The sequence below is a fragment of the Manis pentadactyla genome, chromosome 10, assembly GCF_030020395.1.
Source record: "Manis pentadactyla isolate mManPen7 chromosome 10, mManPen7.hap1, whole genome shotgun sequence".
Lineage (NCBI taxonomy): Eukaryota > Metazoa > Chordata > Mammalia > Pholidota > Manidae > Manis > Manis pentadactyla.
In genome coordinates this window covers 104,952,593-105,022,483 of record NC_080028.1, presented here as the reverse complement: position 1 = coordinate 105,022,483, position 69,891 = coordinate 104,952,593, and the positions used below count along the sequence as shown (strand labels likewise).

At 55.4% G+C, this 69,891-nt stretch overlaps 1 protein-coding gene across 1 annotated transcript; it reads left to right on the top strand.

Moving 5' to 3' along the window:
- Positions 1 to 20,831: 20,831 nt before the first annotated feature.
- Positions 20,832 to 66,502, top strand: FAM20C (FAM20C golgi associated secretory pathway kinase). The gene is made up of 10 exons (XM_036932884.2): positions 20,832 to 21,447; positions 23,166 to 23,341; positions 32,634 to 32,712; positions 57,130 to 57,222; positions 58,581 to 58,696; positions 63,091 to 63,271; positions 63,907 to 64,016; positions 64,190 to 64,271; positions 65,011 to 65,070; positions 65,588 to 66,502. The coding sequence occupies exons 1-10, from the start codon at positions 20,906 to 20,908 to the stop codon at positions 65,835 to 65,837; spliced, it is 1,689 nt and encodes a 562-aa protein (XP_036788779.2). The 5' UTR covers positions 20,832 to 20,905; the 3' UTR covers positions 65,838 to 66,502.
- Positions 66,503 to 69,891: the final 3,389 nt, after the last annotated feature.

The following is a 69,891-nucleotide window of genomic DNA, read 5'->3' as shown; positions in this document are numbered from 1 at the left end:
TCCTGGATCCAGGAAGATTCAGGTGTTGGTGTCTCTTTTTACTCCCCCCCGAATTGCCACTCCCTGCTCTGTGCTGTCGCTCTTCTGATCAAGAGGAATCCCAAGCCCCCAGGACCTTCAGAGAGTGCAGGAGGTCATCAGAGAGGCTGGCACCCACCTCCAAGGTGCCCAGAAGTGAGGACAACACTGCCTCCCCTGGCCTTGGGTTTGTGGTCTGCACTGATTTCAGCTTCAATTTTTAAATTCCAGGATGAGCTCACAGTGGCGCCTTCTGTCTTCAGAGCGCTAACCCAGGAGAGACTCAGGAGGAGACAGACTAAGACTCTACTGGAAGTTACAGGGAATGCATGCACAGCTGGGGAGCAGGAGGTATGTCCCCGGTCCGTGGGGGTGCCTGGCCAGTGTGAGTGCCCCAGTGTGTTTGGAAAGGGGGCAGTTTAATCTTTTGTCCTTTATAGTTGACTTCCAAGGCAGGTTTTGGGTCCATACCAAGAGCTACCTAAACAGTTGCTTCTGCCCATCTGCTGTGTCCACTGGGACATGGGCATGAATGTCAGCCTGCTGTCACACCTGCCTTGCATTTGTGTCCATTCACAGTTCTCAGTGTAGTTCCTGCTGGTGCGAAGAGTGGGTGTGGAGCTGTACATATATGTGAGTACACAAACCAGTGCATGGACATACATGTAGACATACATGCACACATGTGCGTGACATACATGCCTGTGTGTGCACCTATATATGTCATGTGTGTGCACACAGGCACATGCCCAGGTGTGGAAAGGCATGTGCAGGTGTGCACGTATATCTGCCCAGGCACTCAGTAACACTCTGCCCTAATTCCCTGGGGCCATGCAGTTAACAGCTGGCTGGTAAGTCCTGGTGAGCCCGTCCTTGGCTGGCTCATCCTTCTGCTGTGACAGAGTAGCTCTTATACTAGATGAACAGGAGCTGAACTGCCTACCTGGGGATTCCCATGGTTTCCTCTGGTCCACCAGGAAGATGGCAGCAATGAGACAATCTCATACAAAAGTGATGCCTAAGGTTTGCATAATCTTTCATGTCATTCAAAATAATGTAAAAATAGTAACACAGAAGATTAATGGGCTAGCCCAAAGTCACACAGCAACTCAGCAACGCAGCTGCTCCCAGGAAGCCTGCCCTCACTGCACAATTTGACTGGCCAGCTTTCAGAGAACTTCTGACTTCGACAGAGGCCCAGGGAAACACACCTTGTGCCAGTGAATTCCTCCATGTTACAGGAAATGATGCACACCCATGGGCTCAGCAGCCTCCCAGGTAGGGTGTGGCATGTACCCCCAGAGCCTGAGGGTGGGTGACCTGGCTGCCAGTTCCAACAGTGGGCTCAAGGGATAAGGGGAGGTGAGAGGGTCCAGGGGTCTTGCTTTGAAACCAGCATCAGCCAGTCAAGATGGACAGGGAGGTGGTGCCAGGTGGGTTCAAGGGAAGACAAAAGCCCATGGTCCATGCGGGGCTGAGAGTCTGTGACGTGACCTCAGTGAAAACTGCTCTGCTTTGTGCTTTGTGCCCTGCCAACCTGCTGTCTGACTCCACAACCACCACGCCAGAACAGCACATCGCGAGCACACGTGACCACATGTGCCTGGGCCCAGCCAGCCTCATGGGCAGCACCCAGTGCTCTTCTCTATTGGGCTGTCTGGGAAGGCCACTCCCTGAGGGCTCACAGGCAGACATGGTCCAGGGGAGGGTGGGCCTGAGTGGCCTCCAGCAGCATGGGCTGGGTACTCCCAGGAGTGTCCAGGGCCTGACACTGTCACCACATTAGCTCCTGCCTCTCCTCCTCAGGACAGAGAGGCCCTGCCTGAGGACCCACGGCTACTAGACACCCCTACTATGCTGCCTTCACTGGTTTCCTCACTTTCAGAACCTCTCCACTTCCAGGGCACAGCCCAGCCATCCCACGCAGGCTCCTCTAACATGGCCATGCCTCCCGTGGGCAGGAACCGTGTTCTGAGCACCTTTGGGCATGCCACACTTCACACACCTGCTCTCCAGGCCTGCTTAGCTTGTCATTTCCTCCTGTGCCCAGAAGGGGATACTGAACCTTTGTGCCACAGAGCTGGGATGTGGGGTCTGGGGTCCCCTTACTGCCCAGGATTCTAGGTAGCCTCAGAAAAATGCTAAGGTTGGCTGTTCCACATGCCATGCACCTGTGCCATGTTCCCTCCATCCATCCACAGCAGAATCTGCAGCCCCAGGCCAGTACAGGGCTGGCACACAGGTGGCAGCAGAGGGATGTGAGGAGAGCCCTGGCAGAGGGGCAGTGGGCACATAGGCACACGCCTGAGTGTGAATCCCAGCAGCATCATTATGCCCAGATTTCAGAAATGGGCATATTTGTTGGGATGAAACCCCCACATTGCTCCTCATTGTAACTGTGAAGATTCTGAGGTTGGGGGACCAATGCTCTTCCCCTACACAAACTTCAGCCACTGAAGAAGGGGCTGCCACTCACCCTCCTCACAGCCTGGATCCACCTTGTGGGGTCTCTGCTTCCACCCCTCCTGCTGGGGATGGTGCCCACCTGTGGGTGTCATGGTGATGAAACCCGGTAGGGGGCTCCTGGCACCAACACTCAGCATGTGCTCAGCAACACTAACTCCCAGGTCCCCGAGCCCCAGGCCTCCACGGCCCTGGCCCCCACAGTCCCTCTGCTGGCATCTTTCCCAGGCTTGGGCCCCTCTCCAGCACTGCTGGTCTCAGCTCCGTTGTGAAGAGGCCAGGCTGAACCACACCCAAGTGAAGATGGTGGGGCACCCGAACAGTCAGAGAGAGTGGGGAGGCGGGAGCCAGAGGAGCAGGGAGAATCAGGCCCTGCAAGGAGGGGTCCCAGGAGCAGGGACGCTAGAGAGGTCTTGAAGCATGTGTAGGAGCTCACAGGAAGAGGGCCAGCAGGTCCCCAGGGAGGAGTGGGTCTGCTCTGGCATCCTGCTAGGCTGCTTTCCCGAAGCTCTTGCACCAGTAGTTCAGCAAATCCACCCTTTGTGGTTTTTCTGTTTCTAGTGGTCAGACCTGCAGGGTTCTTAGGCTTTCAGAAATATAGTGCTTTAAAACCCATGTCCCAGATCAGTGTCCTCCAGAGAGCAGGCCTGTCTGTGTGGACTGGCCTTCTGTGTGAACAAGGGAGATCCTGGCTGTGGTGCTGAGAGGGCCCAGCCCCAGACCACACAGGGAATGCCACCTGCAGCCCACCCCAGGGAGGGAAGGGGAAGGGAGAGAAGTAGGACAGATCCCCAGGTCAGGGGCAAACCCAAGTGGCCCGAGGGGCTCCCCTGAGCACACTGTCCCTCTTCACTCTGCCGAGGCCCCACGGAGTCCTGAGTCAGGAGCACTGGGAAGGCCCCGGTTCCAGTGCCTGCATGTGAGTGCCCCCCTCCAGCCCAGGCCCTGGGTTTCTGAGGGGCAGGCACAGCTCTTGATATGAGATCCAGAGGGAGCAGGGTTTGACCTGGAAAACCAATGCTTCTCATGCACACAGCACCCTGGGCCCGAGGGGCCTCATCCTTGGCTGGTGACCCCTACTCCTTGGCCTTGGTGGTCCCTGGGAGGTTCCAGGGTGGTCTCCTCACCGTGGCAGGAATGGCCAGAGGCTTGCAGATGGTGCAGTGTGGGCAGCAGTCCTGTTCCCGGGTGAGGCACAGGCAGGGGTGCAGGGTGGCAGGGTCAGGGTGTGGCCCACGGTGCTCTCATTCTGCAGGAGACTCCTCCGGGAGAGCCTTTTGGGTTCCCCCCCTGACTCTCAGCCTCCTTGTTACCCTGTCCTGCTGTCCTTGGTCTGGGTGCTTCCATCCCTCATGCTGTTTACATAGTGGGTGATCAGGACACAGCCAGTCAGGCAGGGCCAGTCCCTTCTAATTTATGGTGGATTTGGACCCTGGGATGAGATTTGACCCCAAAACATTTCCTGCACCACTTCTGCAACAAACTGAGGGCTTGTGTTCCCCATAGCAGATACTGAAGCCTGACAGGGGGCCATTGGGAAGTGACTGGGTCAGGAGGGTGGAGCCTCCATGAGTGGGATCAGTGCCCAGCATGAGAGCCCAGAGAGCTCTTTTGTCCCTTGGGCCATGTGAGGACATGGTGAGCAGACAGCCCTCTAGTGACCAGGTCCCAGGCCCCAACCAGACACCAGATTTGCCGTATCTCAGATGCCCAGCCTCCCAACTGAGAAGTAAACGTTGCCTGTTCAGACCTCCCTACCTCTGGTGTTTTAAATCAGCCATGACCCCAACAATCACTTTGTTCTTGGTTCAGCAACACCAGAATGCCCCTGCATTGGGTTTGCCGGTGGGCTGGGCCCTGGGCCCTGGTCTGCTGTCCTGCACGGCCCCCTCTGAGACCTCCATGGTCAGGGGCAACATTAGAGTCCAAATGCCCCTTGGGTGCCTGGGTTTGAAAGCTACAGGTCCCAGAGGACCTGCCCGGGAGTTCGGGAATGAGCACGCCCAGAGCAGCCCCGGCCTCTGTGCCCTGTCGTGTTGGCTCTGTGTGGATCCTGAGCCCACAGCGAGGACAACTCTGGAGCCCAGGGGCAGATTTCTGGGCAGGCCATGCCCCACCACGGGTGACACGGAACACAAAGGAACATGGGCAGGGAAGGGAATCCAGCCCTGGAGCAGGAGGACCTGGAATCGCCAGTGTGGAATGTTCTAGAAAGTTACCCTTTGCTTTGGCGTCACTGTGGGCACCCAGTGTATTTCCATCCTTTGACTCCTGCTTCTCCACTTCTCATCATGACATATTTATAGTCCAGATTGCTGAGACCTCTGAAAATATCCAAATCTTCACACCTGTGTTCTCACCTGAGGGGCCAGGCTAAGAAGAGAGAAGTGAGGGCGGGGAGTCAGGAATAGACCACGGAAGGAGGTGCATCTTCCAGGGGGAGTCAAAGGCAGCCTGGGGCCCACTGAGGTCTTGGGCTAACAAGAACTCAGTGTCCCCGCAGCCTGTGTATGTGTTTGGGGTGGTCCTCCCTGGCTCCACTGAGGCAGTAAAGACACGGCAACAGTGGGGACCAGGGGCCCCAGCGGCCTGGAGCACACTCTGCTCAGAGTGAGAGACACCACCTGGCCATGGGGTGGGGACGCTGGTCTGGGAGGCTCAGGGCTGGGACCTCAGTGTGACATGGGACCCGTGGGGCACTGGAGAAATCAGAGCTGGCCACAGTGCTGACGGGCTCTTCCTGGCCCAGACAGACTGCTTCTCCCCCCGGACAGCCTCATTTCACCACAGCACTATCTGTGGCTCCTTAGGGAAGGAACCAGGCCTGAGGGTGCCCTGGGCACTGAGTACCCCCACCCCCCACCCCCACCCATGCCCCCTGCTCCTCTCAGGCCAGGACCCAGCGTTACCACAGCAGCTGAGGTCGAACTGGGGCTTCTGGGCTGGGCCTTGACTCATCCCATCCCTGCTCCTTGCCTCACGCAGCATGACCTGCTCAGAGGGCACTGACGGGGCCCTGGATCGGCCCTGGCCCAGGCTTCTTCTTGGACTTCTGGTGGCCCTAAGCAGCCCAGATTCTCTGTGGCCACCATACAGGGAGCCCCACTCAAGGCCAGATGTACAGGCTCTGTGCACGTGCGCCACTCAGGTGCCCACGTCTGCAGGGGACTGCCAGTCCTGTTCCCACAAATGACAATGCGGAGATGTGATAAAAGCCACCTGTCACTCATAGAATTCAATGTCACCTTTCTGTAAAGCCATAAGCCATCTGGGCCTCAGCCAAGAAATGGCCTATAAAATCCTGAGTAATGACCTCAAAGCATCCTTTCCAATATAAAGAATATTCTAGGCAGCTGTTTCCAGGATTTATCTGTGTGAGTAATTTTATGCCCCAACCTATTACGTGCTCAGTGTTCAATGCCCTCTTCAGCAGCTCCTACCCATTAGCAACACTAATGCGTTTAGAATGTGCTGACAGTCGTGGGGGCACAGGACCCTGTCCCTGTGGGTGACAAGAGGCAGCACTGTGCTCATGTGCTATGCTCTTTGCAGTGGGCTGAGCAGCAGAGGTGACTAGGGAATGGTGGGCTGCCTTCCTGATCTCCCTTGTCAGGGAGGAGGGATCTCAGCCCTGTCCTGTATCTGTTTCTATGGTAACATTGAGAATAGCAGGTTTTGAGAGTTGAACATGACCCTAAGTCAGGGGTCCCCCGGAGGGCAGGCATCCTCCCTGGCAAGGGCTTTTGGGGGCCCCTGAGCACGTGCTCAGGCAGCGCCTGGAGTGTGGGGAGGGAGGAACCTGTTCTGGGCTCATGCACAACAGCGGGAGGTGTGGAGTTTCCTGGGTTGGCAGAGGAGGAAATGGAGTTCCCAGCACAGGCTGTCACCTGACACAATCGCTGTGGCAACAGGGCTTTTGAGTCTGAGTGGAGCTGAAGCTTCAGGGTGTCAATGCACCCCCCCACAGGGTGACCCGATGTCCCCACACTGTGCAGGATATCAGCATGAGGGCTTTGCTTCAGTCTCAGAGGGCTCAGTGTAAGAAGTTTCACTGTTCTGTAGTTTATTCTCTCACTTGAATCTTGCCCTTGCCTCCAAATGTCAAATCTTATTAGGCTAATATTTACATTTTCATCTCTGGCCAACAAACCTGTAGATTATACTTGTGCGTAAAATGTTTGGTGAACACCTTTTAATTTTTACAAACTGCTTCCTTCTAAAATAACTCCCCTATACCCAGGAAAAGACAGAATGATGTCACTGGCAACTTGGAGATAAAAATATTTTGCAAGTCTTATCAATTTTGGATTTCTAAGTTCAAGCAAACAAGCATCAGGGGTAATCAGAGTAATGTCCCTCAGCTGTTGAAGGAGGGAAGCAATTTACTTGATAACATCTTTAATTGCTGTGTGTGCACCCCCCAGAGCCTCCCCGAGCACTGGGGGCCACGGCCCTGGGTGATTCAGGAGGGGCCAAGGCAGCATCCCCACGTGATCACTGCAGGCCTGGCTCATTTGATCCGGGACCCTGCCCAACAACAGCCCACTTAGCACAAAAGGGGCCTTCCACAGGTGTGGAGGGGAAAGCCACACACACAGGAGGACTGAGCCAGGAGTTACACATGACAACGGGCAGACAATTTAGCTGTAACGGACTGTGGTGTAAATGTCTTTCACGGGGGAAACTGAGGCCCAGAGAGGTTTATCCACAGACCCGCCATCACTTCACCTGTGAGGTCTGGAGCCACAGTTAACCAGGCCTGCGGGACTCCCCACTTCACCTGCCAGTGTGCCCACATCCCTCCTCAAACCCACCTTCTCCTGGGGTTCAGAGCCATCTTCTTTGTAAGGGTGACTCATTTTGTTCACCGACGCAAAGCCACGGCCGATTCGTGGCCATGCTGGTGGCCGGTGGCTGGTTCCACCGCCAGCTATCCCTGTTCTTCTGGGCTCACATCTTGGACAGCATCTGGTCTGATGAGTGACCACTGGGCTGCCTGGGACCTGCAGGGGTGGGGATCGGCTGTGCCCCTGGGGTCTAAGCAATCCACTCTACCTTCCCAGGGGCCTGCAAGTGGAACCTGTCTTGGTGGGTCCCAGCCCTGGCACCTTCTCCCCCAGGCCCAGGCCTTGAAGGCTGCACTGAGGCCTTGGAAAGCAGGCCCTGTAAGTGGGCTTCCCTTCTGGTACTGGGCTGTTTCCTTCTGCACGGTGGGTGAGGGGGAAGCTAGGGTCTCCAGCCCTGCCCAGATCTGAGCAGGAGCCAGGCACACAGTCTCCTATCAGGTTCCTCCCTAGGTGGACGAAAATAAAGTGACATGAAAAATGTGCAGCATGTGAATGCAATGTAAACATCACGTGATACAGAGCAAGAAAGAAAGCAAGGTAAGGGGTGGCGAGCAAGGGTGCCTGCGGAAGGCATCACTGATGCAGCACAGGAGACTAAGTCTTGGGGGAACAGTGGTGTTTGAGATGGCATGTGCAAAGGCCCTGGGCTTTCGGGGAGAGAGGTGCGTGGGGCAGCCATGATGCCATGCAGGCCAGGGTCAGCACTTGGATGGAGAGTCATGGAGGCTTTGAGCAGAAACCAACCTGTTCTGTTTGTGTTCATAGGATCCTTTGACACTGAGTAGAGAGATGGCAGGATGGGGAGGGTGGGGCAAGGGTGGAAACCAAGAGACTAGTTAAGAGGATGTTGCAATCCTCCAGGCAACACGGTGACTGATCAGCAGGAGAGATGGTGAGAACACTGCATTGTGGACATATTTTGAAAATTGTGTTAATAAGATTTATGTTAAAGTTAACTCCACAAATTTTGGCCCTGGCAAATATCTGACTAGGGCTATTAGGGGAGATTCTGTCTCGGACGTGCTGGGTTTGAGCTCTTCTGTCATCCAAGTGGCGAGCATACAGGACAGTCAGCTCTGCAGACATAGGTGGGGGAGGGGGTCACCTAGGGACAAGATGGAAAGTGCACCAGGGGACGGGTGCTACATGGTGGGCCTGCAGAGAGGAGAGCCCAGGCTCAGCCATGCCCGGGGCAGAAGTTGGGCAGGCAACAAGGACGGTGCCCATCAACAGCTCGGTGGTCTGGTTACAGGTCCGGGACCCTGGGCTGGGCGCAGGACCCTGGCAAGGTCTGTTTGAGAAGCTCTCCTCATTTGGGCGCAAGTGTTTCTAACAAATCTCCGCTAAGTACAATGGGGGATGCATGTGCCCCATGTCAGAGAAAGGCAATTACCTACTATTCGTGGTTTACTAAGACTTCTAAACAGGAATAAGTGCTGAACTTCACAAAGTGGATTTGAGCACCTGCTGAACAATCAGATGATTCTTCAATGAAATGAAGTCATCTCTGCTTCTGGGTGATGTGGCCCTCCCTGCTTGGGGCTGACTCCCAAAACTCCTGAAACAACAGGGAACTTTCCATCTTGGGAAACAATGTCTGTAACATACAAAGCATCTGTTCCTTGACTTACTGTTAAAGCTATCAGGAAAAACTGGCCTGACTTCTGTTTTTAACACCGTTTTGCAATTTCTCCAATGTCTAGCCCATTTTCCACTCCTTTTTTGTCATTTCTTAGTACTCCTATTTTTTTTAAATTTTTTTACTAAGGTTTTGTTGATATACACTCTTATGAAGGTTTCACATGGAAAAATAATGTGATTACTACATTTACCCATATTATCAAGTCACCACCCATACTCCAATGCAGTCAATGTCCATCAGTGCAGCAAGATGCCACAGATCCACTATGTGCCTTCTCTGTGCTACACTGTTCTCCCCGTGATCCCCACACCATGTGTACTAAACATTATGCCCCTCAATCCCCTTCTTCCTCCCTCCCTCCCCACCTGCCCTCCCACACCCCTCCCCTTTGGTAACTACTAGTTCATTCTTGGAGTCTCTGAGTCTGCTTCTATTTTGTTCCTTCTGTTTTGCTTCATTGTTATATCCACAAATGAGGGAAATCATTTGGCATTTGTCTTTCTCCACCTGGCTTATTTCACTGAGCATAATGACCTCCAGGTTCATCCATGTTGTTGCAAATGGTAGGATTTGTTTCTTTCTTATGGCTGAATAGTATTTGATTGTGTATATGTACCACATCTTCTTTATCCATTCATCTACAGATGGACACTTAGGTTGCTCCCATATCTTGGCTATTGTAAAAAGTGCTGTGATAAACAAAGGGGTGCATATCTCTTCTTGAATCTGAGAAGTTGTATTCTTTGGGTAAATTCCAAGGAGTGGGATTCCTGGGTCAAATGGTATTTCTATTTTTAGTTTTTTGAGGAACCTCTGTATTGCTTTCCACAATGGCTGATCTAGCTTATATTCCCACCAGCAGTGTAGGAGGGTTCCCCTTTCTCCACATCCTTGCCATCATTTGTTTTTCTTAGTCTTTTCGATGCTGGCCATCCTTACTGGTGTGAGGTGATATCTCATTGTGGTTTTAATTTGCATTTCCCTGATGATTAGTGATGTGGCGCATCTTTTCATGTGTCTGTTGGCCATCTGAATTTCTTCTTTGGAGAACTGCCTCTTCATATCCTCTGCCCATTTGTTAATCAGGTTATTGGCTTTTTGGGTGTTGAGGCATGTAAGTTCTTTATGTATTTTGGATGTTAACCCCTTGTCAGATATGTCATTTACAAATATATTCTCCCATACTGCAGGATGCCTTTTTGTTCTGTTGATGGTGTCCTTTGCCATACAGAAGCTTTTTAGTTTGATGTAGTCCCATGAGTTCATTTTTGCTTTTGTTTCCCTTTCTCAAGGAGATGCGTTCAGGAAGAAGTTGCCCATGCTTATATTCAGGAGATGTTTGCCTATGTTGTCTTCTAAGAGTTTTATGGTTTCATGACTTACATTCAAGTCTTTAATCCATTTCGAGTTTGCTTTTGTGTATGGGGTTAAACAATAATCCAGTTTCATTCTCTTGCATGTAGCTGTCCAGTTTTACCAACACCAGCTGTTGAAGAGGCTGTCATTTCCCCATTGTATATCCATGGCTCCTTTATCATATATTAATTGACCATATATGGTTGGGTTTATATCAGGGCTCTCTAGTCTGTTCCATTGGTGTATGGATCTGTTCTTGTGCCGGTACCAAATTATCTTGATTACTGTGGCTTTGTAGTAGAGCTTGGAGTTGGAGAGCATAATCCCACCAGCTTTATTCTTCCTTCTCAGAATTGCTTTGGCTATTCGAGGTCTTTTGTGTTTCCATATGAATTTTAGAACAATTTTCTCTAGTTTGTTGAAGAATGCTGTTGGTATTTTGATAGGCATTGCATTGAATCTATAGATTGCTTTAGGCAGGGTGGCCATTTTGACAATATTAATTCTTCCTATCCATGAGCATGGGATGTGTTTCCATTTATTGGTATTTTCTTTAATTTCTCTTAAGAGTATCTTGTATTTTTCAGAGTATAGGTCTTTCACTTCCTTGGTTAGGTTTATTCCTAGGAATTTCATTTTTTTTATGCAATTATGAATAGAATTGTTTTCCTGATTTCTCTTTCTGTTAGTTCATTGTTAGTGTATAGGAATGCCACAGATTTCTCTGTATTAATTTTGTATCCTGCAACTTTGCTGAATTCAGATATTAGATCTAGTAGTTTTGGAGTGGATTCTTTAGGGTTTTTTATGTACAATATCATGTCATGTGCACACAGGGACAGTTTAACTTCATCCTTGCCAAACTGGATGCATTTTATTTCTTTGTGTTGTCTGATTGCCGTGGCTAGGACCTCCAGTACTATGTTGAATAGAAGTGGGGAGAGTGGGCATCCTTGTCTTGTTCCCGATCTTAAAGGAAAAGCTTTCAGCTTCTCGCTGTTAAGTATATTGTTGGCTGTAGGTTTGTCATATATGGCCTTTATTATGTTGAGGTACTTGCCCTCTATACCCATTTTGTCGAGAGTTTTTATCATGAATGGATGTTGAATTTTGTCAAATCCTTTTTCAGCATCTATGCAGATGATCATGTGGTTTTTGTCCTTCTTTTTGTTGATGTGGTGGATGATGTTGATGGATTTTCGAATGTTGTACCATCCTTGCATCCCTGGAATAAATCCTACTTGATCATGATGGATGATCTTTTTGATGTATATTTGTATTCAGTTTGCTAATATTTTGTTGAGTATTTTTGCATCTATGTTCGTCAGGGATATTGGTCTGTAATTTTCTTTTTTTGTGGTGTCTTTGCCTGGTTTTGGTATTAGAGTGATGCTGGCTTCATAGAATGAGTTTGGAAGTATTCCCTCTTCTTCTACTCTTTGGAAAACTTTAAGGAGGATGGGTGTTAGGTCTTCACTAAATGTTTGATAAAATTCAACAGTGAAGCCATCTGGTTCAGGCGTTTTGTTCTTTGGTAGTTGTTTGATTACCCATTCAGTTCATTGCTGTTAATTGGTCTGTTCAGATTTTCTGTTTCTTCCTTGGTCAGCCTTGGAAGGTTGTATTTTTCTAGAAAGTTGTCCATTTCTTCTAAGTTATCCAGTTTGTTAGCATATAATTTTTCATAGTATTCTCTAATAATTCTTTGTATTTCTGTGGTGTCTGTAGTGATTTTTTTCTTTCTCATTTCTGATTCTGTGTATGTGTGTAGACTCTTTTCTTCTTGATAAGTCTGGCTAGGCATTTATCTAATTTGTTTATTTTCTCGAAGAACCATCTCTTGCTTTCATTGATTCTTTCTATTGTTTTATTCCTCTCGATTTTATTTATTTCTGCTCTAATCTTTATTATGTCCCTCCTTCTACTGACTTGGGCCTCATTTGTTCTTCTTTTTCTAGTTTCATTAATTGTGAGTTTAAACTGCTTATATGGGATTGTTCTTTCCTGAGGTAGGCCTGTGTTGCAATATACTTTCCTCTTAGCACGGCCTTGGCTGTGTCCCACAGATCTTGCGGTGTTGAATTATTGTTGTCATCTGTCTCCATATACTGCTTGAGCTCTGTTTTTATTTGGTCATTCATCCATTGGTTATTTAGGAGCATGTTGTGAAGCCTCCATGTGTTTGTGGGATTTTTCATTTTCTTTGCATAATTTATTTTTAGTTTCATACCTTTGTGTTCTGAGAAACTGGTTGGTACAATTTCAATCTTTTTTAATTTACTGAGGCTCTTTTTGTGTCCTAGTATATGATCTATTCTTGAAAATGTTCCATGTGCACTTGAGAAGAATGTGTATCCTGCTGCTTTACCGTGTAGAGTTCTGTAGATGTCTGTTAGCCCCATCTGTTCTAATGTGTTGTTCAGTGCCTCTGTCTCCTTACTTATTTTCTGTCTGGTTGATCTGTTTCAGATTGAGTGGACTGTTGAAGTCTCCTAGAATGAATGCACTGCCTTCTATTTCCCCCTTTAACTGAGTTAGTATTTGTTTCACATATGTAGGTCCTCCTGTGTTGGGAGCATAGATATTTATAATGATTTATCTTCTTGTTGGATTGACCACTTTATCATTATGTAATGTCCTTCTTTGTCTCTTGTGACTTTCTTTGTTTTGAAGTCTATTTTGTCTCATACCAGTACTGAAACTCCTGATTTTTTCTCCCTATTAGTTGCATGAGGTATCTTTTTCCATCCCTTCACTTTTAGTCTGTGTATGTCTTTGGGTTTTAAGTGAGTCTCTTGTAGGCAGCATATAGATGGGTCTTGTTTTTTTATTCATTCAGTGACTCTATGTCTTTTGATTGGTGCATTCAGTCCATTTACTTTTATGGTGATTATTAATAGGTATGTACTTGTTGCCATTGCAGATTTTAGATTCATGGTTACCAAAGCTTCAAGGTTAACTTCCTTTCTATCTAAGAGTCTAACTTAACTCACTCAATATGCTATTAGAAGCACAATCTAAAGGCTCTTTTCTTTTTCTCCTCCTTTTTCTTCATCTTCCACTCTTCATGTATTAGGTATTATATTCTGTACTCTTTGTCTATTCCTTGATTGACTTGGGGGATAGTTAATTTAATTTTGCATTTGCTTAGTAATAGCTGTTGTACTTTCTTTATTGTGGTTTTATTACCTCTCGTGACAGCTATTAAACTTTAGGAACACTTCCATCTATAGCAGTCCCTCCAAAATACACTGTAGAGATGGTTTGTGGGAGGTAAATTCTCTCACCTTTTGCTTATCTGGAAATTGCTTAATCCCTTCTTCAAATTTAAATGATAATCTTGCCAGATAAAGTATTCTTGGTTCAAGGCCCTTCTGCTTCATTGCAATAAATGCATCATGCCACTCCCTTCTGGCCTGGAAGGTTTCTGCTGAGAAGTCTGATGTTAGCCTGATGGGCTTTCCTTTGTATGTGATCTTATTTCTGTCTCTGGCTGCTTTTAGTAGTCTGTCCTTATCCTTGATCTTTGCCATTTTAATTACTATATGTCTTGGTGTTGTCTTCCTTGGGTCCCTTGTGTTGGGAGATCTGTGGATCTCCATGGCCCGAGAGACTATCTCCTTCCCCAGATTGGGGAAGTTTTCAGCAATTACCTCCCCAAAGACACTTTCTATCCCTTTTTATCTCTCTCTTCTTCTGGTACCCCTATAATGCAAGTATTGTTCCATTTGGATCAGTCACACAGTTCTCTCAATATTCTTCCATTGTTAGAGATCCTTTTTTCTCTCTGTGCCTCAATTTCTTTATATTCCTCTTCTCTAGTTTCTATATCATTTATTGTCTCCTTCACCTTATCGAATCTGCTTTTAATACTCTCCATTGTGCCCTTCAACAATTGAGTCTCTGACCAGATTTCATTCCTGAGTTCTTGAATCTTTCTGTACCTCCATCAGCATGTTAATGATTTTTTTTGAACTCCCTTTCAGGAACAGTCATGAGGTCCATGTCATCTTTCTCAGGAGTTACATTAATTTTACTTTGAACCAGGTACCTTTGGCATTTCACATCTGTATATGGCGCCCTCTAGTGTCCAGAAGCTCCACTCTCTGGAGCTGCTCAGCCCCTGAAGCAGTGTCAGGGGTCGCAGGGGAGTGGTATTGGTGCCTGGGGGGATGAAAGAGTTGTTTCCTGCTTCCCAGATGCTATGCCTGTCTCCGCTGCCTGAACCAGTGGGCTGAGCACACAGGTATAACCCTGCCTCTATGCTTTGCGTTTTTAGTTGCTGTAGACAGATGTTCCCTCTGGCTGGCCTAACGCCAGGGTAGGGTTTGCCTGTTTGCGAGCCAGGTGGGGCTGGCCAGGAGAAAGTCGCAGTAGGCTGCCTATCATGGAGGGGGTCCCTGGAGCTGTGTAGCCAGCCAGGGAGCTGGAGCACCTGGAAATTGTGACAGCTCCCAACCTGCTGGGCAGAGTGCACCCAGACAATTTTGTGTATCTGTCCTTTCTCCTGAGCAGTAAGCTCTGTGCAACCCTTGCCCCTTTAGCAGCTCTCTTGCTAAGGGCTTCCTTGTTAGGAAGTCTCTCAGACTGCCTGCCTTTCTTTTGTCCCAGAGCAGCTGGATATGGATCCCTGATTTCCACAAGCAGCTGGAATCTCAGTCTCTCCAGGAATTCTGCCTGTCTTAGCTTTCCAATCCCCTGATCACAAGAGTACCATGCAAGCATCATGAAATGTCGGTTTTTGCTCCCAGAGCAGATCTCCGGAGTTAGGTATTCAGCAGTCCCAGGCCTGCACTCCCTCCCTGCTCCGTTTCTCTTCCTCCCGCTGGTGAGCTGCAGTGGGGGAAGGGCTTGGGTCCCGCCAGGCCACAGCTTTGGTACCTTACCCTGTTCTGTGAGGTCTGTTCTTTTCTCTAGGTGTATACAGTCTGGGGCAGTCGTCTTTCCTGTTGCTCTTTCAGGATTAGTTGTATTAATTATATTTTCGTATTATATGTGGTTTTAAGAGGAAGCCTCTGTCTCACCTCTCACGTGCCACCATCTTTAATCTCTTAGTACTTCTTAAGTCAAATCAGGTCGCTAGCAGCACCAAACACCGAGCAGTTCTGTCTTTGCTGGGACTTCAGTGCCTTTTCCATTTCCAGCTATGTCTCCAAAAGCACTTATTTTTTCTCCTCTTTAGTCAGATTTCCCCACGTGCAAACTCTTGTACTGGCCCTTGAGGAGGAGCATCCTTTCATCTCGTCAGCCAGCTCCACCTTTGTGTGCTTCCTGCTGCTGTGGTATGAATTCATTACTTCTTTATTTGGATTTATTTTATTGTTCTCTTTCTAGCTTCTCGAACTGAAAGCTAATTTAGTTTCCTTATTTTTAGTCATTACCACTTCCTAATGAATGCGGTCATCACCGTGAGAACTCAGTTGCGGAGTCCTTTGGGTTTTAGTGGGTGCTGTGTTGTTTGTTTTTGAGTGCAAGATTTCCTTCGTGACCCCAGACTGCATGTAAGCGTGCTTTTATCTGTGGTATTAATTTTCAGGTAGAAATACTTTTAAAGCTTAGCTTTTGTTTTGCTAAATGTCATTGTTTTCCATGAACAGGGTGCAAATTATATGTGCACATGTATCTGTAGACATGTGTGAACAGACTGCAGATTGTCTGCCTTTGGAATTTCTTGACATTTTCCTTTTGGTCTCTAGACAGTCAGCTTTTTGGGGCTATTCCATGTATGATAGAAAATAATCTAACTCGTGATTTTGAACAAAACAAAATGTATACAAGAAAATCAAGCTTTTTGTTTTCTTGGCTCATTTTTTGACTTCTTGATCTATCATTTTAAATTAGAACAAAGGAGCCCTCAGGCTGTGGGTGTGTGGCCACTGAGGGGGCACATGTCCAGGGGAGGATGGGCTAGCCATTCGGTGTCACTTCTGGACAAATGAGGCCAGGTCTGTCCAGAGAACACCGCCTCCAGCTGTCCCCTGGAGTCCCACAAACCCAGCAGAGAGGATGCTGGTCCCGTGGAGGCCTCGCCCCTCCCCATGTAATCCCACCAGCCCAGGCTCATTACCCCACTAACCCCATGCTAGCTGAGTGCCAGGCAGGCCGGGAGTGCAGGAATCTTTGCTTGTTCTGTGGTTCCACCAGACAAGGGTTAAATCCACACACCCCATGACGCCGGGTTACACAGTTGCCCAGTGAAGAACTGGAGCCCCTCCCCTGCTCCCAGAGTAGTCCTTCCCCCCAGCCCAGCCACCCCCACTCCCAGCTCCCAGAATAGCCTGTGGCCAGGCTGGCCTGCGGTAAACAGCCCTACAGCCTCCCTGGCGGGTCTTGGATGAGTAACCAAGGGGTGTGGGTGCCAGGACCTGAGCTGGTGGGTCAGTGCCTCCCAGCCTCCCTCCTGGGCCTTCCTGGAAAGTTCCCAGACATTTGGGCAGGAAATGCTGGGAAAAGCTTCCCTCCTGCGGCAGAAGCCCCAGCTCCCAGGACGGCCTCCCTCCTTCCCACCCTGTGCCCCCCAACACAGATGACCATTGTGAGGTCCTTCTGCACTGCCCTCATCCCCCAGCAGTGGTGCATGTCGGTCTTATTCATCTTCCACAAAGCCTGCTCTGCTCCGTCTCTGCCTCTCTGGGTACCTATAAACAAGAAAGATGACCAGTGGCTCCCTGACACACACAGGGAAGGCTCTGGGCACAAGACTTACCTCCTGAAGATATGTGCTTTACCTGGGTTGGCCCCCTGCCCTCAGCTGCCCCCCCATCTCTCCACTCTCTTTCACACAAAACTCCTCGAAAGATGCATTTCCTCTCATCTCCTCTGCCCTATGCTGTTCTCAGGACTCCTCGTGTGGCTTCCACCGCTACTGCTCCAGGACTGTCCAGTTAGACCACCAATGACCTCGCATGGCCATGCTCGAGCCCCAACTCAGCCTCCAGGAGGCACCAGGCAATGTGCTCCTTGTCATACTGGGAAGGCCAGCACGACCTTGACCTCCTGGCTCACGTGCCCCTTCTCTGCTTCTCTGTCTGGTCACACACTCGGCTTTGGCGTGGAGGTCCAGGACCCAGCTCTTCCCCCCTCCACCCATTCTCTCCTGGCCCTGCCAGCCCACCATCCCATGCATACATAGACCTCCCATGTGTGCACGGGAAACTCACGGTCCAAAATCAAATTCCTGATTCCCAGCACCCAAATCTGCTCATCTGTGGAACCCCCAGGGGCTGCCCTGGGCCCCAGGGTGATCCCTTATTCCACCTGCAGAACATGTCTGAGCCTGAGGCATGGAAAGCCTGCCTCACCCAGGCTGGAGCCACCACCTCCTATGCCCCTGTGCCGGCACATCCTCTCAGTCCCCAGTCCCCACTGGCTGCAGGCCTCACTAGGACCCCGCTCCCCACCACCACCTTCCCACTCAACTCCAACCTCAAGCCCCCCCTTTCAGTTCCCCTGCCCCTGAGACCTTGCTCATTCCCTCACGGGCAAGTTTCTGGTCAAATGTCACATTCCAGGGGCCCTCTCTGACCCCCCACGTCACAGCCCCTCACCCAGAATATCCTGTTCCTCTCTGCCGCACCAACTTCATTTTTCTATATAATTCTTGTCATCACCAGACGTATTTTACACTGGAGCTCCAGCCCCAGTGAGGCAGGATGCTGACCTCCCGGTGACCTTCCCACAGCAGCCCAGGCTGGCCTCTCCCCAGGAACAGTAAGATGGAGACTTAAGGGAGCTCCAGGTGCTGTGCATCGGTTTCTGTGTGTGTCTATGTGTGTGAAATGTGTTTTCTGTGGCTTTCATGGATGAATCAAGTGACTCAAATCAACCAGCTCCTCCGAGCAAAGCATACAGGAGGAGCCAGGCAGAAGGGCAGGCCACTGGTTTTCACACTGTCCTCTTGAGGGCATGTTCCATTTTCAAAGGCCTTTTTGTGCCTGCTGACTCCTGACCCCAGATTGGTTGGTAGCATGTAGTCCCAGCCCCGGGGCCAAGCTGCTAACAAGGCCTTGCCCGACTCCCCAATCTTAGTGGAGTACAAGCCTTTTAGGGGAGACAAACCAGATCCTAGAACAGACATCCTCAGACAGTGATGGGCAGACAGGGCACTCAGGAGGAGCTCTCTGAGGTGACCATTGAGATGAATCTAGAACTATGCAAGGGGCCATCCACTGGTGAGTGAAAGTCTACATAACATCTCAGATCCCCCAAGACTGAGTGCCCAGGGACCCCACACTCACATGATATCCATGGCTTATGGGATCAGACCACCCTGTGTCTATCCTGAGAGCACTGACTGTAGGTGGGGGCTGGAGGCTGGAAAACCCCAAGGCCAGGGGAGACACATGTGGGGCTGCATCTCTGCTAAGCCCCTTGGTACCCTAAGGCTCTGGTTCTTGCTCCTCGACCCCAGGTGGGTGGGGCTTGCTTCTCAGCCTCCATCTCAGCTGAGGCTTATCCCCTCAGCCTCTCTGGGTGACCCTGTGCAAAGTTACCTCTTCTGCACCCAAGCGGTGCTGTCATTACTAGAGGGAGAGAAGGAGAAAGGGGCTCCTCTCCACAGTAAGAAACTGCCTTCCAAGTGGTCACTCTGGGTTGACCCCATCTTGGCCCTCTGGTCTCCTGACCTCCACTCCAGCTCCAGGAGGTCTGAACCCACCCTTCTCTCACTCCACAGGGCCTCAAAAACAGTGACATCACTGAGCAACTGGGCTGGGACTTCCTCCTTCACTCGGCAAGCATCCAATAGGTGCCTACTAAATGCCAGGCACCAAGACTGAACAGTGAATCTCAGGGATAATGTGCCCTGAGTTCATCATACAGGATAAACCAAGGTTCCAGAGAAGGCAGTGATGCTGGGCAACACTGGGTGGTCAGGAAGAAGGGGCACCCCAAGACTGTATCCCCCCAGACAGCTGAAGAGGCTGTGGCTCTTCATCCACATGCCAGGGGCAGAGAACCTATCTGCTCCGTGGGGTGCGTTTGGGAGAGAAGGGATATATACCTTATACCTTCCCTTCTACGACTTTAGGCAGACAGTCAAGTTAATACTCTCTTGGGGGCTGGGGTCCAGAAGCTGTGTGGGTCCAAAAGACGCCACGTTTAGAAAACGGCGATCCTGGGTATGGATGGCCAATTCTGCCCATCTGGAGAAGCAAAGGACACCAGCCCTCACACACTGCCACGCCCGAAGCGAGGGGGTGCGCCTCCCAGACACCAGTGCCCAGCGAATCCTAGCCCAGGGCGCCGGCGCCTCTAGAGTTAAGACGCAGGCGTGGTCCCTTTGGGGTGGGGTGGGGCCCACAACCGAGCTCTGGCGTCTCCTCTGCATTTGGTCCAAATACCGCGCTGCTCCAGTTCTGTCTCGCGGCCGCCCCACTGCCTCTTCCGCTCCCCCTGCCGAGCCGGGCCCGGCCGAGGCGGGGGCGTGGGGCACAAGGTCGCCGCCCCGCGGGGAGCTCCTCGGGCGACGCAGACGCCCAGCGGTTCCGGGGAGGGACTTGGCCTAGGTTTGGCCCTCGCTCATCTGGGAGGAGCCGGGAGGCTGCAGCTGGCGGCGGCCAGCAGGGCGGGCGGAGGTTCTGGGAGCGGCGTCTTGCCCGGAGCGACCCTCACAGAAGCTCCCGCGGAGCCGCGCCGCCCCCTCTCGCGGGGGACCCGCGCCCTCAGCCCTCCTCGCTGGGTCTCTCCGTCTTCTTTCGGCAAACAGCGGGAAGAAGGCGCCCTTTCCTTCGCGGGCCCGGAGCTGCAGAGGCATCGCGGGGCGCGGCCGAGGGGAGGAGAAAGGAGTGGAGTCGGCGGGGCCGGCAGTGACTCGCGGGTCTGCGGCTCCGCCAATCTGTGGGCGCTAACGCGGGGGGCGGCTCCGCGGCGCTCGGATATCTGCCGGCCCGGGGCGCGGAGGCCGGGAGGCTCGGCGCTGCCTGTGCAGTGCTCCGAGGAAGGCCGCTGCACCTGCCCGGGAGCCTCGCCGGCCGCCCCGTGCGCGGCCCCTCCTCAGTTCCCGCAGTCCCGCGCCCAAGTCCCTCCACGTCCCCAGCTCCGGGCCGCAGCGTGAGAGAGCCGAGACCTGCCCGAAGGACGCGCCCCTCCTCCGCCCGGCGCCTAGAGCGGCCCACGGAGCCGAGGAGGGGACTGCGCCTTGCCGCGGATAGGACTGCGCCGCTCCGTCACCTCCATTACCCCCAGGCCGCCGCGCCCGGCCGGGATGGGCCGCAGCCTAGAGTCCCTGCGCGCCTGATGAGCGCAGCCGCGGCCCCGTTGACCCCAGCAGGCCGCTGCGTGCGCGGAGCTTCACTCAGCAGCGTCCCCAGCTCCACGGACGAGGGCCGCTGGGCTGGGCGGCTCCGGAGAGACGAGAGGGAACGGCCCCGAGATGGCCCGGCGAGCGGGGGCTTTGGCGGTGGGCACCCTACACGTGGTGCAGGCCCGGGGACAGTCCCAGGGCTTGTAGCTGCCCTACGCCGGACGGACCCTGACCCGCGCCAAGGCACAGCGTTCGTACCAAGCTACGACTAGCGGGCCACGCGCGGAGCGCGCCCCGGGAGAGCCCGGAGTCGCAGACCGCCCCGCCCGCGCGGCCATGAAGGCGATCCCGGTGCGCAGGTTCCGCGTGCTCATTCTGATGGCGTTCCTGCTGGCCTGCGCGCTGCACGTTGTGCTGGACCTGCTGCCCAAGCTGGAGAGGAGCGCCGCGCGGCCCGCGGGGGAGCCAGGTTGCTCGTGCGCCCAGCCCGCAACCGGGGCGGCAGCACCCGGCTGGCCCAACAAACACACGCTACGCATCCTACAGGACTTCAGCTCAGACCCTTCCTCCAACCTTACATCCCACTCGCTGGAGAAACTGCCGCCCGCAGCTGAACTGGCCGAGCGTGCCGTACGGGGGCAGGATCCCCGCGCGCCGCGACTTCGCGACCCAGCGCACCGGCCGCTTCTCCGAGACCCCGGCTCCTGGCGGTCGTTGCCGCCCTCTGGCCCAAGCCGGGATGGCTCCCTCCTGGCCAGGCTGTTTGAACACCCACTCTACCAGCTTCCCACTCCGCCGCTAACGGAGGACGACGTCCTCTTCAATGTGAACAGCGACATCAGGTTCAACCCCAAGGCCGCTGCGGAGAACCCAGACTGGTGAGTGGGTGGGAAGGCCCCCGGGCTGGGTGTTGGCGATTCCTCGCCCCTAAAGCAGCCATGCGCCCTTGGAGAACAGAGACCAGCCCAAGTACCCTTCCAAGAAATCTTCCTCACACATCCAAGGCCTGTGTGAAGAGGGCGTCTGTGGCTGAGGCCCTGGGAGCTGAGCCTCTTGAGGCGGGGCAGCATGCCTGGGCACTGCCTTTGTCTCCAGAATGACTGGCTCCTTGTGAAGAGCTGCTGGCTGGTTGGAGCTGTTCTCTATGCAGCTGGCCTGGGAGGCAGACTGGGCAGCCCTGAGCTGGGGGCGGGTCAGTGCTGCATTTACAGAAACAAGGCCCTGGTCCCTGACTTGAGAAACGGCGTCTGGCCCTGAATGGGCCAGTTGGCTAGAGAGAGGGAATGGGATCCTGCCCCTCATCTGTTCCTGGGGAGCTGCTGGCTCCAGGCCTGCAGACACTTGGCGACATGGCTCTGGAGGACATGTCAGGGGTCTGGAGAAGCCCAGTGAGCCTAGTAAACCCGTTACTGAAAACAAACTAGCAGAGGGGCCCCAAAGAGACACAACAGAGGGGCTTGCCCAGCCGGGGTGCCTACAGCAGCCACCTGGGAATAGTGGGGGTAGCAAGGGGTGATGGCCTCACGGAGGTGAGGAGCACCCTGGGAACATCTCTTTAAATGGTCCTGGCCTAACCTTCCCCCTAGGTCTCCTCAGCCACACGGACCAAAATAAGCAGGTGCTGCAACCCGGATGGTGATACATTAACTAGCGCAAAGCCAGAATAAACAGCCACCTGCAAAGGTTACCGCAGCAACAGAGGGGAAAGACCAGGTCTCCAAACCATGTTATGAAAGTCCTTTCTCCCCTGAAATCTGACCAGGCCCAGTGCTTTCTGTCTAAACACATCAAGGTCTGCTGGTCAGGTTCAAGGAAACGCTCAGATACTTGAGAATCGGAGTGGTGGCCTGGGCTGGGGCTTTTCACTGGATGCACAGAGCCCAGAGCCAGGGGTCAGTGGTGCAGCCCATGTGCAGAGGAAAGGGCTTCATTTGCAGGTGAATCAGAGCTGAGACGACCTCCACGGTTCCCTCCAGCCCAGCAGCAAACAGGGTCTGTCCTCCACACTGGCCCCTTCACCCCAGGGATGTAAGGACAGCCAGATGGGCAGCTGGTCCTCATTTTGGGGTCTCATCTGCAATGAGTGCCTGCCCCCTCCTCTCTCCTCACCAAAGACTGCTCTCATTAAAATCAAATTTAGATTCTTGCATCATTCCTACCCCTGGCTGTGGGAACCAAAGCAGAGTGCCCAGGGAAGGTTTCTGACAGACTGGGCGTGGGAGCAATTTGCACAGTCTGTGGTCAAAGATGGGCTCTGACCCCCAGAAAGTGTTGATAGCCCCTCATACCCAGGCTGATATCATGCTTGGTGGCCCCAAGGCGACATGGAGGGGCCTCATGCTAATGCTGGGTTTGGTCTTGTTAGTTACAGCTGTCCGTGGAGTCTCCCTGGGGTTAGGAAGATATCCCTGGCCTCTGGATATGTTATTAGTTAGCAGAGCAACAGCCACAGGGAAGTTTGAGCAGAGGCACCTTTGGGTAAATCAGCACTAGTATGGACCCCCAGTCAAAAGCTTGGCATCGGCGCCAGCTCTCCCTTCCTGCAGACCTTGCCCATCCCTTCCCTTCTGACTCTGAGACACCTTCACTCCTTTAGGCCACAAGGTGCTGAAGGCGGAGAATTCTTACCCACCGGGGAGGTGGCAGTGGACTTCTATCCCAACTGGCTCAAGTTTCACATTGGCATCAACCGGTACGAGCTGTACTCTAGGCGCAGCCCAGCCATCGAGGCCCTGCTGCGGGACCTCGGTGAGCACAGGATAACCAGCGTCGGTAAGTGCCTCTCCCCGGGGCTGGGCTGCTCAGGCTGGCTGTCCTTGGCAGGAGAGCTGGGATGCCTTCGCTCCCTGCTGGGACAGCTCCTGGTGCCATGTGCCTGGGGGCCTTCCAGGTGGGGGACCTGCTCTTGCAGGAGGACTCATGAAAGATGCCACACCACCCCTTCTGTTGCGTGCCTCTTGCCCACCTGAGCAGGTCCTCAGAAGGGGCATGTTCTAGAGCACAGCGTTTCCACAGGTAGGAAGGGGCAACCCTGGTGGCTGTGGCCCTCCCTGAGCACCATGGGGATGCATCATGTCATTCAGGACTTCGTGAGGTTGTCAGTCAGCTCAGCGTCTAGAGCTCAGCCAGGTGCTCCTGCAATCTGGTGGGGAAGGGAGTGACCAGGACCCGACTCTGTCCAGGGTGGAGGCCCATGCACTAAGTAGTTTGGAGGTGGCATCTCTGAGTCTTTGGGATCTGCTGCATCAGACGAAAAAGGGCATCCCATTTCTGACTTCAGAGAAGTGTCAGCGGCAGTTTCTGAGCATGGAGGGTTGGTGCTGTGGTCAGGCCTGTGGGCAGCTGTCTGTGAAGGTTTCCATTAGTCACCCAAAGCTCAGAAAGGCAGTGGGAGATGGGCTGAGGCCCTGGGATGGGAAGAACATTTCCCGGGCTTTGCAGGGAGCTGGCCTGGATGCACATGGGGTGGGGTCGAGGGGCCCTGGGGGATGTGCGTGCAGGTCTGTGGGCTGTGTTATGGAGCAGGCAGTTCCAGGCACAATCTTCCTGGGGTCTCACAAGCAATCCTGATGCTGAAAGCGTGCTGGTAACTGGAGTTCTGTCCAGCTGCTGACTGGGGAGCTGCTGACTCGGGGAGTTAGGTGTTACCTACGAGGCTGGCAAGTTCTGGGCTTTCTGGAGTTCTTAAGAGCCTAGTTTTGGCTCTTCCCCCAGTACTGAGCTATTTGCTGGGCGCTCACCTGCCATAGAGACAGGACCTGCAACTTCTCCCTGGCTGTGCTTGTTCCCCTAGTGACAGGGAACTGGCCAGAACCAGCTGTGGCCTTCTGTCCTTGCTCACTGCACACCAAGCCTGGCTCCAGCCCTAGCCCAACCCTCTCCAGGAGAAGCTCAGCTCCCCTGCCCCTGGCCAGCCTGCAGGGGCTTCGGCTGTGCTGGGCACAGTCTGTGAGCACAAAGGGATTTCCCATAGACAGTCACAGCTGGGCGTCCCTTTCACTGCTGAGAGCAGAGGGGCCGCTAAAGACGTATCCAGGGCATTGACCACTGTTCACTATTCAGTAAGCTCTTCAGAACCCCCTTCTGGGTGTGGAGAGTGAAGGATGAATCCAACCTGAACAAGGTGACCTGGGAGTTCCAGGAGGACAGACTGATGAATCACAAATGCTTTCAGCCCCATGCAGATAAGTCTTGGAGCATTCAAAGTCTTGAAACTACATCTGAAAGAAAAGGCATCTGATGCAGGTCTTAAATGAAGCATAGGCTTTCATCCTAGAAAGGGCCAAGAAGCCAGAGCTTTCAGGGAACCAAGAACAATGTTTTAAAATCAGAAAGAATTTTAGGGGAAATTAAGTGTCCCCATTGAATGTGCAGCTCTGCTGCCCTCCACCTGAACATCTCTCCACCTCAGTTTCTCCATCTGTCAAATGGGCTTATGCACACCCAGGAGCATTGCATCTTTTTCTAATAAGGTGGTGAGTGTGAGCCAGTTTGTGAAGTATTAGTGTTCAGACCGTGGGCTTTATGGCCAGTCCCTCAAGTGCAAATGCAGGGTTGGGGGAAGGTGGAGGATGGAGCGTTCCAACACTGGCCAGGTTCACCACATCCCTCAGGAAGCAGATGGCCTGCCAGCACTCACTGGGACCTGTCCACACACTGGGTAGAGCCCAGGAGCTCAGGGCACAGCTCCAGGGAGCAGATGGGCCCTCTGTGGCTCATAGGCAGCTTTGCCTACCTCAGCATCCGCCTCTCTCCCTTCCCCCGGGGCCCTGGACTTGGGGCCCCGTCCATCCACTCTGGTCTGACTGCCATGGGCAGTGGTGCCCAGACTGCCTTACATCACAGTGTGGGTCCAGAGCCCATGGCTGGCTTCCCACCCCAGGGTTCTGGCCTGGGCTGAGCCCTGCCCACCTGCTACGAGCTGTCAAGCTGATCTCCCCCACCTCCTGGACTACGATGGCCTGGCTGGTGTCACCAAGCCCGCTCCTAGTCAGAGCACAGCTGGTCATCCCAGATAAGTGCTGGGAGGTTGACAGATGGGCCCAGGGCCACCACCCACACAGGATAGCCCCCAGAGTGACTAACCTCCCCAGAGCTTCAAGATTCTCACAGGGGACATATGATGGTTCTAACTCAGACCCTATAATCTCTGCTTCCAAATCTGAAATCCAAACATGACTCATTCAGCAGCAAAACCTGACCCATCCCGAGCTTACATGGGGGCACAGCCTGAATCAGTGAGGTGATTTATGAATCCTTCTTGTCCCGCTTGGGGCGAGTACTCACACCCCCTGAGGAAACAGAAATGTGCTTGATTAGGGGTTCTGTCCATACCCACTCGGGGTGCTACACAGTGTGTGGAATCATACTGCGCCTACCCTCTCATCTGGAACTTCCCGAATCCTAAGCATTCTGCCCCCAGAGACCCTGAAGGACATGGACACATGAAACCTACTCCAGGGCTGCTGAGGGGCTTTGTGAGTAAATGAGAGAAGGAGGTGGGAAGACGCAAGGCCCCTGCCCGGCGGGCCTTGTGCGGGGCAGCCTTTGGAGGCCGGGCAGTCAGTGCTGGGCACGCCGCAGCAGGAAGGGCCCAGCCCGACGCTCGGGCCTGGAGATGCTGCAGTGTGCTCACGTCTGTGAAAAGGCTCCTTTCCTGAGGAAGCAGGAAATCCTCTCACCTGCCAGCAGAGCCCAGCACTGCAACAGGTGTCAGGCCTGGGCCTCCAGGTGCACTAGGAGCAACCAGGCTTCCCGGAAGGTGTCTGCCCACATCCAGCTGGGCTCTGGCCAGGCCCTCAGCCTGACAGGCTGGGCAGTCCCCCTGTGGGGCTGCCTCCTACTGGTAGCCCCTGGCTCGAGCACTGCTGTGGCTCAGAGGGAGACCCCAGGTGCAGCCACTCACAGGAGCCCAGAGTCTGCCTGAGGGTCAAGATTCAGCAACGCCATCCATTTGACCATGAAAAGAAAGGAAAGAAAGACAGGAGCATCACAGTGACCCAATTTTGGCCTGAAAGAGAGTCCCAATTGGAAACCCAACCCAATTGCAGGAATCAGGCTTCCAAGAGGGAGAGACGCCCATGGCCAACACATCCCCTCTGCAGCTCAGCTTCTTGGTGACTCCCAGCTGTCGGCCCTGTGGTCACTTTAATGCTGGAGTTGTTCACCTTGCTGTTCACATGATCCTAGAGATGCTGTTGTAAGAGACAACGGTTCCTACAGGCTACCGAGGCTTTCTCCCAGAGCAGCCCCATCAAACCTCTCAGTTCAGAACCACTTGGTCCACTTCATGCAGTGTGTGTGGCCTGTGGAGACTTATTTATAGCTTCTATCTGCTTGGTGACCACCCTTTCCCACCTTTAAAGAAGCGCCAGACATTATCCACCTCCATTCAGCTTGAAATCAGACCTGCAGTGCCTTTGGTGCACTGGTGGTAATTAAATTGCTCTTGTGCACAATTATGGATGCAAAGAATAAATGGCACAATTAACTACTTTGTACCTGGGATTACTTACAAGAAGAAGTCACACTGGCATGAGAGGATTCGGGCCTCTGAAGCACACACTCCAGCGTTGCTCCACTGGATGGAGACGAAGCCCTGGCTGGTGCCTGCACACAGGAGGAGTGTGCAGGTCAGGAGTCCTGGGCACCGAGCATCCTCTAGAATCCAGGACTGTTTGGCCAGCAAGCTTCCAGGAGCAAAGGCTGGGGCTGCGGCCGCACTCGGGGACAGCTGCCCGAGTGCCAGTGCCTTGCGGCTGCTGTCTAATGAGTCAGAGGCAGACGCCTTGAGAAGACAGGCCCAGCCCCAGACAGGCCACAGTTCCCCTCCCATCCCCACACTGGTGGCAACTGCTACTGCAGGTCCCAGGCTGCAGAGTCCCACTCAGCCAACCTGAGAAAGAAAACTAAAAGGGCCTGGTTAGCCGGACCCCAGGTTTGGTACCAGAGGAAGGACGAGGACCACCCCAAAGGTGGTGAAGGCAGCGAAGGTGGCAAGCCATGCGGCCGCCCTCTGCTCTCTTCCCACCTCAGTTGAAGGTCAAGAGCAAAGCCCATGCAGGTGCTGACCCAGAGCAGATGGCAGCTGCACCCGGATCAAACGGCCCAGCCCCGCTGTGCTCCTGCTTGGGGGGTGTGGGATCCCACCAGTGGCAGAGCTGCAGTTTCCCTGTGAAGTAAACACAGAAGAGTGTGGTGCAAACAGCAGCCCAGCGGGAGGCACCCTCAAGTATTCCAAGGGTGGGGACTGCATCTTGAGCTGTGGCCCTGAGGTGGAGGTCCCCAAGGCCCCAGGGTCAGGCGGGAAGACCCAGGCCCCACACATCCCCCTGCAGCCCCTCACGTCGGAGTACCTAGTTCCCATCCCAGGTCCCATGTCCACTGCCGGCCGAGGGGACATACCATGCCTTCTCCATGGGTCTGCATCCCTTGGTGCCCGAGCCGAGTATAAGGGGCTCCATGTGGGCACACAGGGGCCTGGAAAACGGTCAGACCTCCTCTGCCTGGGGTTAGGTGCATGGGGTGGGGTGGGGAAGAGTAGCGGGCCTAGATGCTCCTGGGGCATTCCCCCAAGGGAGCCATCCTTGGGCAAGGCCCTCGCTTACTCTGACCCTTCACAGGCCATAGTCAGGGCCACAGAAAGAACCAGAGGCTCTCCAGATGACCAGCTGAGGCCATCGGTGGTGATGGGCACTGCAGGCAGCACCTCCCATGTGGCTGTGTTGGATGGCCACAGGCCTCTAAGAACTGAGATTCATTCTTTTAAAAGTCAGGAGATGACCCATCAAAGTATGAGTCACAGGTTCTTCTTAGAAAAGGGGAGATGGGGGACTGGCCTTGGCTTTCATGGGAAAGAGGTGCTGTGCATCTGCTGCCCCCAGCGTGTCTGGACCAGGTCCCTCGCACCCCCGTGAACCTCCAGGTCTGTGACTCAGGGCCTGCTCAGGGTCCTGCAATCCCACTTCTTATCCTTCCCTGGGTGTGGGGGCACTGGGACCCCTGGGTGGCACCCCTTTTTCCTTCTTCCCAGGGCTGCCCCTGGTTCTGGTTTAACTTGATCCTTCCTTGGGGAAATTCTGAAGAAATGACATCTTCCGGATCCTTCGGAGGAAGCCCACATTTTAAGTCATCTCCGCTCTGTGGTATGTCCTGGGGAAAGATACTGAGCAAAGCCAGTGGTTGGTGTCCAAGTGGTCACAGAATTTATAGCACCGATGAACATCGTGTAATGAAATGTATGGTGCTCTGCTAACACATGTTAACATGTATGACTAATGGTGTAGGTTATCAATGATCATTAGTCAGTGTTAATTAATACCATGTATTAATGCAGGGCTGGGGGACATGGCCCTTCAGGGTGTCAGGAAGGGCACTGAGCTGACACTTGAGTCTGAATAGTAGAATCTGCCATGGGAGGCAGGCCAGGCAGGTGGGCAGGGTGGGGGAGCACCCTGAGGGTGCGTGGCTCGTGGTGGGGCGTGGGGAAGCCAGCCTGGATGCCAGCTGGACACCCCATGTGTGCTGGTGATTTGATGGTGCCTTGACTGGGTGGGGCTGCGGAGCTGGAGAGAAGCTGGAGACATGAGGGGCTCTCTGTGGTGTGCATGTCCTCTGGGGAATGGCCCTGGGGGTGTGCCAGGATGCTGGCCTCAGCCTGGCCCTACACCCATGTGGGCTCACTACCTGGTGGGTCCCTCCCCAGGGCTGAACTGGCTGGGTTCTGATGGACTCCTGCTTGGTGGGAATCATGAAACGCAGCCAGGGGAGGGCATGTCCACCTGCCTATGCACCTTTACCTGCACACCTGGGCTCCTCCTCTTGAGTTTGCTGTCCGAGGACACCTTTCCCCCAAGTGCCAGGGCCAGATTCCCAGAGTCACAACCCTCAGTCTGTCTTCAGGGAGAAGTCTTCCTTCCCAAGGCCAGGTCTGTGTCCTGGGCCTTGACTGCCTTCTGGGGCCCATTCTGCAGGAGCAGAGTGGGCCGTCCACTGGGGGCACAGGCTCGTGGGTGGGTTTGCCTCTTCCCCACCCCAGGGGAACACCCTCAGCCTTTGCCAGGACTGGCGGCAGTGTGTGGGGGCATTTTGCAGGGAGATTGTATCTGATTTTAGAGCAGAATCTCAAATGTCTTTCAGCTGGGCAAGCGAATGCTGGGCTAGGTGGGGAGGAGGCACAGGCCCCCAGCCGAGAGAAAGACAGTGTCCAGGGCAGTCAGCAAGAATTGGGGGTTTCTGGAGTCCTTAGTCACTGGAGATACTAATGCCCTTTCATTTCTAAGTATTGATCAGCTCTGTGGAGAGGCTCTGGCAGTGGAGTGGAATGCAGGGGAACAGCAGTGCACACGGGACTTGCTTCCAGAACAAGAATGATTAAGCCAACCAGATTTGCATAATACTATGTTATTTAGAAAAACAGGATTACACACCTTGCAAATTACTGATGAGCTGCCCCTGACTGGCCCAGGAAGGAATAATGAAATCCAGTGACCCCAGTTAGTAAATGGAAATGGGGACATCAAATGGGGTTTTCACTGGGCCACTAATTTTTTAAATAATCACTTCTGGCTTTCATCTTATTAAAAACATAATAAAATTCATTGTAGAAATTTAGAGAGCACAAAGGGGAAAAAAGGAAATTGAGATAACCTGCAGTTCGATTCCTGGGAAATGGGCCCTGAGCTTCGCTGGCCAACTGCGTCCAGACTTGCCCAGGCACTTCAGCACACACCTTTCCAAAAAAAGCAGTTCTTGGCAAGTGAATGCTTCATATGCTCTTTGCTAAATAATAAAACTGTGAGCAGTTGCTGTCCTCCAGAATTATTTTGTGCCATGTTGAGGGCTACCTGGTATCCTGTCATGGGATTACAACACCAGGCCAGGCATTTTCAGTTATGCCTGGTGTGTTCGAGGGAAGTGGAATTTGTTCCTGGCTGTTTCCCTGAGGAGGGTGCAGGCTGGGACAGCTTCACCGGCTGCCCACAGGTCACACCAGCTCACCCCTGGTGCCTGGGTGGCAGTTGGAGCAGGGGCTTCTCAGGAGGAACCGGCAGGTGGCCGGGCTGGGACCCAGGAGAAAGCATCTGGGCCATGGCATTCACAGAGGCCACGAGGCCCCCAAAAACGCTCTGGGCACATAGAACTCGGAGCATTCCTTGTGCCCCTCGATGGTCTGTGGCTCTGAACTCACTGTGCCTAGGCTGTTCCAGGTGCTTCGCCAGTGTTGCCCCCCACGTCCTCACCCCCACATTACCCCAGGAGCCTGAGGTGCTGACTGGTCAACTAAGATGCTTCCCTCGTTTGTCTTGCGCCTCGCTATGACTGCGTGAAGGGTGCTGGGCAGGCATCCCAGGCTCCACCAAGCAGAAGGGCCTGAGAGGCAGGGAAGACTCCTTGTAGACAGCCACTGGAAGCAGGGCAGCCTCTGGACTGCCCCCCAAGCCTTGCAGCGTGCGACGTCCCCTGTTCCCCTCCGCCGGACCATTCCCACGGGCTCATTGGTCCTTCCTCACTGTGGCTCCTTCCCACTTCCTGGATCTGAAATACCCACATGTCCCCGGCCTTGGTCCTGGGCCCTTGGCCACTGCTCTGCCCCAGGTGACCCCACCCACGGCCTTTACTCGTCGCCTCTGTGGACAGTCCTTTGCACCCAGCCCTGTGTCTAGATCACAGGCACCCTCACCTGGGCCTCCCCAGGGCCTGGGGCCCCCGCATCATCGCACGCTCACCCGCCTGGATCTTCGCCTCCAGGCCGGCTCCTCCTCTGGCACCCAGCAGCTCCTGCTGGAAGCCAAGGGGCATGCTGCATCCCTCTCCTCCTCACCCCACACTGACTCCACCAGGTGGTTCCTTTTGATTTCTTGAATTTTCCCATTTTCCACATCTCTGTTCTCATCTTCTGCAGTTGCCGCAGCCTCCTTACCCTGGCTTCTACCCTCCACCCCCGAGCCAGTCCCTGTGCACAGGTGCAGCATCTAGCACCCTGCTGCCCAGTGCCAGCCATGCCCTCCCTGCTGGGAGGACCCCTCTGAGACCTGTGCGCAAGCCCAGGCCTCCAGCCCCCGGCCCCCCACCCTGAGGGCCCAGTGCTGCAGGTGGGTTTTCTCTGCTGCCCCCAGCATTCAGGGCCAGCGCCTGCCCCTGGGCGACAGTGGCCTACATACATGCCACCTCCCCGCGAGGCCTTCAAGAAGCAGAGCCTCAGGGCCCTTGTGAGGCAGCAGAGGTCTCCGGGTGTTTAGTTTTCAGTTTGCCCCACCCGTTGAACATGGACTTCCCTGGGGGCACCCTGCCACCCACCTGTTCACGCCTATGACATTAGCACAGCCAGCCTGTGCGGAAGCAGGAGGACTTTGTGAGCACTGGGCAAGCCCCGTGTCCTGTCTCATGAGGCCTGGGGCCCTTGCTGCGTGGATGATAGCCAGCCACCCAGCTCCTGGGGCTTCTGGCACTCCAACCACTGCGGAAAAGCCCCACATATTTTCCCTCCTTCTGCTCCACCAGCATAAAGGAAAGTCAGGAAAGAGAAGGTATCTGGGGGAATCCTTTGACCTTCTGAGCTGGTGAGGCTGTGGGAGGCCAGAGCAGAGCTTCTGGAGGCTTCCACCCCATAGGGCCCCTGTGAACCCCCTGGAAGCCTTGTTCTGGGGGGGGAGGTGCTCCCAGCCAAGGGGTCTTCAGAGCCTCCTCAGACTGACCCTGTTCAGGCTTCCTCTAGAATCCCAGAAAGTCAGACCGGGCAACCAGTGGTGTGGGCACACATGTGTGCCCGTCCTGTGTCCGGGGAGGGCCCAGCTGGTGGGTGCGGACACTGGGCCGTCCCCTCTGAAACCAGTCCCTTTGTGTGGCTCAGAGTGTCTGAGAGGCTCTGCTCCCAGTGCCCGTGCCCCAGTATCAGGAGGGAGTGTGCACCAGTGTCACTGCAGGAGACCCAAGCCTCCCAGGTGGGGCCTCAGCACATTCAGGCGCCCAGGCCCAGCTGTGGGGTCAGAGTTGGGAGCTGGCCTCACTCATGGAAGAGGGGGTCTGAGTGCAGCATGTGACCTGCTGTCTCCCCTCCCTGCAGCCATGAAGTCGGGGGGCACACAGCTGAAACTCATCATGACGTTGCAGAATTACGGGCAAGCACTGTTCAAACCCATGAGGTGAGTACGGGGCCGGTGGGGAGGGGTGTGTGGGGAGAGGGGTCTGCACTGGAGACAGGTGCGTGGGCACTAAATTTCTGGTGGAATATGCAAGGTTTCCTCCCAGAAGTGTTTTAGGGTAAACTAAGGGTGATCTCACTTGACTTCCTCCCCATCGTGACAAATCGGGTGACACGGGTCGGCCCCCGCCCCCTCCTCTCCTTGCCTCCCCACTTTTCCCTTCCCAATGGCAAGGAAAAAGTGGTGGAAATGGAGAAGGGACATTTGAAAGGCCACCCCAAGGATTTTGACACACCTATAGTCGTGATGTCCTCTCTGATGACCTTGGGGCTCCGGGACCCACGTGGTCCAGCACTGTTCTGCCGTCTTCTGTTAGTACCAGATGGGGCAGTTTTGCACACGTGAGGAGTCCCCTGTGGTTGAAGCATGGCTTGCATACTCAGATGTCCATGAGGCCACTCAAGTCACGTGAGGCCACTGAGCTGGGTGGGGATGGTGGCTGCAGGAAGGGGGGCCTGCTGGAAGGGGAAGCTGTCTGTGGGTTTACCAGATGGGACATCTGGCCTTATTTCTAATTTTCAAGTTAAGCTAGAAATACAGATTTATTTTCTTCTGCTTAATCATCAAGTTTTAAAAAATGGTGATAATGAAGTTTTAAAAAATTCAGTTAAACTACTTTCCAGGTCAGACAAAATGTAGGTGCTACTCATGGTTGAAGGCATATTTCTGTGCTCTGCACTGTTTGTGGGCCTCTTGCTCCCATTCCTCTGGACAGATGTCCAGGGTGGACTCCACAGGGGTTCCTGCCCCGGGCTACCCCTGGGATCTGCCTCTCAGGGCTCTGACCCGGGGCTGCCCGGAGCAGGTGGGGCTGAGGAACTGCCACTCACAGATGAAGGGACAGGCCAGGCCGCCGGCTGCTGGGTACACCCAGGCAACAAAGCTGCTGAGTAGGTCGGGGGCCCGCGAGCACTCCTGGTTCTGTGTGTGAAGGGACGCCCTCATCTCCATACGGAAAAGGGGCTCCAGGGGCCTGGCTGTCTCAGGAAGACAGTGGGACACTGCCACCTGTAACTGCCAGGTGGTGGACGTCCCGGCTGGGTCACGCAGTCCCCAGCCCTCAGGAGGGATGATCTGGGCAGCTGGGGGGCACGCAGCCTGAGTGGGCTCCTCCTAGAACTCCCCAGCACCTTGGCTGCTCTGTGCCCCCAGCCCCACTGTGGAGGGAATGGTTCTGAGAGTTGCAGCCCTTCATGTTGAAGCTTGAGTAGGGGGCTATCCCAGGCCCCTCGATGTCACGACAGTGCCGCGTGGAGCTGCTGAGGGGAGGAGAGGGGGCCGCGGGATCTGTGCACAGATGCTGCGTGGTGGCTGCCAGGTGACAGGTGGGCAGGGGCCCTCCCACTGGCAGTCGCTGGAACTCGGTGTCTTCGTGGCGCTCAGCTGTGCTTCAGGGGCTCAAGCCTTAAGCCCACTTCCCAGGTGCATTCGGAGACCCTCAGGAGGGCTCCCTTCAGCCAGAAATGGCGACCCTTGTCCCTCCATGTCCCTTTGCCATGCAGGCCAGGGGCCTTCTTCAGAAACTAGAAAATCAAGTCACACAGACTCAAGCTGGCCCTGCCACAGAGGGTGGGTGGCTATGGTCCCTGTTCCCTCACAGGTTCCCCATGTGGATCTCGGAAGTCAGAACATCCGGTGGGTGGTGGTGGTGACAGCCACTACCACGGTGACATTTCCCGAGCTACTATTTGCCGGTACCGTGAGAGCCGGTGCTCCGTGGGCAGGCTCTGTGCAAGGGCTTGTGGGCCGCCATTGTTTAGTACTCAGAACACCTCTGCGAGTTAGAGGAGGTATTATTATGCCCCATAGCCCCATAAAGTTGGTGAACCGGGGCTTGGAGAGGTAGACAGCCCACTGCTGAACCCAAACCGCCAGAGCCCCCAAGGCCAGGTGCCTGCTCTCCACCACCTCCCCTGCCCACAGTGGGCATCTTCACCTTTGCAGAGATGCTGAGGCCAGAGGCAACCTGCCTGTGGCCTGGTGGCTCATGGCGGCTTGTGGCGGCCTGCGGCAGCTAGGACCCAGAGCCCCCTTGGAAGCTCACGTATCTCACGTTTGCCGCCTTCTCCGCTGGACTCTCAGCTCCCAGCCATTGGATCAGGAAGGAAGTCACTGCCTCTCCAGCATCTGAAGGCTGAGGCCACGAGTGAACAGTCTGGGGTGGGGCTTACACCAGAGCTTGGCAAAGGCCAGTGTGACCAGTGTGCTGAGTGGGAAGGCTGAGCTGAGGTTGAAGCCATGGAAACAGAGTTGAGCCTCTCAAAGCACTTGGGGAAACTGAGGCCCAGAAAGGAAAAGGACATGCTCACAGCCTGCCAGCCAGATTGCCAGCCAGAGCAAGGCTGTGAGCATCCTGAGGTCAGCCCAGGCTCCTCCCTGCCCTCAGCGTGCTCCGGGCAGAGGACCCCAGGTGGGCAGGGTGGGCACAGGTGAGTGCTTACACATTGCTGGTGTCATCCCTGCAGCCTGTCCTCTTGCTGTATCTGCTGGGTGAGGTCCAGGCAATTCTGGGCACCAGGGCCCTCCTCCCCTGACCAAGCCTGGGCCTGGCACTAACTGTGGTCCTGTTGCCAGCAGCCTCACTCCCTGTTGGCCCAGGATGTGAGGTGCCTGCGTACATGCTTCTGTGGTCTGAATAAGAAAACATCTGTGGTTTATGACCATAGCATTTTTAAAAATTAAAATCCATGATCAATAGATCTCTTTAATAAAAATGTTCTTCTTTGAGCTCATAATAGCTCTGTAAGTTGTCAGTAGAATATATGAATTAGGGTAGTATTTTCCCTCCCAAATAGTGAAGGATGTAAGAGTTGAGAGGGTCTAGAAGAGGTTGGGGTCTCCCAAAGCAGAATTTATGTGGAATGCGGGTGACCATTTAAAGCTTAACTACATTCTAATAGGCGTTGAAAACATAACTAGCACACAAAAGTTCCTGGGTGTTCTTTGGGGTTAGAGGAAGTAAGATTTTTTAAACAACCTTATGAAGGTATAATTCACATATACAGTTCACCCACCTAAAGTCTACAATTCAAAAGCTTTTGGTATATTCACAGAATTATGCATCCATGACCACAGTGAATTATAGGACCTTTTCATGACTCCAGAAGGAGCCCCCTATTATGTCACCAGTCCCCCCTCGCCCTCCCTCTAGCATTGTCTCTGTGGACTTACCTATTCTGGAATTTCATAGAAATAGTCATGCAGCGCATCCTTCTTCACTGAGCAGAACGTCCTCGGGGTTCATCCACATTGTGGCATGTTGTCAGGGCTTCCTCCCTTTACGGCTGAACATTCCCTCATGTGGATGGACCATGTTTTATTTGTACTTTATCAGTTGAAGGGCACTTGGCTTATTTCCCCCTTTTGGCTGTTATAATAATGCTGCTGTGAGCGTTCACATATGAGTTTCTGTGTGGACGTATGTTTTTGTTTCTCTGGGATTTTCATTTCTCTGGGAGTGGAATCACTGGATCACATAACAGCTAAATTTGACTGTTAGAGGAACTGCCATACTGTTTTCCACAGCGCCTGCCCCACTTTATAATCCCACCAGCAGGGGGTGAGGGTGTCGGTGGCTGCATGGCCTCCCCAGCACGTGGTCCCTCCTGTGGATAATGGCCACCCTAGTGGGCGTGAGGTGTGTCTCCTTGCAGTTTGACTTGCTTTTCCTTAACGACTCATGAGGTTGAGCATCTTTTTGTGTCCTTGTTGGCCATTTGTGTATGTTCTTTGGAGAATATTCAGATCCTTGGCCATTGGGGGCTATCTTCTTGTTAAAAGTTGTAAGAGTTCTTTATGTGTTTTGCATATGAGGCCCTTATCACATATGTGGGGTCCTTTGAAGCACAAGCTTTTAGCTTTGAGGACACCAGTTGATCTATTTTGTTCTTGCTTGTGCTTTTGGCACAGTAATTAAGTCTTCATATTGAAGGAGCACGTGGTAGGTGAGTGCAGGGGATGTGGGGCTGGAGCATGGGAGCACTGGTGCACCCCAGAGAGAGCAGGCCGGTGTGGCCACTCTCCTGCTCTCCAGAGAGTTCCTACCCCCACCAAGACTCAGTTTACCCATCTGCCAACAAGGGCCTGGCAGGATGAGGTCTTGAGGTCTGAAGTCTTCCGAACTGGTTTAGGAGACAGGGCACCAAGTTTCTTGGAGGAAGCTGCTAACCCCTTGCTGGGTGGTTTAGCAAGAAGGGTGGAGTTGGGCAGACATACCAGAGAGGACAGGCCCTTTGCAGCACATTTCAAACTGCTTTCTTGGAAAGGAACTTCCAGGCATGCCCAAGACACTGGCTGTGACCACCTCCCAGAAGAAATAGTCACTTAGCCATCCCATAGACACTCACTGAGCCCCTGGGCCCGGCCTTGTGCTGGGCGCTGAGAACAGATGTGACTCAGACCCAGCAGTCTCTGTGAGGACCCAGCTCTCCCGCTGCTCAGGGCATGGCCAAGAGCATGGTGTCTGCCCCCGCACTGTGGCCCCAGGAGACTGGCTTGGGGCACAGCAGGAATGAGAGAACAAGCCAGCGGTGGCAGGTGTGGGCACAAAACATCTACCTCACAGAATAGTGGTCCGGGGCTGGCCAGCCCTGTAGGCTGAGGCGGCCGGAAGGTTTCTCAGAAGTGACCCCCAGCTGAGGCCTGGGGGTGAATGTGAAGGTCCAGAGAAGGTCTGACCACCCCAGGCCTGGGGGCCATCCTGGAGCAGGTGGCGCACTCTAGCACAGAATGCTTCCACGGGGCTGTAGGCTGCGCTGTGGTATGTGGGCTGCCACACAGAGGGCACCCCACGTGCTGTGTCACTGAAGTGAATTAAAATGAAGCAGCCACAGCACAGTTCCTCCGTGTCACTACACACACACCCAGCTACACATGGCTGGCAGCGCCTGTGGGACGCAGGTGTAGAACACGCCCATCCTCGCAGGCAGTTCTATTGCAACACCCTCAGTTTAAGGGGAAGATGAACCAAGGTCGCCAGAGGTGGGCAGAGGTGAGGCTCTGACGGGCATCTGGACCTGGGTGAGCCGTGCCCGAGCACTGTGCCCACTGCCATGCAGGGGAAGCCAGGGGCTCCACTGGGCATCAGACAAGAGATGGCAGTGGCCATGACCACAGTAGGCATGTGGATGGAGGGAAGGGTGGATTTCAGGGACATTTACGAGAGGCCAACCCCTGGGCACACAGTGGCTGGGTGTGGGCTTGAGGGGTGAAGGCTTCTGGCCCAGGCCTCAGGCGGAGGGGTGCACGTGGTGGCCTGGACCGTGGAGAGGGCAGCCCATAGGAACGAATCGGGTCGAGGCCCTGTTTCCACATAAGGCCACGTTCTGGGGGTCCGGCGGCCAGGGCTTTAACATGCCCTTTTGGGGACACGATTGAACCCATCACAGCATGCAAGTGAGACACATATTCCATGCAAACCCAACACCCCTTTTCAGTGCCTGGATGGACAAAGGAAGTAAAGGGTTGTCATCTATACTATTAATCAATTCACCATTGGCCCCCAGGACCTCCTTTTCTGTATGTGTATATGAGGAGCGATCGGATTAAATCAAGAACAAGCATTGTAAGTGTAATAATTTACCATTCCTCACCTTTTTAGAATTCAAATTTCTGTTGAATGGTAATATTCCTACGGAAACGCCCACAAAGGTAAGTGGGAATCCACAGCTGAGTTCTCAGGCAGCGGCACCAAAATCAGCCCACTGGGTTCTGACCCGGTGCCGCTGGTGCCCGAGTCCCAGGCACAGCTCCCTAGCTCCTGGGCATGGACCACTCTGGCCCCTTGCAGGGGCCCCACGCCCTCCTTTGTGGGCCTCCCGCGCTCAGGTGGTGCCTGCACTAGGTGTCTGGTGGCGGTTCATCTGTCCTCATCACTGAATCACGTTCTGCTGTGGGAACACACCCCTGAGGTATCTGTTCTTTGTTGATGGACATGAGTCATTCCCAGGGTGGAGGTGTTATTAATAAGGCTGCTTTTGGACTCACTTTTGGCAAGTCTTCCCAGAGCTGTCGGTCAGGGTCAGTCAGCGGTCAGCTGCAGGCGGCCCTGCCAGAGCTGTGCAGAGGCCGTCCAGGGCGTCAGACCACAGCAGCCAGGGTGACATTCCCAGGGCAGGGCCAGCTGTCTGGGATTGCCACGGGGCTGCACAGGTGAGGTCACAGGCACTGCCTGAGCCCAGGTCTGCCCTGGGGTCCTCACACCGCTTGGTAGGAGGGCAGCAAGCTCCTTCGTGGCCCTGATCTTGGCTCCTTGGTTGGGAAGGCCTGCTGGGTAGCACTGGGTCACCTGCGTCTACACAATGCTGGCCTGGGGCCTGCAGAGGACTTGCTCAGCCATGTGCTTCCCAGCCAGCGACAGAAGTTCAGTGCACATCCAGTCATTTGACCTTTCCAACCACAGGGGATGGGTTTTATTTTTATTACCACCTCTCCTTCAAGGAGAAGGAAATTAAGGATCAGAAGGGTTTAACATTAAACAGGGAATGAGTGGCAGGCCAGGGTCTTGGAGGCCAGGTCTCAGGCCTTTCAGTGCCATTGGGCTGAGGCGAGGCTTGCCTGGGATCCCTGGAACCTGTTGTGTGGGAGGTGGAGGTGTCTCTGCTGGGGGCAGCCACACTGCCCCCCTTCAGCTGGCAGATTCCCAGAGGCCCCACCCATACCGAAGAGGCTTAAATATTCTGACTCCTCTTCTGTTTGCTGCTCAGCACAGGCAGGGGATCAGCGTGGCAGGTCCCACCTGCCCCCATTTGTCAGTTCTCTGCCAGGCCAGGCGCTGTCCCAGGGTGGGCTGAAGCTCAGCTGTGTCCTGAGGCCTGCCCACTGGCCATCTGCTTTCCTTTCCTTTTGCAAATAGAAACGTGGTGTGTGTGTGCGTGTTTGTCTACATCTCCCAGAGAAACTGTCTGAGAACAGATGCTTAGAGGCCCAGGAATTCCTCACAGTGGAGATGGATAAACAGAGGCAGCTGCAAAAAAATTTGCAGGCAGAGGCAGCATATCTAGATGTGAACCAGAGCTGCCCTCCCTCTGATGGAGTGTGGCCTCCAGGCCGGGTCTCCAGCCCTGAAAAGAGGAATTGCAGGCAAGAAAGCAGAGCCTTCTCCCCTGTGATCATGACTTTGGTCTGAAGACCTGCGCTCCACACCCAGGCACTGCTCCTGGCTGCAGGCCTGCCTCCTCGCTAAGCTGAGGGGCTCAAGGGGGTGTGGGGCTGGTTGTGCTCCAGTGGAGTGAGCAGGCACAGCTGGGAGTCTGGGGAGCTTAGTGTTGGCTTGGGGGCCACGCGCTGGGACCGCCAACCATGGCCCCTGCCCCTCCAGCCCTGCCCTGCCTCCCAAAGGACCAGTTCTGACTGGGGGTCACTTTCAGATGGGCACCCTCCTCGGGGCTGTCTTCTTGGTGCCTTTTCCCTGGGTCACTGACCCTGTGGCTCCCTGTGGCCCCGAGCAGGCCCTGCCCCTCAACGGTTGTTATGAGCAGGGTGGGGAACAGATACTGGCTCTGGGGAGCCTGAGCTCTCAGCCACTTGGGCTGTTCTGCCTGGGCTATCACGGGCCAGGAATTCCTTAGGTAACAGACTTGACTTTGCAAGACCGTTGTCCCAGGCAGGGAGGTGACTGCTGCTGCTGGCTTTGCCGCGGTGCCTCCTCCCTGCTCCCTCCAGGCCTAGGCAGGGCCGAGAGGCTGTGGTGGGTTCTCCATGGTCCCTGCGTGGCCACCGTCAGCCGGCTTGACAGTGACCCAGGGTTCTGTGCCTCATTATAAAGGGTGAAATCTTGCATGCTCTTTCCACTTACCAGTTCTACGAGGACTTAGAGGCTCTGATGAAACACCCGGCAGAGGAAGGCCCTGGGTTGCATGAGGGAGAGACTGCCTACCTTAATTTCCTTCTCTGTTAAGATATCATTGACATATAACATGTAAGTTTAAGGGGTAGGACATATTGATTTGATACATTTATATTGCAATGCGATTGCCACTGTAGTGTTAGGTCTGGTGGAACAATTAAGATCTAGTTTCTTGGCAAGTTTAATGTTCATAGTACAGTTTTGTTGTGTAACCTCTGTGCTGTGTGTTGGAGCTCCAAGACCTATTGATCTGCCAGTTGCAAGTATGTACTTTTAGACAACATCTCTATTTTTAATTTTCTTTTGATGCTCCTGTTCAAGGAGCCCGTGGATCCTGTGCAGAGAAGGAGCTGGTAGTGTGGACTCCTGAGCCTCCCTGGGCCTCATACCATTCACACGGGGCACACGAGACAGGGGACAGGGCGGAGTCCTGTTCTCCTCCGTGAGCTGTTGTAGGATTTAAATGCAGGCGGCACAGCTGGGATGTCCGGTGGGCTTCACCCATGCCTGCGCTCTTTGCCCCAGGTGGCCACTGGCACTGCAGTGTCCCCTTCCCGGGCTTTCCCCAGGGAGGCCCCAGCTCTCCCTTGCATGCTCAGCTGCCCAGCACATGCAGTTTGCCCAAGATCTGTTACCCAACTGCGCCCTGGGTGTGGCCTTTGACACTTGTTACCTGACCAGTCTAATGTCTGCTGTCCCTGGTAAGAGCTGCAGGCTGCACACTCCATGCCTGGTCCCCGAGGGAGGGCAGCAGGGGCCTGAGAATGTGCCTGTCAGCAGAGGCTGTGACTCTGCAGCTCTCACCGTTCTGGCCCTCCGTGCACCACTGTGTCCCAGCCAAAGCTCAGCACAGACATGGCACTGGTCACTCCTCCATCCCAGGGCCCACTGAGCCAGTGCTCACTGACTGACAGCCAGAGATGGAGGCAGGAGAGGGGCCAGGAGTCAGGGGACCTGCCGATCGCCAGGCCCAGCAACCGCAGGTAGGAGGTGGGTGAGCTGCTTGGAATCACAGGAGTGATGGGCATGGCCAGGACGTAAAGCAAAGGCTCCCCAGTGTTTCCACCCCATTGCAGCCGGAGGGCCCATGCTTGGCACAATGGACATCCTACCGGAGATGCAAAGAGCAAATGGGCCACAGGCGTCCTCGGTGAACCTTGCTGTCCTTGCAGGTCCAATGTGAATGGGGGTGGCGTTTGGCAGGCGCCGAGACACGACCCCCTCAAGCACATTTGGAACCCAGGGGCCTGAGGGTGTGAGGCAGGATGCCTGGTAAGGCAGTACAAGGCTTGGTTCTCCCTCAGCACCCGGCCCCCAGGTGGAGACTGGGGAAGTAAAAGTTTGAGGACCAGTGAGCCAGCAGTTAACGGTTTCCAAGGATTTGCTGCTCTGATAAATAGTTCAAGCTTTCCCTCCACTGGTGCCCACACCAGGTCCCAAAGGCAAGCAGATTGCCCAATAGCCAGTCACCAGGCATGGAGCCAGCAGGGCCTGGGCCTGACCAGAGGTGGACAAGAACCCTTTGTGCCCATGTTTGGCTTGGGCCAGCCTGCAGGCCTTCTCCCCCCGCTTCATTCTGGCTGGAGCAGGACCACCCAGCTTTCAGGAGCTTCAAAATCCTGTCCATGGGGATGCCAGACTGGGATCCTTAGTCAGACTCTGGTCTCAAGGAGAAGCTGAGAAGCTGCCGGGACCCCGTGCCCAGCTGGGCAGCCAGTGTGCTTGGGCTCAGGGCTGCCAAGCCCAGGGTGCAGGAGGGCTTCCCAGCTCTGTCTGCTGGGCCCTAGTCAGGCCCTCCTTGCCCTCTCTCCCACACGCCTGGTATGTCACTGAGCTTGCTTCTGGACACCTGCTGTAGGTCAGGTGCTGTGGGAGCAGAGAGCATTCAGCCGTGAGCAATATGCAGAAGGTCCCACCTGGCACAGAGCTTAATTAAGTTCTAGTGGGAAGTCATAGACACATAACCAGACATAAACACTTGAGAGGGTAAATTCCTTGCAGAGGGTTCAGGTGGCACTTAAGCTGAGGCTGAAGGCAAGGAGGAAACCAGACACCTGGATGTCTTGAGCAGAACTTCCAGCAGACCCTCTGCTGGCCCCCATCTGAGGCCAGCAGCCTGCACAGGGCAGGGAGGCAGGGGTGGATGAGGCCGACTAAGGGCCCAGCCCAGGCAGGCTCTGCTGCTCTCCCTGTGCCAGTAGCCATAGGGCAGCTTCGTGCAGCAGAGGGGCACGGGGCTCCCCCATGGCTCCCAAGTTACCTTCTGACCCTCAAGAGCACCTTTGATGAGAAGAGAGGCTCTATCGATTGGCTCACTTTCTCAGGGTGCACAGTGAGTGCCACACCCCGGGGATCAAGGACAGAACAGCCCACAATGGTGGGGCAGGTGGGCAGCAACAAAGCCCCATGACGTGCAGGGTGGGGAGAGCCTCCTTGGTGGTGCTAAGGGCAGGGTAGGTTTTTAGATCTGAGCCCCAACAGATGGGAGGGACTTAACAGAGAGAGCTGCCAGGAGGGATGATTCAGAGGGTGGCTGGAACCCAGGGTGGCTGGGCCACTGGGGACCTCAGGGGAGCCGTGCAGCAGTGGGGGGCTATGTTTCCAGCTAGTGTGCCTCTGAGGAAGCAATCTGGGCTGGGGTGGTGGGGTGGTGAGCACTGGATGGGAGGAGAATGAGAGCCTGGAGGGGCCAGCGTGGAGGCCACTGCCAAGTCCCCAGAGAGGATGGGGCAGACTAGTCCAGGGTGCTGGAGAGAGGGTGGAGGGAGGCAAGGGTTCTGAGCAGCCCAACACCACCAAACAGCTGCTAAGAGTAGCCAGCTGACGCCACCAGCCCCCACCAGGGCCTTACACTCCCATACACCCTGGAGAAACAGGCTTATGGCCCTGGTGCAGGGACAGGTGGCTAGTGGGGAATGGTCTGCACCCTGAGGGCCTGAGTGTCTGACTGAGAAGGGACCACCTCGGCTTCTGCTGAGGCTCTGCCCCTCCCACAGGCACCGAGTCCTGGGGTCTAGCTCCAGGCAGGGGTTCTTTCCTGGCTGGTTGCAGAGGATGAATGGAGGCGGCCCCAGCAGGGTCTCCAAGGGATAGAGAGCAGCCCAGTGAAAGCGCGCAGATGCTCCGCACCCAGGGGGGCAGCACGCACATGAACATGTTCATGGGTATGTGTATGAGTGTGCATGCACGGGCACATGTTTGCAGGCATGTGGGTGTGCAGGTGTGTGGGTGTGGATGCACATTTACGGGCCTGTGGGTATGTGCACATGCATGCGCGTGTTCACAGGTGTGTGTGGGTGTGCACTTGCACATATGGGCATGTGGGAATCAGCACTAGGGTTCATCCATGGTACAAAGCTCCAGGAGCCTGGGAACAGGATCCTGTCTGGCCTGAGGCTGGTTTGTTGGGTGGGGTCCTGTGGGGCTGCTGGCTCGGACCGGCTGTACTTTGACCTGATGGGCTCGGCCATCAGACACGAGACCCAGCCAGCGTCTCAGCGTCAGGAGGTGCCCATGGAGCGTTCAACCCTTTCAAGGCCCCACAGACATCTGTGTGCTTGTCAGGCCACAGTGTGGCAACTTGGGGGCTTGACTGCCCCCCCCATGGGACTGAGTGCTTCAAAGGGAAGGTCCAGGGCTGAGTCTCCCTCATCCTGTGTCTGCAGCACCAGCCACATGGCAGGTGACCCAGATCCGTAAGTGGCTTGGGATGAAGAACGCAGGTGGAGCCTGATGGAGTTTCAAGGACACAGTCCCCCAGTGAGCAGCCAGGGGCCCTGAGGACTCAGAGCAGCACCGGCACCTAGGTCACCAGGTGGTGGACCCGCTGAATGGGCAGGACCCTCTCAGGCTGAGCTGGCCTCTGTGGTGGGCCAAGCAGACCCTGTCCAGGGACGTGCAGTGTGCAGGGTCCCGCACTGTCCGCAGGGATCTGAGCTTGTAGGGGCTACCCAGCTGCCAGCCACTGCCAGTCGGGGCCCACAGTACATCTTTGTGGGGCATGTGGCCCATGGCTTCCCTGAGCCACAGGGTGAGGCTCAGGTTCCATGTTTCACGTGGCCCTTCAGCTCACAGGCCCCGGTTGTGGGATGCTGAGGTTGTCTCCAGTTTCATTAATTATTTTTATGGTCAGGGAAAAAGGACTTTATTAACTGAAAACTAGTAACTAAGAAGCAAAACAGCCTTTGAGAGATACTCCTGAGCCTTCCAGGGGCCCAGACGAGGCCCTGAGGCAGAGCAGCTGGGACCCAGCTCAGCCTGACTGGCCTGCAGCCCTGAGCAGCCTGTCTGCCCTCGGCTCCTTGCTACCCAGCACCAGCAGAAGACACCCTGCAAGTTCTGGCACATGGGCATGCGCTGGAGTTTAATCGGCACAATGGCAGGAGAAGCATCCTTGGGGGGCAGAGGGTGCCAGCCTGATCCACCAGTGTCTGCTGCCAAGAGCACATTTGGGGCCTTGGAGAAGGATCTCTGTAGGAGGGTCTTCTCCCTCACCAATCCCTGCTTCACCTCCATGGGCCCATGGGAGGGCTGGCTCTGTGCTGCCCACTCAGGGAATGCTGGCATGTCCCCTGGGGGAGACTGTAAGGACAGCACGCCACCCCTCATGTGCCCTTGGGAGCTGGTCGGACAAGCACATTACAAGGATTCTCTTAAGTAATCCTCTCGGCAGCTCCAGAAGTAGCTGTCATCACTGTCCACTCACAGATGAGGACCCAGAGGCTTGGGAAAGGAGCTGCCACCCACAGCCACTCAGCCACCGGTGTCGTGGCGTCAAGGGACGGCCCCTCCCATGGCTCTCTGTGGGCCAGCACCTGTGGCAATGCTGGCCTGCTGCTCTCTGTGGGCCCAAGTCGGCCAGGGCTGGTCTCTCTAGCAGCTGAGGTCACCCTGGCTTCCCAAACACCCATGGATTTACCGTCAGCCCAAACTGCATTAATTCAGGCTGAACACCATCTGCTGCTCCCACTTGGCAGCTGGGAATTCCTTTGCTTAACAGAAAAAAAAGGAAATTATGAACAATTCTGTAACAGTCACAGAGAATTTGGCAGGGAAATGAAAAAACAGTAAAAACTTAGTAAAACCTTCAGGGAGCATAGTTCTGGGCCTGCACCCTCTTCACACCCATTGTACAGATGGGCAGGTTGAAGCCTGTGCCGGCAGGCACCTGGCAGGCACCTGGCAGGACCCAGGCCTCTGCCAGCCCTAACTAACTGTTTCCTTGGGATTGCTGGAAAAGGTTATCCCCTTTGTTCAAAACCACAGCAAGTAAGTCATTTTTTCCAAAAAGTTTCTCCTGAAGAGCAATATCGAGAGTGTCTTTTTGTATTTCTCTCTGGTTCCTACAGTCTCTGGGGTACCTGCTAGTGTGTGGGCTGTCATCTAATTGTCATGAAAGGGAGGGAAGATTAGACGGAAGGGAAAGAAAATGTGTTCATTTCCCTCATTCTGGAGAAGAAAGTGAAAGTCCGGGGATTTCTTTCAAGAGCAGTCTGATTGGCTCTGGTTGTCCCTTATGCCCCAGAAAGAAAGTTTGCAGACAGCATCTCAAACAAGCCTAGTGAGTGAGCCAGAGACTCCAAGCCCCTAACTTGGGTTCGGTTTATTTTTCCTTCTGGAGAAGAGATGTTATCAAATAAATTTTGGTGCTAAATATTTAGTCCACAGTTTAGCAGATGAGGAGCACAGTGGCCTCCCCATCTTTTTATCACCTTTAAATAAAACGCACTCCAGGGTCGTGGACACAGAAGGGCCTGCCCACCTGTGGTCCTGGTGACTGGAGGAAGTGTGTTCACCTCCACTCCAGTCTCATCCCGAGGCGAATCCACAAGGTGACAGAGGCACGTGAAACAGCAGATCCTCAGGATCCAGGCAAAATTTCCCCCCTTTGTTTTGAAATCAAGTCTAAAGCATTGCATTTATTTTTAAATGGAAATGAGTTCAGACTTTCTTTGGTGACACATCTTTGAATTGTTCTCGAATCCGCCTTCTTTAAATTGACCCTGAGGCTTAGGAGTCTCTTCTGAGTTAACTTTCCCTCCCAACCAAAGAAATGCTGACTTTTCTCCTGGGTCCCACCTTGAGGTGCTGTCCCTCGAGGGCAGGGGAGGGTTGTGGGCTCGAAGGCTCCTTGCCATCGACTGAAGGGTGGCATGTCACCAACTGGCTCTGCGGCTCTGTCCACAGCTCCCAGGGAGGCTTTGGGGGATGCTCGGATCTGTGCCTGTCACAGAAGAGCAGGAGGAGAGCCTGCCCTCCAGGTGTGCTCATTATGAGGTACGACAATCAGAGAAATTCTGCCAAGAAAAAAAACAGGTTGTCCCACCCCTGCCCTAAACACCGTCTTGGCGTGGTGCCTCCTGCCCCACTGGTTCTGGAGAGGAGGTTCAGTGGAAAAGCTCAGAGACACGTGTCCTTGCAGACCTCTGTAGGCTGTTCAATGCCAAGGGGCTCTGTCGGGGGCCAGCCTGTCCAGGGCTTGAACGCCCTCTGCTGGGTTAGGGTGCCCCCAAGGTCCGTGCCACTTGGGAGGTCTCTGCTGCAGCCAAGTCTCAAGAACTCGCTGTTTTGGCTGAAACAGCACCATTCAGGCTGTGGTCCATCATGGGACGGACTGGATGGACAGCCAGGTGCCAGAAGTTTGAATAAGGCAAGTGTGTTTAAGCAGACCAGCTGGTCACACAACGCCTGCATGGGCAAGGACTGGATGCCAGAGTGAACAGGAAGTCCTGACGTTGTGCTCTGAGACTGGAAGGTCACACTGGGGTAACTGCCAGGGAGAGGCCCTCCCCACTTCCAGAACATCTACCCGCAGAAAGCCTGATATTAAATAGCTTAATATATCTCTCTAATGACAAGGTGGTTGTTTTCTGCTGTGTGAGTGATGAGAAGATTACCCAGGATGGAAATGCTTAGTGTGCCTCCACGCCTTCGTGTGGTGAGCCAGGAATCCTGTGTTCAGGAGGAGAAGGAAGCGTCTGCCTTGACCTGGCATTTTGCCTCTGAGGCTGCTCCCAGGATGAGAATCACAGCCTCCTCCTTTCTGTGGCATCTGCCCCAGAGCTACAGGTCCTAATCCCTGGAAGCTATGTCACTTACTTGGAAAAGAGGTCTTTGCAGATGGGACAAAGTTAGGATCTTGAAATGAGGATTCCTGTGGGCGCCCTGGGTGGGCCCTAAATGTGATCACGTGTCCATGTCAGAGGGTGGCTGGAGACCCTGGATGAAGAGACCCCAGGGGAGGCCATGTGTTGACAGAGGCAGAGACCAGAGTGATATGGCCATGATGCCAGGAGACTCTACTGGAGCCTCTGCACAGAGGGTGACCTGCAACACCTTGATTTTGGACCTCAGGTCTCCAGAACTAGGAGGAGATAAACTCCTGTTGCTTTAAGGCCCTGTTTGGGGCTGTCACCACGGCCACAGGACACTCACATACCTCTGGACTCCCAGCACTGAGCATCAAGGAGCCGTCCCATGAGGCCCGTGTGGAAGGTGGTGCAGAGGCAGGTGACAAAGGGGTCTGGGGTCAGCATGCGTGGTAGTGCTTCGCCTAGCCAGTGACCTTGGGTGCATGGTCTAGAGACCACGCCCACCTTCTAAGTCGTGATGATTGCATGTGTCAGTGCACAAAGTCTGGGAACAAAGCCGGGCACATGGAGGTTCTAGGCAGGCTTGCTGTTCTCAGGAGCACAGAGGAGGGGGCCAGATGCAGCTGCCAGGCCCACAGGAGGCCCGGGGGGACACAGGAGTGTCCCAGGCCCAGTCCCCCTGCTCCAGCCAGCCATCACCACAGTGGCCGGCCCGTCCCAACCAGGTCCTAGATGAGGCTGTGGACACTCAGTTTCTGCCACCCTCTGCCTTTCCTGGGCCGTGCCCAGGCCCCGCACCCAGCAGACACAGTACAGCTAGCGGCTGGGACTCTGGAGTACCGGTGCTTGTTGTAAATTTTGGCTGAGCCTCTTCATCTCTCTGCCTGTTTCCTCACCTGTGAAGGGGGAGAACAACAGTGTCAAGCTCCCAGGCTGCTGAGTGCCAGTGAGGCAGAGCGGGCCTCTCGTGAGCCCCATCACTGGGGTAGCGGTCCCCAGGCTTCAGCGACCTGCTGGAGCCACGCCTCCTAGCCCCAGGGGCCTGGCCAGGGCCTCACAGGGCTGGTGGGTCCCCGACCGTCCTCAGCCGTGTCCGCATCACTGCGCTGGGGACAGGGGCTCCTCTGGCTCCCTTGGGACCTGAGGTCCTTCGCAGAACAGTGGGGGGAGGGGAGGCGCCCCTTACAGGCCATCCCTCCTTCCTGCCCTTGTCCAGGGAGCACTGGCCCCGGGCCAGCAGACAGGGATGCGGCTTAGTGGTATGTGATTACAGAGGGTGGTCGGGCTAAGAAGGGAAAGCGAACTGACGGCTTGGGGGTCAACAAACCCCTGTGCAGGGCCAGAGGGTGAGCAGTTCCGCTTTGCAGGCCAGGTGGCCTCTGTCATAACCACTCAGCTCTGCCCCGTAGCACGAAAGCAGTCATGTGAATGTGTTTCCGGGAAGGTAGTGCTTACACAGTGGCAAGGGGCCTGTGTCAGCAACTGGCACTGCCGTCAGGCTCTGCCTGCTCAAGGCGTGCTGGACAGTGGTGGGAAATGGCAGAGGGCTGGCCGAGAGGGGCTGCACCCTGGAGAGGGAGACACTGGGGGCAGTGGGAGTCTGAGGGGGTGGCAGAGTGGCATGACCTGATAGGGAAGGGCCAGGGCTGGAGGCGCCCTGGACAAGTCCCTGAGGCCCAAGGTCCCAAAGGAAGCCACCCAGACAGCCATGCTGTACATCCTCGGGTGGGGAGGGTGTTCAGGGGAGCCCTGGCTGTTAGTTCACCCACCTGCTTAGAGGAGGTTGTTGACTTGTCCTGCAGGCACCTTGGGGACACAGGAGCACCCACAGCCAGCTGTGCGGCTCCAGGCTCAGCGCGCTGCTCCAATGGCAGCATGCTGGTGGCTTCTTCCTCAGACTCTGCAGGCTGTCTCTTTTCGGCCTGCCTGCAGGGTGGCAGTGCTTTTCAGCAATGCATGAAATGCTCTCTCTGGGCCTCAGTTTCCCATCTGTACTGAGGGGCCCTGGGGGTCTTAGCTCTGAGAGGACCCAAAATAGCCATATGACAGCAGTCTGTGCCCTGAGCAGCTGCCCAGCTGCCCTTTCCTAGAGTTGGATGCATTTGTGTTTCTACCCTGGGCCCTGGGCCCACCCCAGTGGCCTCAGCTCGGCTGTCCCTGCTCTGTGGGGCCCACTGACAGGCAGGCATCTGGCTCACTCACGTGTGGCTGCATGCCTCCACTCTCCACACAGGCCTGGTGGGCAGCCAGCAGCAGGGCAAGGACAGGTCTTTGCTGGTCCTGGAGGTGTCCCCTGAGCTGCCCTCCTGCCACACTTCTCAGAGGGCCCCACTGGCACCCCTGCTCCCTGAAGCCTGGGTGGGTGGGATTAGGGTGGGCTATGTGGCAGGCCCTTCCCCACCAGTGACTTTCCCCAGGTGTCCAGCAGAGAGAATACAGCCCGCCCACTCCCCAGCACAACCTCCTATCTCAGACCCCTGAGCAGCCTCAGACCTGAGCCCGGGGCCCTCATTGGTGGGCAGAGACCTCTGCCTGGCTGCGTCCTTGTCTCCAGGATGGGGACACTTCCAGGTGTCATGAGGATTCAGGGGTGCTCAGACCATAGTAAGAGCCATATAAATGTTGACTTTTATCATTTCATAGGTTTGGTAATATGTTACCCATTTTCTCTGTTTTTAACCAAAGTATTCCCACAAATTAAGCACATTGAGATGTTAAATGTTAACAGTAACAGTGGGAGCCGTGGAGGGAGCTGCACTCCACGGAGGAGGCAGGTGGTTGTGACAGGTGTCAAAGGGTTAAGGCAGCCCCAGTGATGGTGGCAGAGGGGTGGCGGCAGTGTACACGGCAGGGCTGGGAAGAGCGCCTTGCAGGAGTGGGGCATGCTAGTGGCCACTGCCTCCCACAGAAATGGAAGTCATGGTGGGTACAGGAATCATGCACCAGAGCCATGATCTGTCTCAGGGAAGAGGGAATGTTTCCTGCAGCCAGACCTCTGGGCCTGTGGCACAGCCTTCCTGTGTCCTCATGGGAACCTGAATGCCTGACCTGGTGGTGCATCTCCCGCCTTGGTGTGCCCAGCTCCAGGCCCATGAAGGTCCAGCACCCAGAAGTGGTGCTGATCTGGGAGGAAACACTTTAAGGACATATAGCTGTAGCCATGTCTGACTTTGGAGGCCCTGAGGAAAGCACAGGATTTGGGTCAGAGGCACCAGGCTTCTGACCCAGGGCCTTCCAGTTCTAGCTGTGTCCCCTTTCCTGACTTCACACTTTCTTATCCTTATAATGGTGACAAAGATGGGAGACCAGGGGGGGCTCCCCAAGGGCTAATTGTGCAGGACACAGGATATACTTACTACATTGTACTTCTCTTTGGCTTCTGTGAAAACAGAGGCACCTTCTCTCAAAACATTCTGTCATTTCTTAAAAGTGTAGGAAGTTTTGGCAGTGATGGGGTGACCAGATCTGGAGGAAACAGACCAATTTCACAACCTTTTCAAGGTTGCTAAATCACTGTGTCCTTTGTGTGGCTTTGTGTTGCCAAAGATTCTATATTAGTTTACAGAATTCCTGGGAGAGGTCAGCATAGTAGTCACCCTCACTTCAGTATGAATAACTACAATCAGTTCGTACTGTGCTTCCTTAAGAGCTAAGGGAAGCCCCTCTTAAGAAAGGCGGTTTGGGTGTGGTGAGGTCTGGAGAAGAAGGAGAAGAAATGTGGAAGTGCAGGAGTCCCCAAGACCTGGTCCTGAGTGGCCCTTCACTGGAGTTTAGCAGACCTAGGATTTGAGGGTCTCAGGGCTGCTGGGCATACCCCGGGAGGCTGCTTTCCAGTGCCTGCCTTCTAGTGGCGTGTGGGGCTCAGTGTGACGTGTCCGGGGCTTCCTGAGAAAGCAAGGGCAGACAGAGCCTTCCCCGGGATCCAGGCGGCCCTCCCGAACTCCACCAGGCTCCGCCTTGCTTCCTCCTTCACCCGGTCAGGCCCACTGCCGGTGTCTTTCACTGAAACGGTTGCTTTGGCCATGGCTGAGCCTGACTCCTCAGCTGCTGATTTATGAGGGTTTTCATGTTCCCCAAGGCCAGAGCCAGTGCAGGCTGCTCCCTGTGGGCACAGTGGCCCCCAGGAGGGCACGGCCAGACAAGGAGGCTCTCCCATCCCTGTTGATCCCAGGGGAGAGGCCGCCCGCCCCCTCCCTCCTGGTCAGCAGGAGAAGGCTGTGGCTCCTGGATGCTGCACTCCAGCCATGAGGTCTCCCCGCCCCTCACCCGGGCAGGCCAACCTCTGGGTGCTCAGCCAGCCCTAGGGCCCAATAGCGTCTGCTCCTCATGTTTCCACGCCCTTGTCCCAGGAAGAGCCTAGAGCCTGGTGGGCCGCACCCTCCACCTGCCATCCTGCCTACACACAACCCTGCCAGGACACCTGGAGGAAGGGGTGGTTACCACGTGGCTGGGTCAGCAGAGTTCAGTCCCCTGCCTGGTGTGGTGGACTCAGTACTTTTCCAAAGTGTTTTGCCCAGCTGGCTGGGTCAGGGGCAGCACCCTCTGCTCCTGGTATGGCTCAGCAAGTGGAAGACGTGGCCGACTTCCCTGCAGGGGGAGCAGGTGCCCTCTACTCTCACTGCCTTGTACTGCTGGTCCCCAGCCCCCCAGGTGCCCCATGCTGTTCCCCTGCCAGGCAGCCCAGCCCCCAAAATGTCCAGCGTGCCCCTCCAGCAAACATACACAGCTCTAAAACCCCTGCACCCTCCCCTCAGGGGTGGACTGGCTGGTGAGGACCTACCAGGAGGGAAGCAGATGGCTGTTGGAGGTTGTCATGTCACCAGACCATTTGTGTGGGTGGCAGCATGGTGACCCTAGCCTCACCCTTCCATCACTGGCAGTATCCCACCAGCAGACTGTCCCTACCCTTGTTTGTTTGGGTGCAAAGCCTTAGCAGAAGGACCAACAGGGAACCAGCCCTATACTTCTTTACACACATAAATTAGCCCAGGATTCTTGTCATTCTTCCCACTGAGAGCTCTCCATGCGTGTGCACACTGACCCGCTCAGATGATAGCAGAGCTCTGATTATCCCCGTTTTATAGCTGGGACTGAGGATTGGGAAGTTCAGCATGCTCCCCCGGGCCTCCCAGCTGGAGCAGCCTGCCCACTGCCAGCCCGGGCACCTGTGGAGGCCCATTCCAGAGGCACCTTCCATCCTGCACCCTCCCTCCATCCCTTCGGTCTTCCCTGAGTCCCAGCTCAGCCCAGGGAGTTAACCTGGGCACCCATCCCAAGGAGCTCACAGCCTCAAGGGTCTGATCACCACTCACAAGTGCCCCACCTGTCTGCAGGTGTACCCAAAGAACTGAGGCCCCAAGGGCATCCCATGGTCCCTTGGAGAGCCTCTGGGCACACAGGCAAATGCACACTCTATGACCACATCTCTCCACTTGTGGGCTGTTCTGGGAAAGAGGCATCCAGGATCTGAGACAGCTGGGCAGGAGTCCAGTCTGGCCTTGGGGCTAGGAACAGAGCTGCCTCTTCCTCTGAACAGCCTGGGGGTGGAGGTCACCAGAAAGCCCCAGGTGGGAACCAGGAACTGTTCTGGGACCTGATCCCAGAGCCTCCAGGAAGTGGCTGCACTCTTCCAAGAGTAACAGGGCTCAGAGGCACCTGGATTCCAGGTATGCGACCTGCTCAGACGTGAGTGCACAGGGGAGGATGAGGGGAACAAGAGCCACAGCACTGTCAGGCAGACACGCTCACTTCTGTGCAAATGCCACAAGCATCGCCAGTGCACATCAGGCACTAGAGGTTAGGGACAATGAGGTAGGGGTAATGGCCATGGAGGTGGTGGTGATAGTAGTGGCGATGGAGATGATGATGGCCATAGTGGTCATTGTGATGGAAATTGAAGAAATGAGGGTGAGAAGAGCTTAAGGCTGCTGGTAGATTTATGCCCCTTCTCTGGGCTTCCATCAATTCCTCACCTCTTCTTTAGCTTCTTAAGCACATGCTTTAAAGCAGGCCCTTGGCTAGGCGCTCTTGCCCCCAGGGCCTACAAACAAGGATCTAGTGTAGCAGGGCCAGGCTTCCCATGGGGCGCCTTCATCTGTGCTTCCAGGAAGGCCATGGGGCGGGGGAAGGGCAGAGGGCACAGCACAGCGCAAGTGCAGAGATGGGCAAACCCCGGGGCTGGGTGGACTGGGAGTTTTAGTGCTGAGCATCAGGAGCGAGGTGTGGGGGATGGCAGGACTGGAGGGGCAGCGTGGGAGGTTTCTGAAAGCAGTCACCCTGGGTTGGGCGCAGGCTCCAAGGAGATGGGGTGGGGAGGGCTAAGTCTGGGGAGCTGAGATGGGCCTGCACCCTGTGGCTTTGAAGGGCGGCTGCATGTCAGCCACCTACCTCACCTGCCACAGGGAGGCACCCTCCAGGGAGATGGGAGCTCCTGGCCACCCCAGCAAAGACACCCTCTGATCCCCTATCGGGTCGTCTGCAAGCGTGCGTGTGTGCACATGAGCACTCGTGTGCTGGTGGCCTGTGGTGGTGGTCAGAGACCAACCGAACATCCTGGCCCAGCTTTGCTCTGCCCCCGGGCTCTCTCACCAGTCTGCCCCCTGCTGCTGCCCACTGTGGAGACAAGGGTGGGGCCCACCACTCCCTGCCCAGCCAGGCCTGGAGAGCTATGGGCATCCGCGTGCACTGCAAGTGAAACCCACCACGCATTGAGCACCTGCAGTACACCTCATCCATCTTCGGTCCCTAGAGGAGGGGTTCTCACTGCCCACACACTGGCTGGTGGCAGAGCTAGGACCTGGGGACGTGCGGTCTGTTGTGGGGGTGGGCCTGACAGATGGTCTCAGGATGGGGGTTGGTGGGGCAAGGGGGTGAGGCAGGGTCCCCATGCATACAGGTGGTCCTCAGTGCCCTGTTGCTGATGTGTGCTGTGTCTGCGGGGTTATCTTGGCAAGGGAGAGAGAGGCCCCCAAGGGACAAAGTGATCCCAGAGGGGTTTCCTGGAGGGGTGGCCAGGGCAAGGCCCGGCTCAGAGGGTGTAGGGAGAAAGGTCCTGCCATGAGGGCAGGCAGAGCCGCATAAGGCAGGGCAGCATGGAATTGGCTAAGAGCACTGGAACTGGAGAGGTGAGTGAGGGAGAAGGACCCAGGCCACCACCCCACCCATGTAAGGAAAGGCAGGCCAAGGGAGGGACAGTGATAGGACAGAGGCCTCAGTAAAGCTCCGCCTGCCAGAGCTGCAGCGTCTGGCACAGCCCCCTCAAGCCTCGTGAGCCTGTTTGTCTAAATGGATTAGAATAAGGCCTGAAGACCAGCTCTCCACTGCACCAGTGCATTCCAAGTACCTGAAGCTGTATGTGCCAGTGTGCTACAATGGGTCTCTCCCAGCAGGAAGTGTGTGCACTGCTGGGCAGCCGAGGGGGAGCAGGTCAGGGTGCCAGGCCCACACCAAGAAGCAGACTAGAGACTTGGAACCCATCCAGGGGAGTGGCCCCCAAGAAAATAGGAGATCTATATCCACGGCAAGATAAGGGGTGGCCCCAGGCTTCTTGGTGCTGACAGCTTCATCACAGAGAGGTATGGGCAGGGTCATGTGTGAGGCCCTGGGCTCTCACCTGTTCTGCATTCTCCGGCAGTGTTTGGTAAACTCTTAGGGGCTTGGGGTTTGGCTTGCCCACTGGGCCCGGCCTGGAAGGTGACCCCAGAAGCTATTCCTGAAGGTGGAGGCAGGGCACAGAACTGACCTCAGTTTCACGCAGGGAGCCTGTTTGCTGACACGATTTTGGACGATGATGGGCAAGTACCCCCACGTTTTCAGGTCACATGCTTGCAGCTGCCATGTGTCCTTGTCCCTGTTAAGTGCTGATGGCACAGAATGACACTCTCTCTTCAAGAGAGCCCAGTGCGTGGCTTCCCTTCCCGTGGCCGTCCCCGTGGACAGGATGGAGGGGCAAGCTTTCCAGCTCACCGTGGGGCACAGGACATCCAAACCAGGGGGTCCTGGGTTCCTTAGTGCGCCCTTCCCCTGGGGGAGCTAAGGCCCTGCAGGGTTGGACCAGGGCTGCACACAGCCAGCCCCAGGGAGGTGCCACAGGGCTCAGCTCAGCACACATGAGCTGTGGGGAACAGCCAGCACAGCACAGGAGCAGTCAGAGGCCCAGCTCTGGCTTCGTGGTGGCCCTTGTGGGGTGGTGCACAGCACTGCTCATGAGGGTCAGGGGTGAGCACCGGCTCATTTTCACTGTGGCACTGGAGACTGCGCCTGTGAGTGGGGGTTAGAAGTGACATGAATTGAAAGCTTAACCAGCAGTTCTCAAGAGTGCAGAGCATGACAATGCACTCTGAACAGAATGGGTTCCATAGTGGCTGTAGGGCCAAGAGTCAGAGTGGCCACAGGCCTTGTCAGAGCCTTTATGGTGTTAATGTACACTGTGGAGACCCCGGAGGGCACTCTGGTAGGCGCTGCTACCCGAACTCCAGACTCCTTTGAGTAAGAAGTCCTTTTGTGCCGAAAGCTCCTGGGCTGGCTGGGTGGGAATGCCAGCTTGGCCATTGGGGGACAGGAAAGGAAACTCTTCCCAGAAGATGGAACGATGTGGACAGACAGCAGAGTGGAGACCAGGGCACACATGTGGGAAACAGGTGGTCTCTCCTTGGGCTCAGGGAGGAGAGCAGAGAGCAGAGGGCCCTGGTGGGGTCAGGGCAGGAGGCAGAGGGCCCAGTCTAACCTCACGTAGACTTCAGAAAGGGGTCCCACAGGTGGTCCCCAAGGCTCCCAGCCTCCCTCGTGACCCGGGGGAAAGAACTCTGTCCAGGAAGCTGATGGGAGGCCGAGAGCAGCTTGAGGGACAGTTTCCGGCTCACACTCCCGGTTCTGCTTAGGGGTGGTTCCTCTGCTACCCGGGCGCCTCCACCGTCCTCGAGCTCCCTGTTCACGTGCCGCCCCATCTGGCTCAGAGGCAAGGGGCTGCCTTTTGCTGTCAGCCTTTCTGGAGCATCTGTCTGGTGGTGGCATGGCTCCCCAAGATTCAGTAAGCAGCTCCCTGCAGGGGAGAAGCCAGACTCACAGGGTTTGCCAGTTTCCACAGTGTGAGTACCCCCCATGGCAGACTGGACACCCACCACGGGGTCACTCAAGGTGGAGGTGTGAAGACAAGCACCAGCTGGAATACGGGGGCTGCAGCTGCCTCCAGAGGGCACAGTGAAGTGTTGTGGGACGTCTGGGAAGCAGTGAGAGCTAAATGTTTATTATTTAATTGTACGTTTATATAACTCAATTTCTAATGACGATTATGCTTAACAACTGGCTCCCAACATTCTTGGAAATCTGAGTCTGCTCACCGGCTGGTGCAGGCCACGTGCACCCTTCCACTGGGCAACGTGCCCAGTGATAAGCCCTTCCTGCCTCGTCCGCTTTCTCCAGGCAAACAAGGGAGCAGGAGACGCCACCCGACTTCTTTTACTTCTCTGACTATGAAAGGCACAATGCGGAGATCGCTGCCTTCCACCTGGACAGGTGAGCCTTCCCACCTGTCCCCTGGAGCCTAAACCCTCTGTACAGTTCAGTCCCCTGCCCTCCCCACACCCTGCCGGTCACCCCATCACTGTCCCCATCATATAGAAGAGAAAAACGAGGCCCATGCTCACAAGCACTCTGACCTCTCCAACACAGAGATGGCCCCACCGGTGTTATAACCCAGGTGGACACATCCTGCTGTGTGTCTCACACCAGACAATGCCCGGCCATGGACCCTCAGACACAGCTGGTGACACGGGTAGGTGGGTGGGCTGCTGGGAATGAAGGAAACAGAAGAGCAGGAGGGAGTACTGAGTGGTGTGAGTCAACACAGAGAAAGTCAGTCAGGGTGCCCTGTGTTACCTGTCTCCTGGGGCCACTCCGCCTGCCACAGTGGGAATTCCTTTCTGGGTTCACTGGCCCCTTGCTGCTCGGTGAAGACAGGTGACCACCGTGTGACCGTGTGGGGCAACTACTCAGCCACCCCTGGGCTCATGCAGCATTCTGCACCCTCCAGGGCGGCAGTACAGGGCCTGGCTTCGGGAGTAGCTCCGAGGGCCCAGAGGATTGGGAGACCCCCACCTCAGCCCTGCAGAGCTCACACCCACACTGCAGGGCTCTGACCTGGGAGCGGCTCCAAGCTTCGGGCATCTGTGTCACCTGGGCTGCACCCCAGCCCTGCAGACCGGGGCCTGAGCTGTAACAGGACCCCTGGTGCTTCATGTACACACTGAAGTTTGCAAGACCTGGGTTTTCTCAAAAGATTAAAATCTTATGTGGTAGTTATAGGAATCCCCAAGTCAGGTTTTCAACAATTTCCATCATCTAGAACAGCCTGAGCCCAGAAAAGAGCTTTTCTGTGAAAGGAACAGGTACAACAAAGCCAGTGAGGGCTGCTCACTGGGAAAGGCGCCCTGGTCTATAATGAGCCCAGGCATGCCTGCTGGGGAGGGGTGGGAGGCAGGAGGCAGCAGCCTCTGTGGACAGCGTGCACCCTCCCCAGAGGGTGCAGCAGGACCCCTGGATGTCCAGGATCAGCAAGAAGCTCACAGGACATCTGGACCCAACCAAGCAAGCAGGGAGGCTAAAGAAAGGGTTCCACTGACCCTGGCTGATCAAACTTAATTCTGTTTTAAATTCAGCCCTGAAATGGGGCATGTTTCCATGCCCAGGCACTTCACAGGGCTGATATCAGATAAGTGCCAGTCCTTGTGGGCCAGTTCTGAGAGCCCCTGGCCAGCAGGCAGAGCCACAGGCCCCAGAGCTGGGCCTATGGGAATGGAGAGTGGCAGAACCGGCCGAGCTCAGAGCCGCAGAGGGCACAGAAGCAAAGGCCCTCTCCCTGCCCCTTCCCTCAGGATCCTGGACTTCCGCCGCGTCCCCCCCGTGGCCGGCAGGATGATCAACATGACCAAGGAGATCCGTGACGTCACGCGGGACAAGAAGCTGTGGAGGACCTTCTTCATCTCCCCAGGTACCTGCCCCCAGCCTACAGCCCCCCGCACCCTGCTGGCTGTTCTGCAAAAGGGCTTCACTGCATGATCCTGCCCCTCACCCATCACCCTACGCCACACCCTCCCTGGGGGCACAGCCCCCGCCATGACCTAGAGTTCTGGAAAATGGTCCTGCATGTGGACTCCATCCCCAGGGCTGGGCACACGGTTTATTCCTACCATTTGTTTGTGTTAAAAGACAAAGTGAATTCATTCAGGAAACTGGGGTGCCTCTTGCGGTGGGGCAGCCAGAACAGACCCCTACTCTCCGAATGAAGCCCTAGGTTTGAAAATGCCCAGCAACACCCTCACCCATGGCAGAGTTATGTAGCTCCTCCTGTCCTCATCCCAGCAGCTGGTCAGGGAGTGTGGGCCCCTGGTCCCTTAAGGAGCGACCTGGCGCCCTGTGTACACAGAGCCCTGTGTACATAGAGCCCTTTGCCCACAAGTGCCCCCCCCCACATTCCCCAGGCCTCTCCTCCTTGTGTGTCCCCCACGGTCTGCTGTCTGCTTCTGTCTCTACAGGAGTTTGCTTTGCCACAGTGCTGCACAAAGCGGTGGCATGTAGGGCGCTAATCCTTGTCTCTTTCATCAATGCCACCATTCTGAGATTTGCCCATGTTGCGGCCCAGCCCCCCTCGTGCTGCTGTGTTGGAGATCTGAGCCACGGAGGGCCAGCTACATATTGTTGCCCATCCCCCTATTGAGGTGCAAGCCCTGGAATTTGAAATCTCAAGAAAGGGAGACAAATCAAGAGATTTCTATTTTCAGTTGTGCTTCCCTCGGTGCAGAGGGCCTTCCCCCGAGCCGGAGGGCAAAAGGCAGCCTTAGCCTGGGTTCCCAAGGGAGGAGCCCTGGAGCCACGTGGCCAGAGTCCCAGCACTGATGTCTGGTCGTACAGGACTACTGGTCCTTTACAAATGAAAGACAAGTCATTCCTTGGTACGCAGATACATCGAGACATGTCCCTCCCCAGTTTGACTGAGGTTTCGTGTTCCACCCCGACCTCGGCTCGTGTTGGAACTGTCAGTCACCTGGTCTGTGCACACTATTGAAACCTCTCCTCCAGCAGGTGCTGCCAGGGTCTGCTCTACCTGCAGCTTCTGACATGCAGCCTCTCTAGCCACACTGTTGCTGCTCCCGCCACCCCTGCTGCCAGCCAGATTTCTTCCTGAAAGCCTTTGGAAATATTAAGTTTTCTCTAAAGCAGGATGGGAGCCAGCTTTAATCTCGTTTAGAAAAAGTGATATTGGGATTCGTTTGCAAATCTGTGCTTTGCTTGCACTTCTAGACCCATCCACCCCCAAAACTGCCATAGATGCAAGCTTTTGGGGGAACCAGGCCTGTGTGCAGCCTTTAATGCACACAGACATCCCTCTGCTGTCAGGCCCTGAGTAGCTCTCCTCTGAGGCAATCAGAAAAGGGGTAAATTTGTGCATCCAGCAGGTGGATGGGTGTGAGGTGGAGGCCAGCGGCTGGCAGGTAACGTGGACGTGCACAAGCAAACTGAAGCTGCTAGAGGCAGGCTGGCTCAGAGCCCAGGTCTTCTCATTCCCAGAACACGTTTTCTGAACCTTTTGGGTAAATGTCTATCACCATGTGTCATGTACCCTGAGAGGTGCACCATCACCGGGCACAGCTCTGCAGGTTTCTACAAGGGGGGCCACCTGTGTAAGCTCCTGCAGGACAAGACGCATTATACACTCCAGGATCCCCTCCTGTCCCCTCCCAGCCACTCAGCCCCTGCGTCTTGAAATTGGCTCTTTTTCCTGCCACGTCTGGCTGGGTGGCCACAGGGACTCTGTCCACACAGAGTGGACCCTGTGTCCAGTCTAAATGGACATGGAGGGCAGGGGTTCCCAGGGCTCAGCTGGTGTGTTCAGGCCACTCCCTGGGGGCCCAGCCCCACACTGCATGGCCGCTGCCTCCTGAGCTGTCCGGGTGGGGCAAGCATGGTTCATTCTCGCTTTTTCAGACTCAGCTTCCTTCTGGGCAGACCCCTGAGGCCTTGAGGGAGGGGTCTGGTCTCAACCCTCAGGCCACACAGGGAGGGACTTTCTCGGTCCTTGTAGAAAGCCATGTTTGCCAGCTCCCTGCCTCTGGGAAGCCCCCCCTTCACCCAAGTTCTCAGGTAGAGGAGGGGACCCCAGAGTGTGGGGAAGGCGGGCTCTCCAGGTCACCTTTGGCCCTGGCCTTCTCCCATCTATCTGATCATTATTACTAAGATGAAGGAGGGTTTGCCCCCTTCGTCCCCAAGCCCACCCCAAGCACCGGGGCGATCTAAACACTGCTCACCTTGACCAGCCCCCCTCCTGGTGTCAGAAGCCCTCTGCTCACCCTGTTAGTCCTCGGCCCACGGCAGGTGCAGCTATGGCTGAGGTGAAGGCCCGAGGTCCCAGCTAGGAAGGAGGGGGACCATGGACCCGGAGCCCACCTGGATTTGGGTCCGTGGAGGAAGAGGCTGTGGCTGTGAAATGCCCTCCTGTTCCAACGTGAGTCTCTCTAAAGCCAGTTTAGCCTGTTAGATCGGCGAGTTCCAGGCTCTGGCCAGTGAGATTGGTTCAAGATTTCCTTCAGGAAACGGAGCAGCCAGGGTTGAGGCTGTGTTGTTCACCTAAACTGCCAGCACAGACTGACCTCCCTTTGATGGTTCTCAGAGTAATTATCCAGGCTGGCTCCTGGTCTCGAGGGGAGGGGAGGAGGGGAGGGGGAGGGGAGGGGGGATGCGGACCAGGGCATGCTGTGTGCCAGGTGTGCAGGGGGGGTCCCCCGCAGGCTCCCCTCCCCTCTGGACTGCAGGCTGGTGCTCCTGTGTGTGCACGGTTTAGGAGATCCTTGCCAGCTTGCAATCTGGCTCCAATGGTGGGTGAGTATGCCTGTGGGCATTTGCACAGGTGGGAAGAGGCTGGACGATGGCCCTTGGGGCTCCAGCCTCCATATTTCTTTATGCCACAGGCTCTTGAGGGTTTCTCCACAAATAGAAAAATTAAACATGAGCATGTGGATCCATCAGTAAACGCACAAGCACAGAACCACCCTGATCAGCAGGAGATAACCGGCCAGGGCCTCCAGCCATAAAGCCGTGGACATGGCAAGCTGGCAGGCCTGGGAGAAGTGGTACCCATGTTTTAAAATTACTTTTTATTGAGATATAATTTACTATTTTGAAGTGTACAACTCAGTGGATTTTAGCACATTTTACCCTGCTGTGCAACTCACCACTCTCAAGTTCCTGAACCCTTTCCTCAACCCAAAAGAGCCCTGTCCCCACTAGCAGTCACCCCTGATTCTCTCCTACCCATTCTTGTCCCCCCAGCCCCCTGCTCCCAGTGGCCACCAATTTTTCTGTGTGAACTTGCCTGCTCTGGACACGTCCTTAAATAGAATCCAACAGCACATGTCCTTGGGGCAACTGGCTGCTTCTACTGAGAGCAATGTTCCCCTGGTTTAACTGTCTAGCAGGTGCCAGAGCTTCATTCCTTTTACAGTTAAATATGTTACATTTCACCGGTACATTGTTTATCCATTTACCACCCACGAACATTCACGTTCTCCACTCTTCGGCTTTAGTGAATAGTGTCGCTGTGACCATCTGTGGACAAGCTTTTGTGTACGTTCTCATTTCTCTTGGGCACTGCCCAGGAGCAGAATCGCTGGCCGCACGGCAATTCTAACTTCTCGAGGAACCACTGAACTGTTTCCCCCAGCGGCTGCAGCATTGCACATCCCGCCAGCAGTGCACTAGGGCTTCACTTTCTTCTCCATATCCTCAACAACTTGTTACTATCTGTTGTTTTTTAAATTAAAACCATCCTACTGGATGTGAGTGATGAATTTGATTTGCATTTCTCTGATGGCTAATGGTATTGAGCGTTTTTCTGTATCCTTGTTGAGCATTTATTTTCTTTGGAAAAATATCTATTGAAGTCCTTTGCCCATTTGTTAATGGGGTCATTTATCTTTTGATTACTGAGTTGGAAGAGTTCTTTATATATATGCTAAATTTAAGATTCTGACCAAATACAGGATTTGCAAACATGTTCTCCCACTCTGGATGTCTCTTCACCTCCTTTGTGGTGTGAATGCCTTTTGGTGCCATTGAACGTTGACTCTAGAATATCCCTCAATGCCAGTCCCTTAATTCTGAGGCTGACTGGAAAGAACCTGAGTTCAGGCCCTAACTAATTCCCACTGCTGGTGGCCTGGTGAGGCCAGCTCCCTTTGCCGGGCCTCCACCTCCTGTGACAGGGTGGGAGCTGTCGGTCGGCTGGGACCCAGAGGCAGGTGGGGCAGGCACGGCTTGGAGAGTGTTGGCTGACTGGTGGGGATGGCCTGGGAGGATGTGGCCCTGTAACCGCTGTGTCCCATCCGGCAGCCAACAACATCTGCTTCTACGGCGAGTGCTCCTATTACTGCTCCACGGAGCACGCCCTGTGTGGGAGGCCAGACCAGATAGAGGGCTCGCTGGCAGCCTTCCTGCCGGACCTGGCCCTGGCCAAGAGGAAGACGTGGCGGAACCCCTGGCGCCGGTCCTACCACAAGCGCAAGAAGGCAGAGTGAGTGAGCAGGGCCCTGGGGCCCTGGGGGTGCTGGCTTCTGTCCATTTTACAGCGAGAAAACAAGCTCCAGAGGCCACACAGGTGAAAGTGCCGGCAGAGGAGGAGGCAGACCCAGCCTGCCTGACCCGCGTGGCTGGAATGAGGGTGGGGGGCCCTGAACAACTAGGTGGGAAGAAAGGGCCGCACACTCAGAATCAGGAAGAGCCCTGCAGTGGGCTGGGCCGCCCACCAGGGTCTCTGGAAGTCACCTGTCAGTGTTGGATGCAACTCTGTCCCTTGTGCAAGAGAGACGCCCCCTGTTTTTCCAGCTGCAGAGATGTCCTTGCGGGTGTGATGCTGGGCCCTGCTTCCTAACAGTGACCCTCCAAAACCCTGACAGCCTCCAGGCTGGTCATTCTGGGACACATGGTGTGGCTTGATCACCTCCCCACCCCATACTCCTGTTAATGCAGCCTCAGCTCAAGGCTTGCACAAGTCCTCCTCCAGACACTGTTCTGCAGTGACAGCTTTCTCAATCACAGTCTTTCATGCTGCCGTGTAAATCCTGCTGTGCTGATCTGGGTGGCCCACAGCTGGTTTGGCCCTCCCTGTACGTACAGAGGGGCCTGGATTCTCATACTGCTCCCCCACAGATGGGAGGTGGACCCCGACTACTGTGAAGAGGTGCAGCAGACGCCCCCCTACGACAGCAGCCACCGCATCCTGGATGTCATGGACATGACCATCTTTGACTTCCTCATGGGTACGTCGGGTGGGCCGGCCGCCTGCACTGGGAGCGCCTGCGGGCATTGACCTGCGAGGCAGGTTGAAGAAGGGCTGGAGCGCCTGCCTTTACTGAGCTCCCTGCGCAGGTGGACAGGAGGTGGGAGGGAGGACACTCTCAGCAGCTGCGGCTGGCTCTGCTTCTCTCTGCAGGCAACATGGACCGCCATCACTACGAGACTTTCGAAAAGTTTGGGAACAAGACGTTCATCATCCACTTAGACAACGGGCGAGGGTGAGCCCTGTTCTCGCTCTTCCAGACACAGGGCCTGACCCACCTTCCGGTTCCCAAGAGGAGCAGGCTCCCAGTGAAAGGGACATGGCCATCCCCAGAGGCCTCCTCTGTGTGTGGCCAGGATGCTGGCCCCCAGCTCCAATTGGGCGGTAAATAGGGCTCTGGTGTTTATGCCTTTGTTTCTCCTCATTCTCCCAGTAACCCTGTGAACGGAATCCTATTCTTAGTGTTGTCTTGGGGAGCCTGAGGCCCAGAGAGGGTGCTGGCTGAGAAAAGCAGGACAGTGAGGAGCAGGCAGAGGCAGTCTACCCCACACGTGGGAGTCTGGGACCAGCTGCCTGGGACAGGTGGCCCTCCCTGCCCCGTCAGCTGGGCCTGTGGCTAATGGGCTGGCCGCTGGTTCTACATCCCAGTGATTCAAGCTGCAAGCACTCAGATGCCTCAGAGACACTGGCTCTCAGGTCCCGGACAGTTTACATGTGTGGGTCACACATTCCAGCTGTGAAAGACGCTACTACGGCCTGACTGTAGGCTGACCTGCCCAGGACGCTTCATCCGTGAGCTTCTGCTTAGCCCAGGGGCCAGAACGCCAGGCACCCTTCTCACCCCAGGCCCTGCATCTGAGGCTGGGGACCAAGGGGCCAGGCCACACTGCCCACCCCCACAAGACCCTGTGCTGGGGCCTCTCACACAGCTCCTGCTGCATGTGCCCCAGGACAACTCTGCTTTTCTTCTGCAGGTTTGGAAAATATTCCCATGACGAGCTCTCCATTCTGGCACCTTTACAGCAGTGCTGCAGGTACAGTGTCCACCCCACCCAGCCAGGCAGCCGGCCTGTCACTGTCATCATTGCCGCAGCTGAGGCCACAAGCCTTCCCACCGCACCTGCCATGGCACAGAGAGGGGAAAGGCATCCATGCCCTGAGCTGCATGCCGCACCCCACCTAGAACCCCAGCCCCGGTAGCCCAGAGCCCTGCCCCAGGCGCAGTGTCTCCTCAGCCCTAACAGCCCGTCTTACAGGTGAGGACACCCCAACCCAGGTCCTCCTTTTCTTGCTGGGGAGGCAGCCCCAGGCACTGCCCAGTGCCTTCTCCAGGGAGGCACCTCAGGGCTGCCCAACCCAGACAGACTCCTGAGTGAGCAGGCTGTCCCTCCCCACCGAGTCTGCCTGGAAGAATGCAGTCACCCTTCCTTCAAGGCAGGACCCTTACCGTGTGCCCCTGAGCAGCAGGCCCAGACCCAGCCCCTCCCAGGACCACCCCACTCCTGTGGGCCTCTGCCCTCGGGCCAGGCCTCACCTCTCTTTCCCCTACAGGATCAGGAGGTCCACCTACCTGCGGCTGCAGCTCCTGGCCAAAGAGGAGTACAAGCTGAGCCTGCTGATGGCAGAGTCCCTGCAGAAGGATCGGGTGGCCCCCATCCTATACCAGCCGCACTTGGAGGCGCTGGACCGGCGGCTCCGCATCATACTCCAGGCTGTCAGGGACTGCGTGGAGAGCGATGGGCTCCATAGCGTGGTACAGGACGACCTGGACCCCGAGCACAGAGTCCCCACTGGGAGGTAGTGACCGCAAGCCGCCGGCTGCCACTGGGAAGACACATGCACCCCTCCATGAGCCCAGAGAAGCTGGAGCGGACAGGGCTGCCTCCCAGAGTCCATGAGCCTCTGGGGTGTGAGCTCCTCAGCGTTGGGTCCCACAGGACACATCTTACTCATTCAAGACCAGGAGAGGCAGGGGAAGGGGTGTTCGGTGCTCCTGGACAGCTGCGGCCTGGCGGCGAGGGCCACCGCCCTTTTGTATGGGAAGGAGGCCTTCATTTATTACTTTGTATTTATACATGGCGTATGTGTGCACAAACAGGTGCCTATAAGCCCAACCACCTCCCAGGCCCACATAAGAGGCTGCCCCCTGAGTTCTCCGGCGCTCTCACATCCTGACCTGACTTAAAATTAAATCGTCCCTGCCCTTCCCGGAGCCCCGCACTTAGAGGATTGAGTCTCGTCTGAGGCCACTGGACTCCTGGCAACTGTCCTGGACTTGGGTAGACAGACGAACACTCGAGTGTGGTTTCAGAGAGACGTAAGTGGCCACTTTGTCTGCTCCTCAGCACGCCCGACAGCTCCTGGGATGTCCTCGGCTTGCTTGGGGTAGAGGCTCTGTGGGCGGAATCAGCATTTTTGTGGAATAGTTCACAATGTGGTGAAAGTGCAATAAAGATACAGCCAGTGCGTGTCGAGGGCCTCCCTGGGGTCTGGGTCCCCACACCAATGCCCTGCTGCCTGCCCACCCTCCGCACCGGCAAGTCATGGAATTGGGCATGGCTGAGGCTGCAACTTTCAAGGTACCCCAGGCTGGCCCAGTGCCTGAGGCTGGAAGGAGGAGGGGTCTGGAGCTTGCCTGAGCTCTGCGAGGGTCAGGGTTAGAGCTGGGGCTAGGGCTAGGGCTAGAGTGGCTCCTGAGGCAAGGTCGCTGGCTCTGAGAAAGATCGTGGAGGTCCCTGCAGACAAGGTGGCCCCGGAGGGCAGCATCGAGCCTACACAGCCCTGGCATCTTATGCGCAGTGAGGGAACAGCAGTGTCTGCCTGGCCTGGGGATCGACTAGCACTGGGCTTTTCTGGGCCAAGGTGGTCTCAGGAGACCCAGCCCCTGCAGCCAAGGGCTTGCCCCGCTGCCGATCTGGGCCCTGGGCTTCCTCTGGTGAACGCACCTGGAACCCTGGGCTACTTCCCACTGTTGCCAAGAGCTTTGCCAGCATATGGCAGCAGGCCAGCCAGGGCTTCTGGGGTCACACAACCCATGTTCTGGAAACAACAGGGTGGAGAGAGCTGGCAGTCACCGCCCCCACACTCCCCGGGCCCTGAAGCCCCACCTTTCATTAGGTGCTCCCTCACCTGTGGCCCCTTGGACTCCCATCCCTGCCACTGTCACGGGGACACCTTTCCCTGCTCCCTGCCCCTCGAAAAACAGGCAACACAAATTGTCACTGCCTCAGAAATAGAGCTGCTTGGCAGCTTTAATTTCCTTCTTTTACAAATGGGGAGTCATTCTGCCTGAAAGTTGGCTTAGGTTCCTGAATGACTGAACCAGCACCATGAAACGGATAAGCCCAGATTGCCTCCTGTGCTGAGCTTGCCTGCACACCCTGCCTGACACAAGGATGTCAGATGTGACAGCGTGGCCTCAAAAAGCCCCCTGGCCTGTGGTCCTGACCTCTGTTCCAACCCACCAGCTCCAGGACATGCCCAGAATCATCCCTGGCCTGGTCTCCCTGTCTGTCCAGCCCTGCAGAGGAGGGTAAGGGGTGAGTGTGGGAGGGGACCTGGAGGTTTTGTCCCCACTGTCCCCCAGCACTGAGGGGGCAGCCTGGAGATGCATACCTGTGTTCCCCTTCCAGGCTGCTGGAGGCCTAGCACCACCACCACCCAGGGCCACAGCCCCTGAGTCAAGGAATCTGAGCTTCAGGGTCCAGGTGCTGATTTGCAGGGCACCCGGGGCATGCCAGGCCTCAGGATGCTGTGCTGACCCAGGTGGGCATCACCAGAGGCTTGCAGGGTGTGAAGGAGACGTGCAGCCATCTCTTACATAAATCAGGAACAGCAAGGAGAATGGCAAGGCAGGAAGTAGCGAGGAGACATTCGGGCAGGGTGTTAGGGTGGGAGGTGCGGCAGAGGAAACCACAGCCCCCAGACTCACAGGCTGAGGCCCTGGCCCTGTGCCACTGCATTTGGAGGTGGCTGCTAGGAGTGGTGCCTGCCCCCACAGGACTGGTGACCTCAAAAAAGGGAGCGACTCTACAGACCTGTCTCTGCAAATGCAGGAAAGGCATACAGGTGAAAACACCGCGGGAGCGGGACTGCCACTGTTTGCGCATCCCTGTCTACGCCCTGATAGGGCAGCCTGTGGTGTAATAGGAAATATATGTTTGGTCTTTGTCCCTGGTTTCTAATGGGTCTCCTGTATACCCTGGAATTTCCTGAGCTAAAGACAAAACAAATGTGTGGAGGAGGCCGGTCGTGGGTAACCACGAAAAGCCCCGCGTAGGAGGGTGTCCGTGCCTGCCTCCTACCTGGGTAAGAGTCTCCTGTGACCTGGAGTCACCTCCTTGGGGTCTGGAGTGGGGACACGCCAGCTGACAGAGGCCTCCTTTGCCTGGATGAACGTCCTCACAACAGGTAAATTTCTACTCTGTTTCAGAGCATCTCCCGGGTCTGCTGTTTGTCAAAAGAATCAGCCCAAAAGAATCCTTATACCAAGAAGCACATTTTGGGGTGGCCTATTCTGCCACCCTTCAAAAGCCAAGCAGAGTCACTACAGGTGTTTAGACCCCTGCGGTGTGCTGGAGGATACCCAGAGCTGGACAGAAGCTCACACAGTGAAAGCTGGTCTTGTTCAAGGTGTTGTGCTTGAGCACAATGAGGTATAGACACCGTCTAGGTGCAGAAGACAGCATGGAAAGTGAGGCCTGCGGCCCAGGACTGGGTCAGCAGGCAGAGACATACCAAGGGGAAACATCAGGGGTCCAGGGTCCTGCCTAACTGGCCCCTCAGGATCTTGGTGAAGGCAGGCCAGGGTGCTCAGGTCACCTGGGGGGGAGGGACAAGGCAACTGATCAGACATTAAGGATGGGGGATTCACATTAAACCTATCTAACAGGACTCCTGCTAAAGCTAGACAAAGATGCAAGGCTGGACACGGATGTCCAAGGTCAAGGCCCAGCTCTGAGGAGGGTTCGGAGAGCTGGGCAAAGGCTTAGTCAGGGACAGACTGTGAGATGGAAATGGGATGTGGTCCCTCCAGGACACAGGCTGGAGAACGTACACTGCAGCTGCAAGGTGGTGAATGATTCTCTCCAAGGGCCAGGCCAGATAGCCGCCTGCCTGGAAATGCATTGAGTCCAGGTGAGGTTGCAGACTCGCACAGCAGGCTCATGGTGACACCGTGGAGGGCATGTGCTCCAGGCCAGAAAGAAAGCAGAAGAGAAAACACCTCACAGCAGGGGCCCACCGTTTTCATGATTAGATCCCCTGTGTTATTTAAGAGGTTTTAAACTGTGTTCATCCATACCCTGATACAAGCGCAAGATGCAGGGAAAGCCGCTGGGTGGGAGGAGAGATGGGGTCAGTCTGAGCCGTGCCCAGGCGAGGGTGGGTCGGCCATGGCCACAACTGCCACCCGTGGGAGGCACCATCCCACCAACTCTTCTTCACAGGTCCCTGAACCCAGGACCAACAGGAAATGACACCCTGACCTTGGCATGGAGTGGCTTGGACCCAGATCTCGGGGCAGCATCCCCACACCAGACCCCCATTTCTGTCCTCAAAATCAAGATACACGGAAACACAGACCAACCTTCTGCCAGGCGCTCCAGCAAATCCCTGTGGGGTGAGGAGCAAACCAAGAATGGGGGCTTTCTGTTCATGCCTCCTGGTGAAAGTCTGCTGCCCCATGGGAGTTAAGCCCTGATTTGCCCACAAATAGGATAGTATTTTGGGGCCAAGGAGACAGTGGGTAAGAATTCAAGCGTGATTTAAAAAAAATAAGCTGGGGAAGAACACAAAAGCCACCAGTGGGCCCGAGGCTTCATCCTGGAAAATCAAGAGGCAGGCAGGGGAGGCCA

Excerpts from the sequence above, each read along its gene's own strand:
- FAM20C (XM_036932884.2), top strand. The coding sequence starts at position 20,906 with ATGAAGGCGATCCCGGTGCGCAGGTTCCGCGTGCTCATTCTGATGGCG. Across the intron at positions 21,448-23,165 it reads GCTGCGGAGAACCCAGACTG|GCCACAAGGTGCTGAAGGCG; the intron begins GTGAGTGGGTGG and ends TCACTCCTTTAG. Across the intron at positions 32,713-57,129 it reads GCACTGTTCAAACCCATGAG|GCAAACAAGGGAGCAGGAGA; the intron begins GTGAGTACGGGG and ends CGCTTTCTCCAG.